The sequence below is a fragment of the Triturus cristatus genome, chromosome 2_1, assembly GCF_964204655.1.
Source record: "Triturus cristatus chromosome 2_1, aTriCri1.1, whole genome shotgun sequence".
Taxonomy (NCBI): domain Eukaryota; kingdom Metazoa; phylum Chordata; class Amphibia; order Caudata; family Salamandridae; genus Triturus; species Triturus cristatus.
Genome location: NC_140581.1, coordinates 50,483,300 through 50,555,388, shown reverse-complemented (window position 1 = coordinate 50,555,388; position 72,089 = coordinate 50,483,300). Strand labels below are relative to the sequence as shown.

General features: G+C 46.6%; 1 protein-coding gene across 2 annotated transcripts; it reads left to right on the top strand.

Annotated features, from left to right (window-relative positions):
• Positions 1 to 31,045: 31,045 nt before the first annotated feature.
• LOC146863709 (uncharacterized) lies at positions 31,046 to 59,813 on the top strand. 2 transcript variants are annotated; one of them, XM_085627855.1, is made up of 3 exons: positions 31,046 to 31,246; positions 41,837 to 41,960; positions 57,546 to 59,813. In XM_085627855.1, the coding sequence occupies exons 2-3, from the start codon at positions 41,876 to 41,878 to the stop codon at positions 59,633 to 59,635; spliced, it is 2,175 nt and encodes a 724-aa protein (XP_085483981.1). In that variant the 5' UTR covers positions 31,046 to 31,246; positions 41,837 to 41,875; the 3' UTR covers positions 59,636 to 59,813. The 2 variants fall into 2 exon arrangements, with proteins under 2 accessions (XP_085483981.1, XP_085483984.1); XM_085627858.1 differs by lacking the exon at positions 31,046 to 31,246 and adding an exon at positions 37,355 to 37,434.
• Positions 59,814 to 72,089: the final 12,276 nt, after the last annotated feature.

Below are 72,089 nucleotides of genomic sequence, written 5' to 3'. Positions count from 1 at the left end.
GGAGTTGTGTTTCCCCACTTGGTCCCGCCTTTTTCCTTTTTATCTGTATGACACTGGCATGTTGTGCACACGATTGTGGCACACTACGTTGCATTAAGCTAGTCTAATGCACGTCCTTTGTAACTATTTTTTCTTCTGTTTCTGTGTCCTAGGTCATGTTCAGGAGCAGTACAATTGGCCCGCCCTGATATATATTGTGGGTATTTATTCATATATTTTTTTATATTCACGTACACACTCACGTGCATTTCACTACTCTTTGCACTTCTTTGGTCCTGATGAAGCGCCAACGACTCTAGCAGCGACAGAGGCGCGAAACATGTTGACCGTTTTAATGACACCGAGGCACAATGTGTCCTTGGGGACCATACTCAAAATGAGAGTTTTTTGTTGACAGGAGGGTAACTAAACCAACATAACCCCCAGTCATTTTTAATTCACATTGCACACATTTTACTTACCCTCTTTAGAACCCACACCCCACACACCCTCATACACCATCCGGCATGCCTCAAAAAGATCTCCGAGAAAGTGACCCTTCGGGGGCCCGTTGGGAATTGCAGCGCCGGCCCGACGAGGAGCATAGCCCGATGATGAAGCATGACATCCTTCGGGGTGTGTGAGGGCAACAAGAGGCAATATATGTGCTTTCCCCCTTGTGGTGGGTCTGCCTAACCCAGGACCTCCCCCTTTTTTCTTTTTGTCTTTTTTATAAGACATATGGGTCAACCTCTGGACCCTATCCTTGGAACAGTGTCCAACCTTTGTTTGTGGTAATATAACTTTTGGGAGCATGGACACTGGACCATTAACCGGCTCCTTGGTCCCCCCTCCCCTCTTTTTTGATGGAATGTATGGAGGTAGCCTGGAATGTGTTGTGCCAGCTCTGTTGGTGTCTGAGTGTGTCTGTGTGCCACTTGACTGGATGCGTGCTGTGATGTGTCCATTCAGGTGGTGTGTACTCCACAATAGGGTAGTACTGCTAACTAGTGTTTGTGTAGGTGTCTTGCAACATGTTTTGTGCATGTGTATTGCATTTATCTGCTGTTCTTCTGTTTGTTTGACTGTATGTTGTCTGTCCTTCCCAGGGTACTTTGCCTGTTGTGTGGTCAACACTGACCCCCAACACCCAGAAGCCAACACCAGTGTAGAAGTTGACAATTCCCATCAACTGATGTACCACACATCCCTGGACTTCCATTCTCCAACACATTGAGAGCGTGTGTCCACTGTTACGTAGAATTACCGAGCAACTATTGTGGAATAAACGTGTTGCTGATGTGTAATGACCACTAAGAAGGGGGACCCCTGAAGACTGATATCGGCAGGACTATGTAATGATGAAAGATGTCTCGTAGACAGGTGGCTTAGAACAGGTTAAAGGTTTATTCCATAAGTTACAAAGTCCAAGTAAAACACCAGAAAGGCCTCTGCTAAGATCCTATATGAGCCCCACCAGGAGCAGCCTCCCTGCTGCTCAGCCCATCTCTTCCAACTCCAACTCCTCCAGTCCCTCACACCCAACATTCTAAATGACATCACACACATGGCTGAGCAGCAAGGGACAGAGTAGCAATGAGGAAGATGCACATAACACAACAGGTTATAACACACTACCAGGGGAATCATGAGAATTCAGGAGAAAGAAAGAGTACCTGCCATGGATAAATAACACGGAGGCCCTAAACAGGATCCCGATGCTTCAAAAACAACAACCACGAGGCAAACCAGTTCAGGGTCAAGAGAACAAAATAAATAAGATATAAGGGAATAAGCGAGTTTTAGAAAATATATATATTTTTTTATTTATTTTATAATAGTGAGGATAATAGATAAGGAATTAATTTTCAGTACATATAGAGGGAGATTACACAGACCAAATCACAAAGGTATATAATGAGGCAAAAAATCAAAATGATGCAGTTTCTATACAGGCAGTAGTAAATGGTCCCAAAGGTGCTCCTTCAAACAAGACACACATTCATACCAACAACCATATAAAAAAATATATGGAAACAATACACTTTTATAAAAACAAGCAACAATATGAAATGATTATTACACACAGTGTCTTATGGTCTTCACTTCTATCCAAATATATGCAATGGATATGGCGTTGGTGCACCGTTTTGTGTTGTCTATTTTTCTTATCACGAAGCCTCAATCTATTTACCTATCTGGGAGAACGTTTAGTTCTTTTTATTGATAATTCCTTGGTTATTCTGACCACTGGTGGTTGGTTCTTTGCTGCACTCTATTCCAATTTTTAATTTTATTTGGATTAATCCTTATATTGTTTGCTTCAACCTTTGGCTAACCATGTTTATAAAAACCGCTTTAAAACCAATGAGGCTATTCCCCGTATGGTTTTTATTGATTGCTTCCTTCATGTATTATTGGAGGTGTGATTACATATACAAATGCAACTAGAGGATCATGCTATGTTATTATTATATAATCTGCATTTGCTTGTTTCTGTCATTGTTCATACTTTACTTATTTACAGGTGTGCCTGTCCCTGCATCTGTGTTCTCCTTTGCCCTGAAGAAGGTGCAGCCCCTGTTGGGGCTTGATCACCGAAACGCGCGTTGGCACTGTACTATTGAACCCCTGGCCACCACCCACGCTGAACGCTATAGCATGTCTTTTTAGCCGCTTGGACTATGCTCAGTCCTCCCATGTCTTAGAACTTTGTTGTGTAATAATCATTTCATATTGTTGCTTGTTTTTATAAAAGTGTATTGTTTCCATATATTTTTTTATATGGTTGTTGGTATGAATGTGTGTCTTGTTTGAAGGAGCACCTTTGGGACCATTTACTACTGCCTGTATAGAAACAGCATCATTTTGATTTTTTGCCTCATTATATACCTTTGTGATTTGGTCTGTGTAATCTCCCTCTATATGTACTGAAAATTAATTCCTTATCTATTATCCTCACTATTATAAAATAAATAAAAAAATATATATTTTTTCTAAAACTCGCTTATTCCCTTATATCTTATTTATTTGTTCTCTTGACCCTGAACTGGTTTGCCTCGTGGTTGTTGTTTTTGAAGCATCGGGATCCTGTTTAGGGCCTCCGTGTTATTTATCCATGGCAGGTACTCTTTCTTTCTCCTGAATGCTGATGTGTAATGAACCTGTGCTATGCTTTGTTATGTTTGTTGTCTTCCCACATCTGAGTGACATCTGCTTACTTCACCTGTGGACTTGTTACCAGTGACTGGGCTTGGTGTTGTGTCTGTGCATGCCAATGCGTTTCAGGTCATCATCATTGTGTGTGATGAGTAACATGGTCATGGTGAGTATGTTTTGTATTGCCATAGTGGTGTGTCTCCTTCACATGTGTCACATCCCCATGACTCACCTTACTTTGGTCAGATTGTTGCAGTATTTGACATGCACTGTGTTGTGTAGCAGTTCGACATCTCCCTGAACATGACAAGTTGAAATCACAACAGAGGCAAGTATGGTGTACTGGTGAGTTTATTTTCAAACATGTGTGAGGGAAGTGCACAGGATGGTGGGTGCTGTACATTGGTTTGGGAATACAAAGTTCACATTGGAGTTGGAAGTGCTAGTAGATGAAATGTCCAGAGTAAAGTCCACAGTCATCTGATGCATTGGCCCAAACTGAACCCTCCATGTCATGTGGGCGAGTTGTGTGCGATTGGACAAGGTGAACGGGTTGCACACAAAGGACATTGTCCAGAACAGGTTTGGAGACCCTGGGGGATGTGCTGGGACATCTGCCTCTCACATGTCCTTCTTCAGACAACCCCTCTTCTTCCGGGGGGGGGGGGATCCTCATGTGTCCTCCTCCCTCCCTGTGGCGCTGGCAGATGGTGTTGCGACAGATGTTGTGGGCACACAGGGGGGTGTGGACAGGTTGGTGTTGATCTGGCCGAGTCATTGAAGTATGTCCCGATGCACCGCAGTAATGTCATCCCACTTGGCCTCCATGCGGCATGGTGGGTGACCTGCTTGTGTTGCATGTCCTTGAGGATCCCCACTACCTGGCCAAATCCTCCAGTGCTATCCTGGTACGCATCTAAGATGCCTGCCAGGTGGGGATAATCATGTAGTCCAGACCCCTCTGCAAGGCGTGACCTGTGCCTTCCACCCCTCTCACCACCCCTCTCCACATGGGCAGGACCAGCGGCGGGATGCACAGGTGATACTGGGACCCCTTGGGTGGTGTTGCTGGTGGTGTTTACTGTAGCTTCCGGGGGGTCCTGTGTCCCTGTGCTGTGGGTGTTGATTGACCTTGGTCTGTCCGTGTTGGCGGGGTGCCCGGTCGGTGTCCAGATGCTAGAGGCGTGGGTACAGGGGGTACAGATGTTGATGCTGATGGTGCTGCATGATGGCTCACACTGGAGGGGCCAGGTTGGTCATCGTCATCCGAAGAGGACAGTGAGAGAGTCAGACCAGAGAGCTCAGTGTCCGCCACAGTCTGGGACTGGGTATCCTCATAATTTGGTGCTGAGTACCCCGCACCACCTGTGTTTGGAAGAGACACACAATGTGATTTATGTTTCTACATGCATCGATGGTTCACAAACATGACTTTTTCTACTTTTCGAACAGATGCCTGCCTGTACACTGCTTTTTCCCAGCTTGTCACGGACAGAGTTTGATATTGTTGTTGGCCATTTCCCAGCATGGCCTTGTGCTCCCCACAACAGAGCCCAGTGTCAGACATCTTGTCAGTCCCTTCCCACTCCCTGTGATGTGGGCATGTTTCAGAGAGATCTTGATGGGCCAATCAGGAGGGGGAGCATTATCTGTGACTACAGGCCCCATCATGCTTTTGGATACATCCACTTCGCCTGCATCCCCACTACTCCTTCCTGACAGTCAGCTGCACTGTGAGGTGGTGTGTTTGTGGTGGCAAACTGTCTGGCAGGGTCTATTTGGCTTTGTGCCACTGGCTTGCTCTATTTCTTTGTAGGTTGGTGCATGTCATGGCACAGTTCCCAGTCACTCTGAGATGGCAGGTATTGTGTTTGTCTGACTGGCATACACATCTTGGGCTGATTATCTATTGGTTAGTGTAGCTTTGCTTGCGGTGCATAGTTTCACTGTCCCCTTGCCACACAATCTTGGGTATATTGTTTGTGTACTCACCAGGCTCTGGGATGTCTGTGAGGCCATGGACGCTCTCTGGTGGTAGGATGTTCCGCACCTTCTCCTCCCAGGTCCTGAAGTAGACTGGTTTGGCAGGAGGGCCACCGCTGGTGCACTGACTCAGGTCGTGATCTTCTTCGAGGAGTTTCTTGACCCTCCTGTGCATGTCATACCACCTGTTCTGGATATCGTCCTTTGTGCGCCTTGCTGGTGCTTGTGCATTCACCTTGTCCACAATCCTCGCCCACATCTTGGTTTTCTGTGAGATGGGGGTCCTTTGGACCAATGTACCAAACAAATGTGGCTCTACTCTGATGATCTCATCTACCAGCACTTCTAACTCACTATCTGTGAACTTTGGAGTCTTCTTTGGGGGCATGGTGATGGGTGGTGGTGGTGAGGGATGTGTGTGTAAGGGTGCAAGTGTGGGTGGGTTGGTGTTGGTTTTGCTGGCTGTATGTGTGTGTGTGCTTTTGTATGAGGTGCTGATGGTGTGTGAGTTGTGTCATGGGGGAGTTGTGTCTGTGGTTGCTGTGTACTGGTGTTTGCTGCTGGCTGTGTCTTCTGTTTGCAAGGGATGATGGTAGTGATTGTAGCCCTTTATATAGTTGGAGTTGTGGGTGTGTCTTTGTCCCATGTTTTTTTAGGGTTATTTATTGGCTTTGTCATTGCTTGTTTGGTCCTTTTTTTGTATTTTTCCTTTGGGTTTTTTAGGCAGGAAGGAGACGTTCATGTGACAGAAACGGATGCTTCTGTTGTCTCGTGCGGGCTTCTCCGTCTCGTTCACGCTGCCTATCTTCTGTATTTGGTACGCGTCGGTCGCGGCGGTCTCTATTGCTTGTGTGCCGGGTTGTCTGTGTGTGTCGGTCGTGCGGCTTGGTCTCCGTGCGAGTCGGTCTGGTTTTACACGCATTGCATTGGACTGCGCAAATCGTACATCGCGGGTACGGGTCGGTCGGGTTCATTCAGGGTTCGTGTCGGTCGGTGATAATCGCGTCATTTTTCTGGCCGGATCACTATTTTCCCTACGACTCGGTCGTACGGCTTGCATTCCGTACGTGTCAGTTGTAATTCACACGCATTGCATCGTACTGAACAGGTCGTACGGCGCTGGTCTGTGTCGGTTGGTATTCGGTCCAAGTCCGTGTCGGTCGGTTCGTTTTGCGGACGGAATCGGAATCGGCCCCTAAATATGTAATGTAGCTAGCAGTCTTGTGGGACTATATTTGACCCGAGGAGGTTGTTTGTCTGAGTTGTGGCTAAGTTTGAAACTGTGTGTTATTTTTAGTGAATGTTACTTTTTGGTGATGTTATTCCAAAGGGATTACTTTTTGAATTTAAAGTCTAATACAGAGCCCTGTCCCTTTGGAAAAAGGGGCCCCTCTCAAGCAATTCTTTGTCATTCTCAGAAGGAGATAAAACATGCCTTCGCTTGGATGGTAACTTCCCCACCATCATAACAACAATGGCAAAGGAACAGGCTGTCATCTTCAAATAGGCAGACAACACCACAAGGAACCAATCCAAAAGAATGTGATATCACCACAAGCCAATAGTACCAATAACGTCGGCTGTTGAACAAACAACCAGTCCCCAAAGTACACAATAGTAGCAAAAGTAAGTACAAGCATGTGCAATGCAATAGGTCTTGCACAAGTTTAATCTATTGGCATTATAAATGACAATGCCTTTTATTTATGTTTTAAAAACGAAAACAAAAATAAAAGGCATTGTTCTTTGCAATGTTAATAGCCCAAATAGCCATGCGCACTTGGCATGTTCTCCACTGGGCTGTGTTGTACAGCTCAGTGGAGAACATTCCCAGCCTCCACGGTACTGGCCGCTCAGACCAACCGCCGACTTGGTAAATATTAGGGCCCATACATAGCGCCTCTTTACCTTGCTGCCTATGTAAGCACCCACGAGCCTTCGGATCCAGGTCATTCGCCGTGAACACGGGCCTGGCCAAACAATGAACCTCGTCTAACCCATTTTACGATTCATCGAGCCCCACCTTTAGACCAGTAACGCCCACTCCCGGCCCCACAGACAACATCCTTTGTAGACAAGGGCCCACAAACTGTCCACAGCGTCTTTATCCCTGCCATAAACCTCTCCACACTGGAACAGGAGCCTCACTGAGCTATAAACCCACATCTGCGCAGCTACATCCACAAGAAAGCAGGGGAGTGCTTAATTTAAGCCTGTGTTTGCAGGTGGGGCTGTCAGCACTCCTTTTTGGGCACCGGGACTTATTTTTTAATTTTACACTTTGACCAAGATCAAGGGAGAGAAAGGCAGAATGGGAGGGAACGGGTGCAAGGGGAAACAGTGACAGAGGAAGAGAGAAGGGATTAAAGATTGTAGGCGGGAGAACTAAAGGGTGCAGCAGTGCCTTGTGGGGGACAGATGAGGCGGGACAGGAGACGACAGCCTCGGTATTTACAGGAATGTCAGCATTCTATAGCGCTGGGGGACGGTTTCCGAGAACTTTGAAGACCGGCGCTTATTATTTTACAAATTCTGGACAGCCTGGCGCAGCACAGAAGGATGTCTGCACACATCTCTTTATCTGGAGCCCCGACCACAGGGGGGTACACTGCGCATGGACACGCTCCTCACCCACACTTGCCCTTGGCAAACAAACACAGCAGGGACTCTACCTGAAATATGATTTTACAGAGATGGACTCCCAAGTTTTGCCTTGAGGGTGGAGTGGGTATTGTTTCGGAGTGCAAAATAAAACGCACGCAAGGAATAACAGATCTTACATGCATGCACCGGCGAGTCAGGGGCTATGTGTGGTATTGAAACCTTTTTAAATGACATATAAAAGTATGCATATGCCCACCCACTGGGTCCGGCCAGGGCTGGACGCACGGCTCTGCTGCCGCGGTATTAATGCCTCACGGGGCATGGACCGGCGCCAGCTTCCCAAAGGCGGCCATATACCGGCCCTAAAAGAAACACCACAGCTTTGCCTCTGTGGAGAGCTCTTGTGCTCCCCAGTCCGAGCTCACGCACAACAAATGGTGAAATAAAAAGAGGATTTGGCTGAAATTAGACCCCCTTCGATGGCTAGGCAATGCGTCTGGTGCTGGAAGAGGGGCATACATGTGAACCTGGCACCGCGATCCTAAGTGCTTGCCACATCACATGCCAGCCAGCGATGCGAGCAGAGCAGTGGGCGCTCTAAAAACACGGCCCATCACAGTGCAAATATTACTGAAGAAAAGATGTATGCAAACACTGGCAAAGGCAAGCGGCGTGAATCGGGTTACACGGGAAATACCCTGGAAATGTAATACACAATGCCATTTGCACACGTAAAGGGTGCACGTCTAACATACCGCACTGTGCTGTTTTATAAGGGTAAGTAACGCGCAGCGCAAGGTAATATACCAGACTTGGAACATGCTATACAATGAAATTTACTCAAATTGTAGTTTGTTGTGGGAAGTGTGTACTATAATTACACGGTGTAAGTTATTAAGCAACACAATGTTGTAAGTATAATATACCACACAATATATAATGCACAATACGAGAAATGATCTACATTTACAACATAATAAACAATGCAGAACAATTGTAATGCACTATAAATGGAAGGTACAACACGGTTACATACATGTTTAATCTGATATACTAAACACTAAAATACCAAACCCATCATGAATGGCCCCCTATATTCTTATTTGCACTAAATATTCTGTGGCACACTGCATCTAGAAACGAACAGCTTGAGGCGATGTATTTTGCAACGGACAGCACAATGTATTGTAATATTCTTGGAAATGCACATACGGCATAATGTTCTAAACTGTATTTGTTAAATAATATACAAGGTAGTGCACTAAATTTACAACATGCGACAATGTAATATACTATAATTCCAATATATTTGTGATGTACGACGTCGTGTAATACGCCATGCTTGGGATGTAGAACACTATGTAATGAATTGCACTTGTGATGTACTGTGTAATGCTATATTTTATTTACCATGAACCACACAATGCGAGAAATATACTTGTGATGTGGTATACGCTGTGTTTTACTATACATTAGATGCCCTACATAAGGTCACATTTGCAGCGCTTTCCTTAATGAAATACAATGGACTTGTCATGCAGTTACAGAGTAAGAAGCAACAATAATAACAAAAGTATTTATGCTCTACGTCATTTACATGCTGTACAGTGGAAAGCGCCAATCACAGGGCTTGATATTTGGCGTGGTTTATTTGTAAGTTACTACACCCATGGAGAGCAGACTGCAAGCGCTATATCTGAAACTCTCGACATGCACGCGCGCGCACACACACACACACAAACATGCATGTTATGCGAGCCCCCTCACCTCCTCTGTACAGGTTCTCTAAGTCTCAAGGACCCCAGGACCGGTGTGACTCCGGCTGACACTAGTGCAGTATTCGCAGAACCGCCGGGGCATGTCACAGACCTGCTGTGTTGTGCTATGGCTCCAGAACCGGTGTGACTCCAGTTTGCACTAGTGCAGTGGCCGCAGAACTGCCAGGACAACCCAGGGATGTGGAGCGGCATGACATGGGTCCCAGGGCAGCAGCAATGGCCCCTGTACCCGGATGCCCCAAGGACAGACGCAACACTTCCCACTGCTATGTTTTAGCAGAGCTCGTTTCTAGTGTTCAAGGCAAGCGCTTTATTTCAGGCGCCCACCTGGCACACAAAATAATGTGATACCAACAAAGCAATACACACTGGCACACCCCGTGGTGCACAGTGAAAAGAACCATATCTCACTGAGGTGTAACTTCCCTCAACATATCGAGACGTCACGGACTGCAGGAGGGGGATACAGAAGAAAAAAGTGTTCGAACTAAAGGGGCCAGTAGCCATGGAAGGATACAAATGACGACATGGCTGTCATGGGGAGGGACTAACAAGCCCACAACCAATCTGAAGGCAGCGTTTAGGTCCTAAGCCAATGAAAAAGATTGGTGGAGAGGGGGCAGAGCTTCCACGAAGCTTCCACGCTATACTGAATACTGCATGCCTCGCAAAGCGAGCAACGCATGCACTGCAATGCTAGGTTCGACTTAAAAAACTGACCTCACAAGAGGGGTCTTACTGTAAGGGGGAAAGTCTTCTAGCAGGGGAGCTGCACTGTGCCCCAATCCCTGCAGTCTCTATGGCAGGCGGCCATCCAGGAATCAAAGCCCCGGCCACCATGAACCAGCCAACACGCCATACTGGTTCGCAACAGACGAGCTGGCTAGGAGCGCACATCGTCTTCCCTGACGCAGCGCATCCTGGCCGCCATGCTGATCAGGCCGACCCACAGTGCCCGGAGATGGAAATGCGCAAATCCAGAACAGAAAGAGTGCCTTGCCTTCCTCCAGCGAATACAGGACACGCTGAAAAGAAAAAAGAAAATGCCAGCGCGTGGAATGTGTGTCCTGGTGAGACAAAGAAAAGACAGGAGGAACCAGGGGTCGAGGGTAGTTTTTATTTGTGACTAAATCACGTGGTATGGGTGTCTGCTGAGGTAGGGATGCCTCAATATATTACTGAAGGGAAGCGAGGGACGGGACAATGAGGTAAAATTGGTTATTTCTTTGTTGCATTCACTTTGATATGTTAATTCTACTTGATATTAATTCATATCAATCAATTAATACATGTTATTGTACTACTTGCATGTACTAAATACACCCCTTGCATAAAGTAAAGCAAGTTTCCGTAATGGGACTCATTAGTTTGAAGCCCTACGCTTGCTTAACATTTCCGTGTGTATTTATTCGCTCTAAACCTTTTTTACGTTGAAAGATTTTTTAGATTTCACAGCTTTGAGATTTTACCTTTAAAGATTATTTTTTATGGCAGGTGCCTTTGTCCAAGTTACTAGAAATAAATAAGGAAGGACAGTTCTTAGTAAGTTGTGCAGAATTTTACAAGTTCATCAGGGGAGGGTCACCGGCTTTCGAAGCCCTTCAATGTTGACACATCTAATCTCCTTCGATAGACATGATGCTGGTTTCCTTCTTTATTTAAATAATCTTAAATTCTCGGGAATGTGACTGGCATGATGCCAGAGAGCAAAGGGCACCTGGGATAATGCTCCTAATAATTTCCAGAGTTTGTCTAAGAAAGTTGTCTGTTTACCTGTGGTCAATGATTCTCCATATGTGATTAAAGAGCCTAATATTTGCTCAAAAATCTTCAGCTCAGATTTGGGTTCACCCAAAGCCTCTGACCAGGCTCGCAGATGGCTTCTCCATCCACACCCCATTCTTGAGAGAGGCGAATTTTGATGACAGTCGATCGATGCGCATGGGCAGAGGCCCTATGATATCACCCATATAAGCTATTTACAATGCTAATAGCTTGAAGTCTCACAAATGCGAAACCTATTGCATTGCAAATGCTTGTTTAAAAATAGAAACACTACTTTCAAAGTAGTAGTAGAGCTCTTGATGAACCTGGCACAGCTTTGACATATCATTGCTGCTTTGGAGGCGGCGGCCAATCGTCCACCTCTTTATACTGGATATGGGTGGCAGTACCGGTCCAGATTCACTCCCTGAGACCCTGACCTTCCTTTCCAACACATAGTACCAGAGGGATGCTGCCCCGAATTGTGTCCGAATCCCTCTCCTGATGAAGACCCCTGCAAGTGTCAAGAGGTCCAAACATTCACTGCATATAGTTTGAGTTGTATTTTCATAAATAAAAACAGCTCCTGAATCATACAGTTTGCAATAATCTCCCCAATGACGTCAAACAACCACCAGCTAAAACCTGCTTCTGTGCCCTTGTGCATCTGTGTGCTAGACGGTGTGTCTGCACTCTGCACCATCACCAGTCACCGGAGCACTGTGCCGCTGAAACCTTCTTTTTCTAGCACCCTGCAACAGACCACTTACCTATTATGATTGTATTAACAATTATAACGTCAGTTAGTTGCCACTTATGATAAAGGGTTTTTCAGGCAACCTCATTTCCTACTGTGGCGTCAACATAACTGAGGGAGTGTGCGCTTGGATGGTTAATCCTTAAGCACAGTAATGGTATATCAGAAAAACAAGAAGACAAAACGGTGGCAAATCTGTCACGTGCTTTTCTTTTTGTAATTAATATTTCATGTTATAATCAAGTAGACAAGTCCTTAAGTGAGAAGTATTGAACTGTCCTTAGCGCAGAGGCGGGGCACCGACCCCGAGGCACATTGTGGAAATGGACCCCGGGCAGCGACATGGACTGGAGCGGATTCCATATAAACTGATTTCAGGGCCCAGATGAAAGGCGTGACTGAGTGGAGGATTGGCGAATGTACCGCGTACAGAGAGGACGTGGCTGGGGGCACCACTCAGAATGTTTCTCAGTACAGATTGAATTAATAGGCTGATAGAAGCGCGCCTCCACATGACTGGATGCACATTACTGTTGTTAAACAAGCATTTACAATGCAATGGTCTCGGCATTGGTAAAATTAGAGCTATTGGCATTGCTCATGACATTATTTTTGTTTATGTTTTTGTTTTTAAAACATTTAAAGAAACGGCATTGTCATGAGCAATGCCAATAGCTCTAACTTTAACAATGCCGAGACCGTTGCATTGTAAATGCTTGTTAGCTCATTCTTGTGGTGTACAAAAGTGAAATTGCAAGTCGCGGAATGCAATCTACAGTTGACTAAAACACGGTTGTCACTCACAACATACTTGACAGTCACGTGATCCTAGTTAATCAAGCTTCAGGTGTCTCTGGATGGATGGGCCGTTTGTAGTGACCGCGAGATTGTCTCTCTCTTGGAGCCTTTTATTTTCCAGTTGTGTGCCCCTTTGTCGTACCGTGCTGCCGTGCCGGACACACATACAGCCTCCTGGGGTGTGGCTGGTGCGCCCCCTGATAATCTTTCACCGAGCAGGCGTAACGGCCAGAGCTGCCCACATTGCAACTGGGGTACCTGGTTCGAGTCTCGGCTTCGACTCAACATCTGTCCATGTGTAACGTAACTGGTGCTCATGTAAAGCGCTCTAATACCTTCGGGTCGAGTTCGCGCTATATAAATCTGCAAGAAGAAAAGCATCCTGTGATTCTGGTCAAATCACTTTATCTCCCCCTGCCTACCCAAAATGAATGTATCCTTTTGAAACGTAACTGGTGCTCATGTGAAGCGCTCCAATATCTTTAGGTCGAGTTGGCACTACATAAAAATTGCAAAAACTAAACAAACAGAAAACAGTAAAACATTTGTTCTCCTATAAATTTATCCAATCGTGTGGTGTTAGGGAATCTGTATCTATCTGATAATGATCCCCTGCCGTTCCTTCCCTCTTAGCCAATCATTAACGCAGAACCAATTAGCGCCTTATTCAAAGTGCCCACCCTCTCCCCCACGGGCCTGCAACTTTGGCTATGCTAGCGAATTCCATTGAAAGTCACCCCACCCCCAGCACTCACAAAACAATGGTGCAAACTGGACAGAGCAAGACCTGTTAATTCCTTTAGCTGATGGCCCTTTTCTCCGCCCCTCAAACTGAGACGGACAGTTGGCGTTCGCTGCCTAACACCGACGTACTGGGATTTGGGATTTTTTTTTCTCGAGAAGGCGCTGAGCGTGCAGACTATGGTGCCCAGGATTGCCAAGGAGGTTTCTTACTCAGCCGTTTTTTTTTTTTAAATGACCGATAATGGGTTTCAGCCTGATTGTACGCACTTTTTTAAATATCAGAACAAATGCGAAATATTTAAATGACTGGATCCGGAAATGAACTATTTTTCGTCGCAACAATAATAGTAATTTTTCACCCACACGCCTATGCTCTGCGGCACACTTTAAAGATTGCACACTTGCAAATCTATAGAAGAGACATCGGTTCCCTTTTCTGAGAGGAAACAAACTGCGGGCAACCATGTGGCATCGAATGTGGACAAATGTAAGTCAGTGACGAAATATTCATTTGGCGAGCCTGTGCGCGACAGGTACAGAATGACGTCATCGTGAGGTGCAGTTCCCAGTTATATCCAACATCTCCAGCTGGCCACGGATAATTAGCCACATCGTTTGCACGCGAGGCCAGTGTTTACAAAGCGAAAAGCTCGCCTTCGAGGCCATGACTGCACAGTGCAGTGGAAGCCGGATTTAACTAAAAGAAGGCTCGCCCGGAGCTTATAACTAGGCATTCCATTTCTGAGCGATGGTTACAGGGGTACAACACCGACCCTTTACAGATGCCCACACACCAGTGCCCACCCCATTAAAGGCGTAAGCACCCTCACCTGGCATCCTCGTCCCGAGCAATGAGAAGGCGCATGTGACTGGTGGCAGAGGCAGCTCGCAGGATATCCACAGCCCTATGGAGAAAAAACAAGCCGAGGGCACCGGAAGACACCACCGCCTTTCTCCGAGGCAGAGCAGAAATGCCTCGGAGAAAGGCACCGTCTTTTTCGGATTCAGGGACGTGTTTTGCTGTTGTCTCCTCCTTGAGACTTCTTGCAAAAAACACGCCCCCCGATCCGAAAAGGACGGGGCCTAATCTGAATGACTGACCTCTTCTCCAATGGCTGGCCAGCATTCAAGAGGCCAGCCAATGAAGAACAGGGGAGAAGAGGGGCGGGTTCAAGCCCCTCTTCTCCAAGTCATTAAATCTCTCGACTTCCGGTTCTGCCTTCGGCAGACCGGATGGTCCCGAGACCTAAAAATAGCGCCTATGGCATCGTTATGAAAGAGACGACTGGACTGTCCGTAAATAAAGATATCACACGGACTGACTGCAGCTCCTTTGCATGCCCTTGCTGCTGAGCAGGGCGTTCAGTAAAGGGTTTCCGCAAAGCTTTGACGGCTGAGAGAGTATGGGCTGCCAGGGACAGTGGACCGCTGTCATTACAGGGTGAAGGTAGAACTGTCCTGAAATCTTGGACAGGCGTGGGCATAAGTGAAATGCGGAGAACTGCCCCTGGAGCAGATAGAAGACGGCTGAAAAGAATACAATTTACGGGGGTCATGGAATGGATTGACCCAAACTGTGCTTGATGAAGACATAGTACAGGGACAGAATGGGGTAATCATTACATGCAGTGTGCGAGCATTGCTAGGCGGTGAGCACCCAGAGGGGCTTTTTGAAGAGTGGTAACACAGCGACCCATGCACGCCTTTCATTGGCAGAGCCTCTTCTGCTGCCCTCCAGAGCGGGTACTGTGCACGAGGGCATGCGCAGCTGGCTGAGTCCAGATCCGGGAAAGAAGGCGCTCGGTCCGGAGCCCCAGGCAGTCAGAGAGAGATCCAGGACACTGCGCTGCTGCTTCCACTGCTCTACAACAAACAAATGATGGACGGAATGCTGACAATGCAGACATTCTCCCCCAGTCAAGAGATCTGGGTTAAATCCATCGTTCTTTTGCCCACTACGCCACCCCAGTTTAGACATGGCCATATGCAAATCAGTCTTGACCCTGTGCCTCATGGGAACAGTCCAGCCCGAACTGCCAAGCCATGTCTTCCCTGGACCGGAATCAAGCATCCTAGGACCGGTTTCTGGCTATCAGCCGTCATCAGCCAGGATAGCTTGACTCCAGTGGCGTAGTGAGCACGGGTCCCACGTCTGGGAATACCCATCCTACTTAGGGCGAAAAGCGTTACAACAAACAAATGATGGACGGAATGCTGACAATGCAGAAATCCACTGCTCTGGCGCGTGCTCTCGGGCTCTCAGTGCGCGCGCCGAGACGGGTCACGTGCTCTGACTGTAAGCGCAAGGCGCCCCCTTGCAAACCTACTAGTAGACACAACTGTCCATGAAACAATAATTCGAGCAGTTGAGACCCGATAGCATGTGTTTAACAGACTGGAAAATTACAAACTGTATTTGGCCCAAGCTGCGCGCAGATACTAAAGAAGCAATAAAAACAACAAGCGGTCACGAGCGCCGGCAGCTTCAAAAGAGAAAGCGTGAACAGCGTTCAGAATGTAAACAAAGCACGTCGTCCTTCCCGCAGTAGGACAAACTCAATCACGTAAATAGTGCTTAAACCACTGAAAATAACATCTACCGTGTAACAACCAAGTAAAGGGTGCAGTAGCCATGGGAGGATACAAATGACGACACGGCTGTACTAAGGAGGGACTAACAAGCCTCTTTATGAATCAGAAGACAGCATTTACGAAGGACAAAGACACAAGCCAATGAAAAATGAGGCGGGGAGTGGGCGCGGCTTCTCTTCCGCACTGAACTACCCCAGATCATCGCCAGAGCAGCGCTAGCATGGTGGCTCTAGGCTCGACATAAAAAGGAGTGGAGCCCTAAGAAATATGTAGGACGCTCACAAGCCTTTTTCCATATTTGGTATGTCTTTGGCCATTGGAGTAGTCATGGTTGATAGCATCATCATCGGGTCTTGTTGGCCTCCACCAGGAGGTGATCCCGAGGAAATAATTGGGATCTACTTTGTAAAAAAATGAATAAAAATAACCTCTTTATGATAGAATCCAATTTATTCAACGTTAAGGGGAAGGTTAAAAACAGAGGTGAATGTGAAAAATAGAACCTGTGACGTCTCCTTTACATCACTTGTAATGGTATACATATTTCAGCCGACATGCGCCCGGGTCGAATGCTTTCATCAGGACCAACTTTATGGAGAAAGGATAATCCCCCCTTGTTTTTTATATATTACTCACGTCAGGTGTAACTCTATCCCCTGGACCTGATTATGCGGCCAGTCGTTTTCATTCCAGCAAGTGAGATTGCATTTGCTCTCAGCTGTGAATAAAAATAAAGGTTAGTTCACACATATTACCAGATATTGTGTAGTATGTCTGATTTTCGTCCTATAAATATGTGAAATCACATGTTTGTTTTGTGCCCTTAATGATGGTTGTATTATTTAGGTGTGCTTATTACGCTTAGGGGTTCATTAGGATGGCTGGCGGACCTGATTCCGCCCGCCATCCCCACGGTGTTTGGACCAGCCAACAGACATGTGGCGGTCCCGCACCGTGAATTAGGATGCGACCGCTACGATGGTGGTCGCATTCCTCAATTGCAGCAGTTGCAGCTGCTGACAGCATCACCCGCCGCGATGTTAAAATCGCATGTCTGGCATTTCACTGCACCAAATGGCAGGCATCACACTGTGGTGGGAGTAACACGTTGGCTGCCCTTCTTAACCCCTTCAGTGCCCCGCCCTTTCCCCGTCCAGTGCCGGCCCTTTCATTAGCGGGCAGGGTTCATGACGAGATAGTCTCGTCATGGGCACAGCGCAACCGCGCTCCATAACGAGACCATCTCGTCATGGGCACTGAAGGAGTTAAGCAAGGAAAACAAAAGAAAATAAACACTCAAAGAATTATCCCTAATCTAAAGTAAAAGATTGCCTCAGTTAGGGCTTGTGCTAGACAAGAGAATTAACTCTGTTGGCATCTCCATCACTTACTTGAGGTGCAGGTTGTAGCCTCTGGTCTGGTCTCTCCCCTCCTGAATGTACCTGACCGGAGTGCTCAGGCCATATTTATGTAACGTTAGCCCTGCTTATGCTCAAGTGATGTCAATAGATAGCGAAGACAGACTGCTGAACTAAGTAGATTATTAATACAAAATGTACTAAATATATTTTTTTTAAATTGTGTTCAAAGTGGTGTAATTTAATTTAATTTAATTTAAATGGTTCATATAGCATAAATTAGTGTGTGGTTATATTTATGTATTCTTTTGTGATATTTGTAAAAGACTTGTCAGTGTACGTTTGTGTTGACAACCTTCTTTAATTAAGATTGAAGGGGATTCATAGCTCCCATGAAGGAAGTTCTTTTGCTTTAATCCAAGTTAGGTTATGAATTACACCTCATTTATAACATACCTATATAGTGCTTGAAAGGATCTCTTGTTTGTTTTGTGGTGTAAACAGCAAAGAGTCTCTGGGGATCAGATGTATCATATCTCTCATAATTTTTTGCCTTATCTTCATGTTTCTTCATTCCAAATGGGCTGTATGTATATCTTTCATAACAGGGGGCCCCCGGCTCTATTGTGATTCTTGCGTCCATATGTGGAACTCATATCTTGGGATTGGTAGTAAAATATATATTTTTGAGAAAGCTGTTGCTGAGTAGCATGTCTTGATGAAACACTCTTAACAAGCGCAATTGCTGTATATCATTCTGCGGGCATTTGTGAAAGAATTTGTTGTGGTAGGTTTTTGCAATCTTTGTCAAATTATCCTCTATGTGTATTTACTTGAACTGTATTTGTCCTCTGACATGTATAGGCAAATTTCATCTCATTATCTGGCTCTATGGGATTTGTCATTGAGCCCCTCGTGATAGGTGCCCAAATGGTAGAGCCACTGTTGTTCATAAGCCCTAGAATACATTGACGCAAATGCCAAAAGGAACCTGTTACAGAAAGAACAACGGTGGGTCTACTTTGTGATTTCTGGTGCTATATCTGCCTATAAATTTGTGGTTCTACTGATTGCATTTTTGTCATTCTTGTGTCATTTTATTTATTATAGTTTATGATATTTTCCTAAATTTGTTTGGCATTTTTCTTGTGTGGTGATTTTACTTAATTAATGAGTGTGTGCTACATAAATTTCCACTTTGTTTCTAAGTCAAGCCTGACTGCTTTTGTGCCAAGCTACCAGAGGAGTTTCATTTAGGGATTTTTGTGGGTCAAGTATTGTGTTGCTTGTTGCTTGAGCAGGCTTTCACCCCCTGTCGTGTCTTCACAATAACAAGGCACAACTCGAGGAGTGTGGGTGAAACCTTCTTTATTGCAGGAGCAAGGCAACCATAGGCTGTACCTTGCCCAGGCCTGAAAAACTTCTCTTTTCTCTTCCTGTCCCTCCTATGTCTCCCACCTCCCACCTTCGGCTGAGGCCATTATGACACAGCCGGCCGTAGGTAGAGTGACGGTCCTAGTGACCCCAAGTCTACACCTCCTGACATTAAAAATGTTTCCATCAGTCTTGCAAAGTCTTATGTCTTCTATGAATCTGCAAGGTCTTGTCACCAGGCAACCAGACCAGGTGATTGTTTTTGGATACATGGGCTTGGTACCCCTCTGATCATTTGAGACAGGAGCTGGTATGTCCGAGGTGGCTGGGAGTCTATGGGGAGTCAAGTGTGTTCAGTAAACCGGAAGTGTGACGCTTTTCGAGATACTATCTTTCCTGGGCAAGATGCCGTGACCATTCTCCCCTTGACCTCTGTGAAATACAGTAGTTAGGTGTTGAAAGGGCGTCTGCTTTCTTCTTTTGCCATTGCTTGGCCACCACGCAGTCACCTGGATATAAGAGTGTCTCTCAAGCTCTTCACCTGATGTCGGCTTGATCCTTCATTTTCTTTTCTTTGCTCAAAATGTGGTTTTGACTGCATCAGAATCAGAGTCTATGGGTTGCTCCTTTCTCCTGTCTTTGAGCGCCGGGTGGTCCTGGATGCTCTAAAGAAGTGGCAGAGAGCATCTATCAGCACAAGTTTTTCTTACACTGCTCTTTGAAAATTTCCCTTGAATATTCCCATAATTCGCTCTACGATTCTATTGGTTTGGGGTCAAAGCAGGGTTATGCGTTGATGCCTGATGTCTAGGCACTTAAGGAAGTTTTTGAATTCCCCGCTTGTGAATGGCGGCCTATTGTCAGATTTCATAGCCAAAGGGGATTGTCGGTTATTCCTAACAGGTATTTGCCAGATGAAAGCGGGCCAAAAAAGTCCATGGCTATCCTTTCCCACACACCTTCAGGCATCTTCGACAATTCTAGTGGTAAAGGAAGTGTGACTGGTACAAGGAAGATGTATAGTTGGCATTTATGAAGTTCTATCTCCATCATGGTGTCCAGGCATGGAAAACGCCATCTGTCTCAGAAGGCCCTCTTGAAAGGAAACTATCCCTTGATGTCCCTCGTGAGCTAGATCAATGATGTTTTTGCCGGGCATCTTAGCGAATACTATCCATGACCTTCTCCAGATCAGTCCTTCATTGGTGACTGCCAGTTCATCTCTGATGTTATAGAAGCCCCTGATTTCCTCTGGGGCATCACTCCACTCCTTGCTGTGCTCCCACTTGTTTTGCTCGATGAGACATGTTACAAAGGTTAGTGTGCTGTTGTGTTTCTTATGGCTTCTGTTATTTCAGGAATTGAGAGTGCGTGGGGAATGCATGTACTGACAAAGAATTGTAGATATTTCTCAGCCATGGATGAGTGTACTTTAGGTTAGTCTTGAGGTTGTCCGTCATCATCGTTTTGAATAGAACGTAACATTCGGGTTTCATATTTGGATAGATTGGTCTTCATGGATTTATTGAAATGCAAGTTTTGAAGATCTTTTCTAACTAAATTCTCAAAACGAACCTGATTTTAATAACATCTTTAAAGATCCTCCAATGTTTGCCTACACACGTTCAAAAAATCTGAAAGAATTATTACATTCCCCTAAAAAATCCCCGGTTACCAACTATAAAGGAATGAAAAAATGTCAGAATTGTATACACTGCAATAACGTCATAGTAGGCAATGTGTTACATCATCCAACTACAGGAGAAATCATTAAACTGTTTCATAATTCCGATTGCAATTCAGAGAAATTGATTTATTATATCAAATGCCCATGTGGAAAACTATACGTTGGAAAAACTGAACGAAAAATCAAAGTCCGTATATCGGAACACAAAAGCACGATAAGGACCCAAAATAAAAGTAGTAGCCTTGCTACCCACTGGCAAGAGGAAAGGCACAACATAGCCCAACTCCAATTTTCAGTGTTAGAAAGAGTAACACATAAGACCGATATGGACATGACCAGAGCTCTTCTTCAAAGAGAAACATACTGGATCAGACGTCTAGACACACTCTTAGAAAAGGGAATTAATGACCGAATAGATTATTCATGTTATTTATAATCTGAATTATCCACTGTCTATGGTACATTTTGCGTGAAATACGCTGGAATATGAATGTGCTCCTATGATTTTGAGGTTATATCTTAATTGACTGTTTAATTTTTTCATCTCCTTTTCAACATTTCATCTCACCTTACTCTTTTTTCACATAGCACTCGGACGCACTACAAATCAGTCATTAAGCACACATCATAATATGGCGGCTGCTCATTTTTTGAGTCCACTAAGTCACTAAGAGGTCCGTTTTCAGTTTCCACTAAACTTCACGATCACGTATTAAAGTCCGCCCTCAGCCTCTCTGACATAACCGCGGACTTCCGTGTTTACCTTCAGCCGAGGCGAAGACGCGATAGAACACACCCGAGTTTACCTCCAAGTTAACCAGGAGATTTTTCGGCGGCCTGAGCCTTCCCATCTGGTAAAATTTTTCATAATACCTAGAGAAGATTAGCGAACGATTTCTCCGATTTTTTCCTATACGGTTGGTTTGAATATTTATTTCTTTCGTTCAGGTGACACTTCCAGCAATATGCTTAACAGCGTGGCATCACGTTGATGCTTAAGGTACAAGTTTCCCAGCTTTTCTTTACGTAAAGCGCCTCACGGGTGGCCCCACGACTATAAACTCGGGGCATAGTATTTTCGCATGCACGCATACGTTAGACAGACGTGTTCCGTTATCTTATAAAGTTACTTAACAAGGTGGAGGACCACACAACTTACCTTTACTTTTTCTATTCTATTCTTCTGTTCCTATAACCTTCTGTTTACGTTTATGAGCACACTTATGAATAACAAAGCTTTGGTATATACATTTGTAAAGCATTGATGTTGCAATGGTATATCTGATGTCAGTGACATACCTGTAGAACACTGTTTATGTTCATCTTTTCAGAACCGAAGCCGCTGAAGAAGAGCCAGATCGGCTCGAAATGCATTGGGCATCAAGAAAAGACATGATTTAAAGCGATTGTTGGAAAAAAAAAATTTGTTTTATATTGGAAATTATGGACACTCATTTCAATGGAAATTGAAAAACTTTATTGTTAAAAATATATGAACAATTTTGAATCTGAAATGGATTTGTTTCATGTTTGTTAATATCAAATGAGTTTTGAAGTTGCAAAAGATAATGATGTAGACATACCATGGTATGCTTCACCTATAGCTACAGTGCGCAGAGGACGGGGTCTTATCCATCCCACCAATTGATGCGTTTTACGACATTGTCCGACTGTACATACCTTCCCCTGCAGCACGCTTATGTTGAATTGAGTAAGTTTTTTTGAATAAGAGTATCCCAAAAAGTTTTGACCAGGATTACAAAGTGTGTGCCTCTACAAATATATTGTTATTCCCGATCGAAGTATACACAGGCCCATACCACCACAAGACTTTTTTTCTCAGGTTGTGAATAGGCCTTTATGTTATCTAATAAGCTTCAGCTGACAAATGCGACTATGTGACTTTGGGCCTCAGGCATATCAGAGTTTTGAGCTAGGACAGCTCTGAGCCCCACTGTGCACACTTTCACAGTCACATCTGTATGCAGTTTGGGGTTGAAATAGGCCATGATCGTGGCCAGAGCAGATTTGATTTGCTGTAAACTCCACTCGCAGTCCGGAGACCATTGGAAAGGCACTCCTGATAGTGGCATACATTCTGACGTAGCTGGCCACGCACAGGAATGAGCAGAGCATGAGAACATTAGCTGGTGGTCTGGCAGATGTGAGGGCAGCAACTTTTTCAGGGTTAGAAGATGTGTCCAAAGAATTTCAGCTTTGTCTTGTGGAATTCACACTTGTTGGAGTTGAAGGTGAGACCAGCGTCACAGAGGAGATGGCAATCTTTGTCAATTAAATCAATCAATCAATCAGGATTTGTAGAGCGTGGCTGCATTAGTCATGAGTGTCTCTAGGCACTGTCGGATAATTCTACCTGTTCTTCCATTGGTTGAACATCCATGTCTTGTGATCCTACCAGAATTGCTGGAGTGATGGTGAGGCTCTGAATTGTAGGGGGAGTTTGTTCCAGGTCTTGGTCACCAGATCGGAGAAGAAGCAGCCTCCGCTGTTTATCTAGTGGATGTGACAGGGGACAGATCGGGCAAGGGATCCGTATCTGAGTTTCCTGGTGGGCTTGTAAAAGGGCACGCGTTGGTTAAAGTGTCCTTCATTGTTTATTGCCTTGTATGTTTGGGCGAGTAGCTTGTATTGGCATCTCTTCATAACTAGTAGCCAGTGGAGTTTCCTGAGGTGAGGGGTATGTGCGTTTGTCTGGGGAGGTCGAGGATGAGCCTGGCTGCTGTGTTCTGGATTTTCTGGAGCCTATTCATGATGTGGGCAATTATTCCTACATGCAGGGAGTTGCTGTAGTTTAGTCAGCTGGTGATGATATTCTGCAACACAGTTTACCTGGGTTGGTCGGGAGCCACCCGAAAACATTTCTGACCATACAGAGCGTGAGGAAGCAGGCAGTGGTGAGAGCGCTGACTGTCTTCTTCATGTCCTGTTGAGGATGATGCTGAGGTTGCAGACTTGTTTCATGTCTTCTCAGTGTTGAATTTGAGACAGTTTTCGTTCATCTAGTTGGCAACATCTTTCATGCATCTTTGAAACTTTTCTTTGATGGATCATGGATCGTTAGTCAGAGAGAGGATAATTTGGGTGTAGTTGATGAAGGAGATGATGTTGAGTCCATGGCTTTTAGCAATGTTGGCCAGGGGAGTTGTGTATGTGTTGAGGAGGGTTGGGATGAGGGATGATCCTTGAGGCACCCCATAGGTGATGTTCTTAGGGAGGGAGGAGGATTGCCTGCATTCTTCCTGTGAGGTATTATGTGATGCAATTGAGGACTGCTCCTGGGACATACAGTGGAGCTACAGTGTCATAAGCTGCTGAGTGGTTGAGGGAGGATGAGGGCCACTGTTTCTTCCTGGCCTAGCAGCATTCAGATGTCTTCTGTGGCTGTGGCTAAAGCTATCTCAGTGCTGTGGGTTGTTCTGAAGCCATATTTGGGTGAGGTCCAGAAGGCTGTGGTCCTCCAGATGTCTGGTGGGCTGGATGTTCATTGCCTTTTCGATGACCTAGGGTTGGAACGGGATGGGACGGTAGTACTTCAGTTCTCCTGGATCTGTGGATGGCTTCTTTACCAAAGGCTCCACATCGCCGTGTTTCCAATTCTGAGGGAAGTGGGCTGTGGTGATTGAGGAGTTGAGGACCTTGTTGAGTTCTTTGCTGAGGTTGGAAGAGTAGTGGGGGCAGGAGTCTACAGGGGGCTCCGTAGTGGATGGATCTCATGATGTTTACTGTTCCCTTTTCGGAAAGGGGTTTCTACGAAGTGAGTGGGTGGGCGTTAGTCGGTCCGAGGAAGTTGATCCTGTCTGTGGCATGGGGTTGGGGTGCAAAGTCTTGGTGGATGGTGTTAATCTTGTTGGGGAAAAAGTCCTCTAGGGTGTCGCAGAGATATTATGAGGGTGTGATGTTTCTTTTCTGTTGCTGAAGGGTTGGTGAATTCCTGAATATGTTGAAGAGTTTCTTAAAGTTGTTGGAGCTGTCATCGATGTGGGTGGCTAGGGCGGACTTCTTGGTATTTTTCAGGAGGTGTTGGTAGCGATTGAGGGCAGCTTTGAAGCGTATTTGGTCCTCATGGGTCTTACCGGTGCACCAACTCCTTTCAGTCTGTTTGCAGTTGCATTTCTGGGTTTTTAGTTCCTACTTGAACCAGTAGGGGTGTTGTGTTCATTTTGTGGTGTTCGTAGGTTTCCTTGGGTCAACATCCTCAGCGTTTGCTGTGATCTAGTTTGTGAAGTTGTCCACTGCTTGTTCTGTGTCCTCGGAGGTGGTTGGTAGGTGGAAGTTGAGGGTATTGGTCAGCGTTGTTCTGATACCTTGGACAAGCTGTGCTGTGTTTCACTGTCAGTGGAAGTGGGGGTGTTGAGGAGTTCCGAGATGACAAAGTGGACAGTCCAGGTGAGATCTTGTCAGTGTGGGTGTATTTTACTCTGTTGCCAGCTGCGAAGATAGGGTCAAGCTTGTGTCCTGCGATGTGGGTGGGGTGCGTGACCCGTTGCTTGAGTCCGACGTTGGCCGTACTTTCTAGGAGGTCAGCCATGTTGGTGTAATCAGTGTCCTCAAAGTGAAAGTTGAGGTCTCCTAGGAAGATGTAAAGATTTGAGTTGATGGCGCTAGAAGCGATGAAGTCGGGATGGTGTTGCAGAAGGGAGGGCGGGATCCAGAGGTCTGTATGCACGGGTGCCTCAGATAGTGATTTGAATGTTTGTTTGGAGTTGAAAATTGAGGTGCTCTATGATGGGGGTGGTGTCTTCCGTGGTGGTTTCACGGTTGATGGTCTTTTTGTAAATTATGGCTGTGCCGTATCCACTGCTATAGGTGTGGTCTCGGTGCGTGATCTTGTATCTGTCCAGGGTGGCTGTGACGATGTCAGGTGCTGATGTGCTGATGCGGGGTTTAGCCAGGTCTCTGTGATAAAGACACATCTGGGGCTTGCGTGGTGATGGTGTCCCAGATTTCTGTGGCGTGTTTTCCAAGTGAGCGTGCGTTGATCAACAGGTAGTAGATCTCTCCAGATATGTTGGCACCGGCCTTGTTGCTGCATGTGAGCGACATGTGTGGCTGATGGACATGGTGTCAGTTATTTCCCTTGTGATGCCGGTAAAGTGGCAGTTCCAGCAGAAGAAGGGGCCGTTGGCGGTCCTGGGAGAGAACAGGGCACAGCTGTTTTTCTGGTATCCATGGTCAAAGGCTCAAAGTTCATCCAAAGTGAAGAAAAGGCAATCTGTTGTGGTTGGAGTACTGGCGCAGCATCAGGTCCACTTGCACGGCATGTCCTCTGTGTCCGTCTGCTGCGTTGGTGTGCTAAGTTCTCCATGCCAGGGGGCGGGTGGGGCCGCTAGGAGAGGGGTGGTGGTGGTCTCCGTGGGGAAAGACACCAGGCACGACAGTGAGGAGGTGAGACCCTGGGAAGCAGTATAGTGCATCATAGTGTGCTCCACAGGTGATTCTGAGAATGAGAATGTTGTTGCTGTAGTTAAATGCATTGTGCACAGGCAGAATGATTTTGCAGATGACTTACTGGAAGATTTCAACTGAAGATGAGATGAAGAAAATAAGCCTCTTGTAACGGAATAAACCCAGGTGAGTCATGAATGTTGTGATATGCCAGCATTGTTCCTCCAGCTCAAGCTGATGGTAGCCCTGGTTGAGGTTTAGTTTGGAGAAGATTTGGGATCCATTGAGTTGGGTGATCATGTCTGCGATGTGCGGTCCTGGGTGACGTTCATGTTGTATGGCTTTATTAAGATGATAAATATCTACACATATGTGCACATCCACCGGGTTGTCCTTCTTCAGGAAGCCAACAATGTGGCTATCCATGGATTGGGGCCCTGTCAAGGGCTCTATGATGTTGTGATTAAAGAGATATTTGATTTCTCTTTCCTCTGCAACCTGGAGATGTGATGCAACTCTTCTGTGTTGCTGCACTACTGGGTGGAGGCTCTTGTTTATGTGGAGGCAGACAGGGGATCTTTTCAGCTTGCAAAGCCCAGTCAAGAGGGCCGGGAAATGGTAAGTGATCTTGAGGCCCATTTCAAGGTGGAAATTGATGGAAATGAGTCCCATATGTGCTACTGTGGCAAAACTAGGAAGGCAAGCACTGGATGTATTTCCTTGTAGCACATGGATGGCAGCCTTAGTGGATATTTTGCCATGAGACAAGGTTGCTATTAAGAAGCAACAGCTGTGTACTGGTTAAGACGCGGCCCAGGTGTAGACTTTTACTGATGAGTGTCTGGGGTGCAGCACCAGGTCAAGTGGGGTGAATTGATCAAAGGGCATGATGGTGATTGATGCCCCACTACCAAATTTGAAAGGTATGTTTTGCCGTTCATGAAAAGGTGAACCACTGGGCAGGTGCACAATGCATTTGGAAGGTGAACCTGGTGAATTACTTCGGAGCCTGTGTGTATTTGGACAAGTCCTAATGGGGAGACAGTACTTAGACAGGGAGACAAGATCCTGGCTGCTGACTATGTTGATGGAGACTCCATTGTTGACAATGAAGATCAGGGTGTGTCCATTCAGGGAGAGGGTGATAGTGGGTTCACAGATCAGCATGTTGACATCATCATGAGGTACCCATCCTCCTCACTGACACTCGTGGTTGACATGGCAGAGTGGGAGGATGGTGATGTGGATGACTGGCTTTTCAGCAAGGTGAAAACAATTTGTACGTGATGGCAGGGTTTGTTGCCCGATTTGGGATGACCGCCCTGCTTGTTGTTAAGTTTGTCTCAGCGATGGCTGCAATTGTAGGAGTGGTGTTTTATCTATGCACTGCAGACAGACTTGAAATGGTTTTCTTTGCACAGCTTTAGCATACATGGCCAATAGCAGGACATTTACTGTCATGAGTGAAAACCAAGCCACACCTATAGCAGAAATTCTGGACATCTGATTGTTGTGTCTTGTGTTTGTCTCTGCACACTGCACACTCATTGGCTGGAGCAGAAAGCCAGTACAGATGTCACTGTGCTCAGACCACAGTCCATGTCTGCAGCCTGCTTTTCAGCATGTTCTTCTGCATGGCTGGTTGCAATTATCTTGGCTAGAGAGTGAGTTTTCCAAAAATTCCCCTCTGGAAGCCTTCCAACTGACAGTCATCAATGTTCCTGAGGTGCATGGCTTCTTCATTGAAAAATTCTGAGAAACATCTGTGTTTGATGAGGGTTTCCAAACGCTCTACAAAGTCATCCATGGACATCCCTGGCTGTTGTCAGACTTTGACAAACATATATTTTTCATGGTCCACATTGGTGGCAGGTTTACATTTCTTAGAAAGTTTGTCTTTTAGTTTGCGGTAGGTGTTGGCTTCTTCTTCGGGGATTTTCCTAATGGCTTCATTGATGCTATCCCGTGCAAGATTTTTAGATAGCAGATGATTTTGGAACTATCAGACTCACTGAGAGCCTCAATGAAGTTGCTGAACTGTGTGATCCAGTCAGCCTATCGTAAGAAGTTGTGCTCCTTGAACGTGTCTAACAAGGGTGGTGGTTTAAAAAACACAGCAGCCTCCTATGTAGGATGCCTGTCCATTGCTATGACTCTATGTGGTGGACTGGGTGCTGTTTCTTTAATAATTCTAGTACATCGATACGATTATGGATCCTCACCGGACCGTATAACTGATCTCTGCCACTCCCCCAGATTGGAGCCTTTGGTCCTTCAACTAACTGCACCCATCCTAGCACGGTGCCTCAGAGGTGAGCCTTTTGACCACCTCTCTCACACCCCAGCGTTTCACACAAACTAGTAGACATTTTATTGTTCCCTTTCACTTTTCTTAGGTTGCTCCCTTCTCTGTCCTGTAGAAGACCCGTTTCTAAGGAACAATTAGCCCTTACCCTACACCCAGGGTCGAAACATTGACATACCAACCATACTCAACTGTACTGGAACTATATCCCATATTTAGTCAACAATGTGGAGTCTATAACTCAATGTGGATTATATGAAATGTGTTAATAATTCTCCGACATGTTCTAAAATTGTTTCTAATTGTTCCACTCATTCTTATTTATCTAATTTACAAGCATGTTATCCACCACCTTTCCCCTTGCACCCACCTTGGAGCAAACTGGTCAAAATCGTTCTTCTTTAATGGTATTCGCAGTTTACATGTAATTAATGTATCGACTGATTATCAAATTGCTCAAATATAAAATGGAAAATTGAAATCCAATTCTTTTTTTTGCTTTTGCTTGGGTTCAATTAAGTCTCAACAAAGTCATTAAGTATTTTCTCTTGAAGAATTTTCTTTTTTTTGTTTGGAACACTTGTGTCTTTTTTTATTGTATACACCACATCAATGAAGCAGTTCTTTGTAACAGTCACTCAAGCAGAGTGGCAATCCTTGTAACACAGCAGACCTTACTTCTGGCAGGGTTCTTCATAGGTTCAGTAGTGTCCTGATTTGGCAAGGCTCAGAGCCCCAGGACGTATACCCAAATCTGCCTTTGAAGTGGGGTTGACTTCAAATGTAAGAGTAAGCTCCCTTTCCCCCTTCTTACCTAGGAAGGCTATCAGAATGCAAATGATTGCTGATGAGTTCGTTGTCACACCCACCCTTCCTATGTGTGTGGCTGTCAAGAGGGAATGCACAAAGTGTATCTATCACCCAGCCCAGCACTCAAAGGAAAGTTAAGAGCTGATAGATGTCCAATTTCTAAAAGTGTCATTTCTAAAATAGTAATGTTAAAGCTAACTTTACCATTAAAGAGGATTTATCATTATCATTCCAAAGATATGAAACAGCATGCATCTACTTCATTCTTATCAGTAATTACAGCCTGAAAGTGTTTTAAGGAATTCCCAATGCTAGCCTATGAAAGGAGTGGGCCTCTCACTAATGAAAACGAATGTATCTGTTTCTCACTACCAAGACATGTTAAACTTAACCGTACATGTGCTACCTTTTAGTTACACAGTACCCTGCCTATAGGGCTACCTTGGGCCTATCATAGGGGTAATAAAAGTGAAGGTTAAAGCTTGGCAAGTGGTTTTAAATGCCAAGTCGAAGTGGCAGTATCCTGCACACACAGGCTTTGCAATTGCAATTGCAGGCCTGGTTTGAAAGGCTACTTGTGTGGATGACAGAACCAGTGCTGCATTTAAGTTACAGGTCCTGGGTATATGGTATACCACTTTAAAAGGGGCTGTCTTGGTAAACTGTATATGCCAACGAGGTATAAACACATGTGAAGTGGTAAAGTGCTCAGAGTCCTCAGGAAAACAAAAAGATACAGCAAAAGGAGGAGGAGGAAGGCAACAAGTTTGTGGTGACCCTTCGGAGAGGGCCATTTTCCAACATATAGTAAATCCGTTCACAGAGTAAAATGTGATTGCTGGTAATTTTAAAAGGCCTCATTAGGCAATTCTGTCGGCTTTGTTAAGGCTAAAATATTAAATCTTTCATTTGCAATCTCGAAATCGCAGAGATTAATTCCCAAATCATCAGCCGACAGATTTATTTCATAGTCGCTATTTACTGATATACAGTTGATGTGATATGGGTGAGCACTAGCAAATATTCTTCATGGAGTAGCTTCAACTATTAGATGCATGGGCCTATGGGAAGGCGCAGTTGTTAATTGATTATAAATGATTAAATACCATAAGAGCAGGCCCACTAGAATTATGTGGATCTGCGGCTCTAGAGTTGTTGCATAATTATGGATTTCATGCATTTGCCACATAATCTATGCTCTGCTGCATAATCTGGAGAGTTTAAAATAACAAAGTTTTTTTCCAGCTCAAGCTGTTCGAACGTTACTAAAAAGCACGATGACCAGTGTTCCTGCGCATTGGAAGGCCCTTCTCAAAAGGTTAACTGGTCATCTTTCAGTTGCTTATTGCTGTATTTAGGTGTTAGATTGATACTAAAGAGGTGAAATATTTCCAGAGACAGTGTTACCATGTGTAAAATAGGCAAAATAATGAAGTAATACTATCGCAAAGAAAGCTGCTAATTTGCCCTTTCTGCCAAATAATTTAGTCAAGCCTGCCACATAATGTGATCCTCTTATGCTGCATAATTCTAGTGGCAATGACAAAGGGTTACATTATCAGGCACGTTTGTACCAAACTAGTATTTGAATTTATTTTAGAGCTGTTAAGTTACATTTTAGAAGGAGGCGTAGACGTATGATGTCACTTCCGGTCTTTCAGAAGAGTATGCAGGTCCTGGGGCTCCCTCACCTTTAGTGGCATCCTTGTTGCATGTACTCGGGGACCTACATCTGCAGCATTGAGTGCTTTGTTTTGGGACTACACCTACTTTTAGCATGACTAAATATGATTTAATAATGCCCAGGTCGGGCTCTGACCTCACTCTTACATCTGAATAGCCTGCCTTCCTGCCACAGCCGGGTGTGAGCGGCCATGTAACACGACTCAGGGCTTTCCAGCCCTCAAGTAATAAAGATTAAACAATATTATTTGCTCTCAGCTGTTTGTCGAGATTACTCACCTTCTGAAGAATGTTTGCAGGGTGAAGACTTCCTTCTGGTTGGTTCTGTAGAAGCAGTTCTACCTCGAAAGATTGCTCCTAATTTGCATTGCAGGTTCTATATCTAGAGAGATTTCTACCACAGCATCACTCACCGAGTGTGGGAGAAATCCCACCGGAGCTGGCAGAAGAGAGCAGCAGACAGAGGTGAGTCCTGACACCATCACTCACTGAGTGTGGGAGATCCCACCTGAGAGCAGCAGGCAGTGGTGAGGCCTGACACCATCACTCACTGAGTGTGGGAGATCCCACCTGAGAGCAGCAGGCAGTGGTGAGGCCTGACACCATCACTCACTGAGTGTGGGAGATCCCACCTGAGAGCAGCAGGCAGTGGTGAGGCCTGACACCATCACTCACTGAGTGCGGGAGATCCCACCTGAGTGCAGCAGACAGAGCTGAGACCTGACACCATCACTCACCGAGTGTGGGAGATCCCACCTGAGAGGAGCAGGCCGTGGTGAGGCCTGACACCATCACTCACTGTGTGTGGGAGATACCACCTGAGAGCAGCAGACAGAGGAGAGGCCTGACACCATCACTCACTGAGTGTGGGAGATCCCACCTGAGAGCAGCAGGCAGTGGTGAGGCCTGACACCATCACTCACTGAGTGCGGGAGATCCCACCTGAGTGCAGCAGACAGAGCTGAGACCTATCAACCATCACTCACCGAGTGTGGGAGAAATCCCACCTGAGCTGGCAGAAGAGAGCTGCACACAGAGGTGAGACCTGACACCATCACTCACTGAGTGTGGGAGATCCCACCTGAGAGCAGCAGGTAGTGGTGAGGCCTGACACCATCACTCTCTGAGTGCGGGAGATCCCACCTGAGTGCAGCAGGCAGTGGTGAGGCCTGACACCATCACTCACTGAGTGCGGGAGATCTCACCTGAGAGCAGCAGGCAGTGGTGAAGCCTAACACCATCACTCACTGAGTGCGTGAGATCCCACCTGAGAGCAGCAGGCAAAGGTGAGACCTGACAACATCACTCACCAAGTGTGGGAGAAATCCCATCTGAGCTTGCAGAAGAGAGCAGCAGACAGAGGTGAGACCTGACACCATCACTCACTGAGTGTGGGAGATCCCACCTGAGAGCAGCAGGCAGTGGTGAGGCCTGACACCATCACTCACTGGGTGCGTGAGATCCCACCTGAGAGCAGCAGGCAGTGGTGAGACCTGACACCATCACTCACTGAGTGCAGCAGGCAGAGGTGAGGCCTGACACCATCACTCACTGAGTGTTGGAGATCTGACCTGAGAGCAGCAGGCAGTGGTGATGCCTGACACCATCACTCACTGAGTGTGGGAGATCCAACCTGAGAGCAGCAGGCAGTGGTGAAGCCTGACACCATCACTCACTGAGTGTTTGAGATGCCACCTGAGAGCAGCAGGTAGAGGTGAGACCTGACACCATCACTCACCGAGTGTGGGAGAAATCCCACCTGAGCTGGCAGAAGAGAGCAGCAGACAGAGGTGAAACCTGACACCATCACTCACTGAGTGTGGGAGATCCCACCTGAGAGCAGCAGGCAGTGGTGAGGCCTGACACCATCACTCACTGAGTGCGGGAGATCCCACCTGAGTGCAGCAGACAGAGCTGAGACCTGACACCATCACTCACCGAGTGTGGGAGATCCCACCTGAGAGGAGCAGGCCGTGGTGAGGCCTGACACCATCACTCACTGTGTGTGGGAGATACCACCTGAGAGCAGCAGACAGAGGTGAGGCCTGACACCATCACTCACTGAGTGTGGGAGATCCCACCTGAGAGCAGCAGGCAGTGGTGAGGCCTGACACCATCACTCACTGAGTGCGGGAGATCCCACCTGAGTGCAGCAGACAGAGCTGAGACCTATCAACCATCACTCACCGAGTGTGGGAGAAATCCCACCTGAGCTGGCAGAAGAGAGCTGCACACAGAGGTGAGACCTGACACCATCACTCACTGAGTGTGGGAGATCCCACCTGAGAGCAGCAGGTAGTGGTGAGGCCTGACACCATCACTCTCTGAGTGCGGGAGATCCCACCTGAGTGCAGCAGGCAGTGGTGAGGCCTGACACCATCACTCACTGAGTGCGGGAGATCTCACCTGAGAGCAGCAGGCAGTGGTGAAGCCTAACACCATCACTCACTGAGTGCGTGAGATCCCACCTGAGAGCAGCAGGCAAAGGTGAGACCTGACAACATCACTCACCAAGTGTGGGAGAAATCCCATCTGAGCTTGCAGAAGAGAGCAGCAGACAGAGGTGAGACCTGACACCATCACTCACTGAGTGTGGGAGATCCCACCTGAGAGCAGCAGGCAGTGGTGAGGCCTGACACCATCACTCACTGGGTGCGTGAGATCCCACCTGAGAGCAGCAGGCAGTGGTGAGACCTGACACCATCACTCACTGAGTGCAGCAGGCAGAGGTGAGGCCTGACACCATCACTCACTGAGTGTTGGAGATCTGACCTGAGAGCAGCAGGCAGTGGTGATGCCTGACACCATCACTCACTGAGTGTGGGAGATCCAACCTGAGAGCAGCAGGCAGTGGTGAAGCCTGACACCATCACTCACTGAGTGTTTGAGATGCCACCTGAGAGCAGCAGGTAGAGGTGAGACCTGACACCATCACTCACCGAGTGTGGGAGAAATCCCACCTGAGCTGGCAGAAGAGAGCAGCAGACAGAGATGAAACCTGACACCATCACTCACTGAGTGTGGGAGATCCCACCTGAGAGCAGCAGGCAGTGGTGAGGCCTGACACCATCACTCACTGGGTGCGTGAGATCCCACCTGAGAGCAGCAGGCAGTGGTGAGACCTGACACCATCACTCACTGAGTGCAGCAGGCAGAGGTGAGGCCTGACACCATCACTCACTGAGTGTGGGAGATCCGACCTGAGAGCAGCAGGAAGTGGTGAAGCCTGACACCATCACTCACTGAGTGTGGGAGATCCCACCTGAGAGCAGCAGGCAGTGGTGAAGCCTGACACCATCACTCACTGAGTGTGGGAGATCCCAACTGAGAGGAGCAGGCAGCGGTGAAGCCTGACACCATCACTCACTGAGTGTGGGAGATCCCAGCTAAGAGCAGCAGGCAGTGGTGAAGCCTGACACCATTCCATGCTGGGTGCGTGAGATCCCACCTGAGAGCAGCAGGCAGTGGTGAGGCCTGACACCATCACTCACAGAGTGTGGGAGATCCCACCTGACAGCAGCAGGCAGAGGTGAGGCCTGACACCATCACTCACAGAGTGTGGGAGATCCCACCTGAGAGCAGCAGGCAGTGGTGAGGCCTGACACCATCACTCACTGAGTGTGTGAGATCCCACCTGACAGCAGCAGGCAGAGGTGAGGCCTGACACCATCACTCACAGAGTGTGGGAGATTCTACCTGAGAGTAGCAGGCAGTGGTGAGGCCTGACACCATCACTCACTGAGTGTGGGAGATCCCACCTGAGAGCAGCAGGCAGTGGTGAGGCCTGACACCATCACTCACTGAGTGCGGGAGATCCCACCTGAGTGCAGCAGACAGAGCTGAGACCTGACAACCATCACTCACCGAGTGTGGGAGAAATCCCACCAGAGCTGGCAGAAGAGAGCTGCACACAGAGGTGAGACCTGACACCATCACTCACTGAGTGTGGGAGATCCCACCTGAGAGCAGCAGGTAGTGGTGAGGCCTGACACCATCACTCTCTGAGTGCGGGAGATCCCACCTGAGTGCAGCAGGCAGTGGTGAGGCCTGACACCATCCCTCACTGAGTGAGGGAGATCTCACCTGAGAGCAGCAGGCAGTGGTGAAGCCTGACACCATCACTCACTGAGTGCGTGAGATCCCACCTGAGAGCAGCAGGCAAAGGTGAGACCTGACACCATCACTCACCGAGTGTGGGAGAAATCCCACCTGAGCTGGCAAAAGAGAGCAGCAGACAGAGGTGAGACCTGACACCATCACTCACTGAGTGTGGGAGATCCCACCTGAGAGCAGCAGGCAGTAGTGAGGCCTGACACCATCACTCACTGGGTGCGTGAGATCCCACCTGAGAGCAGCAGGCAGTGGTGAGACCTGACACCATCACTCACTGAGTGCAGCAGGCAGAGGTGAGGCCTGACACCATCACTCACTGAGTGTAGGAGATCTGACCTGAGAGCAGCAGGCAGTGGTGAAGCCTGACACCATCACTCACTGAGTGTGGGAGATCCCACCTGAGAGCAGCAGGCAGTGGTGAAGCCTGACACCATCACTCACTGAGTGTTTGAGATCCCACCTGAGAGCAGCAGGTAGAGGTGAGACCTGACACCATCACTCACCGAGTGTGGGAGAAATCCCACCTGAGCTGGCAGAAGAGAGCAGCAGACAGTGGTGAAACCTGACACCATCACTCACTGAGTGTGGGAGATCCCACCTGAGAGCAGCAGGCAGTGGTGAGGCCTGACACCATCACTCACTGGGTGCGTGAGATCCCACCTGAGAGCAGCAGGCAGTGGTGAGACCTGACACCATCACTCACTGAGTGCAGCAGGCAGAGGTGAGGCCTGACACCATCACTCACTGAGTGTGGGAGATCCGACCTGACAGCAGCAGGCAGTGGTGAAGCCTGACACCATCACTCACTGAGTGTGGGAGATCCCACCTGAGAGCAGGAGGCAGTGGTGAAGCCTGACACCATCACTCACTGAGTGTGGGAGATCCCACCTGAGAGGAGCAGGCAGCGGTGAAGCCTGACACCATCACTCACTGAGTGTGGGAGATCCCAGCTAAGAGCAGCAGGCAGTGGTGAGGCCTGACACCATTCCACACTGGGTGCGTGAGATCCCACCTGAGAGCAGCAGGCAGTGGTGAGGCCTGACACCATCACTCACAGAGTGTGGGAGATCTCACCTGAGAGTAGTAGGCAGTGGTGAGGCCTGACACCATCACTCACTGAGTGTGTGAGATCCCACCTGAGAGCAGCAGGCAGAGGTGAGGCCTGACACCATCACTCAGAGTGTGGGAGATCCCACCTGAGAGTAGCAGGCAGTGGTGAGGCCTGACACCATCACTCACAGAGTGTGTGAGATCCCACCTGAGAGCAGCAGGTAGAGGTGAGGCCTGACACCATCACTCACTGAGTGTGGGAGATCCAACCTCGGAGCAGCAGGCAGTGGTGAGGCCTGACACCATCACTCACAGAGTGTGGGAGATCCCACCTGACAGCAGCAGGCAGAGGTGAGGCCTGACACCATCACTCACAGAGTGTGGGAGATCCCACCTGAGAGCAGCAGGCAGTGGTGAGGCCTGACACCATCACTCACTGAGTGTGTGAGATCCCACCTGACAGCAGCAGGCAGAGGTGAGGCCTGAGACCACCACTCACAGAGTGTGGGAGATCCTACCTGAGAGTAGCAGGCAGTGGTGAGGCCTGACACCATCACTCACTGAGTGTGGGAGATCCCACCTGAGAGCAGCAGGCAGTGGTGAGGCCTGACACCATCACTCACTGAGTGCGGGAGATCCCACCTGAGTGCAGCAGACAGAGCTGAGACCTGACAACCATCACTCACCGAGTGTGGGAGAAATCCCACCAGAGCTGGCAGAAGAGAGCTGCACACAGAGGTGAGACCTGACACCATCACTCACTGAGTGTGGGAGATCCCACCTGAGAGCAGCAGGTAGTGGTGGGGCCTGACACCATCACTCTCTGAGTGCGGGAGATCCCACCTGAGTGCAGCAGGCAGTGGTGAGGCCTGACACCATCCCTCACTGAGTGCGGGAGATCTCACCTGAGAGCAGCAGGCAGTGGTGAAGCCTGACACCATCACTCACTGAGTGCGTGAGATCCCACCTGAGAGCAGCAGGCAAAGGTGAGACCTGACACCATCACTCACCGAGTGTGGGAGAAATCCCACCTGAGCTGGCAAAAGAGAGCAGCAGACAGAGGTGAGACCTGACACCATCACTCACTGAGTGTGGGAGATCCCACCTGAGAGCAGCAGGCAGTGGTGAGGCCTGACACCATCACTCACTGGGTGCGTGAGATCCCACCTGAGAGCAGCAGGCAGTGGTGAGACCTGACACCATCACTCACTGAGTGCAGCAGGCAGAGGTGAGGCCTGACACCATCACTCACTGAGTGTGGGAGATCTGACCTGAGAGCAGCAGGCAGTGGTGAAGCCTGACACCATCACTCACTGAGTGTGGGAGATCCCACCTGAGAGCAGCAGGCAGTGGTGAAGCCTGACACCATCACTCACTGAGTGTTTGAGATCCCACCTGAGAGCAGTAGGTAGAGGTGAGACCTGACACCATCACTCACCGAGTGTGGGAGAAATCCCACCTGAGCTGGCAGAAGAGAGCAGCAGACAGAGGTGAAACCTGACACCATCACTCACTGAGTGTGGGAGATCCCACCTGAGAGCAGCAGGCAGTTGTGAGGCCTGACACCATCACTCACTGGGTGCGTGAGATCCCACCTGAGAGCAGCAGGCAGTGGTGAGACCTGACACCATCACTCACTGAGTGCAGCAGGCAGAGGTGAGGCCTGACACCATCACTCACTGAGTGTGGGAGATCCGACCTGACAGCAGCAGGCAGTGGTGAAGCCTGACACCATCACTCACTGAGTGTGGGAGATCCCACCTGAGAGCAGCAGGCAGTGGTGAAGCCTGACACCATCACTCACTGAGTGTGGGAGATCCCACCTGAGAGGAGCAGGCAGCGGTGAAGCCTGACACCATCACTCACTGAGTGTGGGAGATCCCAGCTAAGAGCAGCAGGCAGTGGTGAGGCCTGACACCATTCCACACTGGGTGCGTGAGATCCCACCTGAGAGCAGCAGGCAGTGGTGAGGCCTGACACCATCACTCACAGAGTGTGGGAGATCTCACCTGAGAGTAGTAGGCAGTGGTGAGGCCTGACACCATCACTCACTGAGTGTGTGAGATCCCACCTGAGAGCAGCAGGCAGAGGTGAGGCCTGACACCATCACTCAGAGTGTGGGAGATCCCACCTGAGAGTAGCAGGCAGTGGTGAGGCCTGACACCATCACTCACAGAGTGTGTGAGATCCCACCTGAGAGCAGCAGGTAGAGGTGAGGCCTGACACCATCACTCACTGAGTGTGGGAGATCCAACCTCGGAGCAGCAGGCAGTGGTGAGGCCTGACACCATCACTCACTGGGTGCGTGAGATCCCTCCTGAGCTGGTAGAAGAGAGCAGCTGAGACGAACACTGAATAATCAGATAGTCAGGTGAGTAGAAAGGATGTTCAAAGGTTTATTCTCGTTACAACTCTGTGAAGTTTGAAGAGATAAAAAAGCAGATGTCTCAGCAGGAAATCTCTGCTAAATGTTTGCTTGTGAGGAAAGTCCGTAGCAACAGAGAAACTCAACCTGCAAACGTGTAGACCTGAACACCTTTTCAAATGGGAACCACAGCGCGCAGGAGGCATTTCTCCACAGTTGGTGCTTCCCTGACATCTCCACCATGGGGAATGAAGAGGTTTGAAGACTGGTCCTCTTAGGGCCAGATCTGCAAAGGCTCTCAGTGACTGTACACCAATGATCGGCACATCGGGGGAGGATGCAAACGCTAAAACCCCTCTGCAAACGTCCTAAGCCCATTGAACACCCAAAGGCTTTTCCGAATCATTGAAGGGGTTTAGGAAACCAGACCCAATGGGTATTTGGAAGGGGCTGTTTTGGGCACCCCTTCTCAATACTGACTCTTTACAGTATGTATTGATGCAAAAGATTAATATTTTACCACCATTACCCATTTGAACATGCAAAGGGGCCATTTACCCATGTGGATGTTGAAAAATAGAATTAGGAGTAGGCAGTGATCCATGGGCAGACTGCTTTCTTTGACTGCATCCAGATTCCCTTTAAGGAAGACATTTGCAATTTAACAAAAATGATTGCTCTATTTAAAACAGATCACAGACCTGTTGGTCTGCTGACACCAGCAGGCCACAATCCCTGTGATGCTCAAATGAAATTCAGTCACTGGCAATCGCTCGTGTGGCATCCAAATCCATCATTCTTTTGCCCACCCGCCCCCTCAGTTTGGAACCGAACCATATGTAAATCAGCCTGGGAACAGTCCTGAACTGGAACACAAGCAACCTAGGACTGGTTCTGCCCTAGTTAGGGCTTCTCAGACTGGTGTAGCTTGGTTCCATTGCAAAGTGAGTCTTGGGACCACGCCGGGGCAGACCCGATGCACTTAGGGCCCAAATGCAAAAACAACAAGGTGATGGATGGAATGCTTGAATTAATCTCAGCCACTGGCAGTCACTCGGGCCGCATTCCATTCCATTGTTTTATGCTCACCATGGGCATACCAGAGGGGGCTCAATATGTATTGATTCCAGTTTATCCCACATACATAGACAGATTTCACAAATCTTTGCCGGTGACACATGTTGTTCCAATCAGAAAGGCACACTTCAGAAAGGAGGGAGATGTCACACCTCTGCTTTGCAACCCTGGGCACTCAAATGACAGCAGGAAGAGAAGCATGACCTGTGAATGTCATTACGCCCTGATGAGCTCAGGACTGGCTTGAATGCAGGGGGGAGAGTCCTCTGACAAAAGAAGTATCCTCACCACCCCCTACTATAGCCCATGTGGCACATGTCCACCGGTCCTATGCAGCGCACAGACTCAAGTCTCCCCAAAGCTGAAAACACAGGAGCGGGCTTAGTCCCTGACTCACTCACTCATGCCAGGGGCTGATTCTGAATTGGAGCAGACAGCTGGAAATGCTTTACCCTCACACTTGATTAATTTGTCCACAATAGAAAGAAGTGGAAGCAGCACAAATGCCTTCCAAGCATTATTACATTACCCATTAGACTGCTGAGAGCTGCTGCCACAGACATGCAGCAAGGAGCCCACTGCCCTTTTAAAACAAGCATTAGCAAAGCCAGGGTGCCTTGTCTTTGCGGCCATTGGGCTTTGCTATGCTTTTGATGGTGCTGCGCATATTCGGGACGCTGTGCAGAATCATCAAAATAAAAAAGTAAAAAAGAAATGGAAGTAATGACATATCAGTGGAATGAGTATAGTGGCATGGGGGGTAACAGAGGAGCTGGTGGGGGTGAGGAAGGGCAAAGCAGCACACCTAGGGTGAGAGCGGAAGGGCAAAATGGAGTGTAGGATGGTGGAGGGAAATACAAGAATGCCAGAGAGTACCATAGGGGAAAGAGAAGCACACAGACAAGAGAGAAAAACCTGCGGGAGGGAAGCGAAGACAGCCCTCAAAACTCAAGCATTCATGAAGTGCTTCAGTGAAAAGAAATGAGACAGAGAAACCAGGGAAGAAAAGTAAAGTAAACAGACTGGAGAGAGCAAAACAGAGCAAAATGGGGAGAAGATAAGCACGCGGAAGGGACAGCTGGCGAGCATTTGCACTCTTGTGGAGTGCTTAAGCTAAAAGAAGAAAAGTAATTCCATGAAAGTGAGCAGAGGAAGAATACAAGTATAGAGGCTGTGCTCTAGGGGAGGGAGAAGCTCAATGTGGACAAGGATAGTTATTGAATAAGAAGCAAGCAAATTAGAGTGACAATAAAGTCAACCAATGGTAAGCATCAGTGGGCTTTAAAGCCCCTGCAGGATCTTGGTAAGCTGACAATAGGTCTTTTCCAAGCAGAGAGTTTACCTTGAGAGAAACATAGCATTGACGTCTGGTTTTCTCAACCTAATATTAAGTAAATATCAGACAGCTAACAGGTGTATTAGTGGTTTCCTTGGAGCTATTTAGCCTTTAATTAGGAGCTTGACCAGAGGGCAGTCGGTCGCAGATAGATACCAATCCCCGTGAACATGGAAACAACGAGTGGGTGAACCTCAAGGCTGGTTTTACCACTTACTGCTATGTGGGCTTTTATCACAGCTTCAGTGTCAGGTCGTAGTCTGATGCAGATAGCAATGAATGACCTACCTCCCATTACACAAGGGTATACTACAACTCTAACTCCTGACTGTGTCACACCGGGGGTGGGGAAGACACATTCAAGGAGGTAAGCTGTCATTGCAAACCCCGCCTTTCAACAGAGAAGATTTTTCTGATGTGGCATATCCAGCATGGCGGGAATACAAGAGTAAACATTTGTTAACCTGAGTAACAATCCTTCTAAATCTGCTGTTGTGTATCCCAGGCGCTTGACTATAACAGGATGAGCTAGGCATTCAATCTGTAATCCAGACATGGGAGCTCTTCTGGGGAGGAGAGACATGAGAATGGATGGGCCAAGTTAGATGAAAACTCCTGCAAACTTCAGGGAGGATTTACAAGCCCCTTGCGACACTTTTGCACCACCGTTGCATCAAAACCTCACGCGTGCTTGAAGCAGGCGTAAGGTGTGACACAGTGTAGTGGGAATAGGCCTCAAAATGCTTTGCTGGAGTTGCATCATGCATGCGACACGACTCCAGCAATGCGTGACTTTTGCCCCAACAGATGCGTCAGAATTTCTGACACATCTGTGAATCCATGCACCATGGTGCGCCATATTGTAAATACAGTGCATCCATGGCGGCGCAAGGGTTTCTAAGGGTGGCGCAGGGAAAGTGATGCATCTCTACAGATGCATCACTTTCTTGCAAATCAGCCTCTCCATTATCTTTTTTATGAAGACATTTCTATCTTCAAATATTAGGCACAATGCTGTTCTTCATAGTCGTAGCTTCAGATATTTAGGGTTTAAAGTTGTCTTCATAAGTTGTTTCATAAGTGAAAAATTATATTTCTCTGCCCTCTTATGCAGGAAGAAGACCTGGCTAGAAGATCAGTCAGCACCGGCACCATGGGACCCCGAATACAAATGTACTCACTGGTCATTCTGTTCTCCATCCTGGGAAGTTCCTTTTCCGGCCCAGTTGCCATTTACAGTAAGTTTGTAGACACAGGAGTCTGACTTTACCTCATGATAAACAGTGACTTCATGTAGTGACAACAGTGGCCATGGCTGCGTTTGACATCCTCGCCCACCACAGCAAGTGGGCAGAAGGTCATCTCAGCTTTACAAAGAGTCATAAAAACAAGGGATCACAGGCTGAGTGGTTGATTCATTCTTTAGAAATACCATAGCTTTTATGAAATCTATCCCACCCTCTACATATGCTGCAGCTCTCAGTTTTAAGAATGCCTCTGTAGTACACTTGCTCTTAGTTTATGCATAGGCTCTATTTAGAGAAGATCAGAGGAGGCTTGAGTCTTTGATCTGCTTTATTTAAGATGCGAGAAGAAACAGGACACTGCATCCGATTCAGGAATAGCATCTCCCTGCAGGTATTTTATCTCCACCCTTGAAGTTCACCTTGTGAAAAGAGATCTGAACTCCATTGAAGACAATGGAGTAGCAGCTCCATATATAAGCTGGTGCAGAACAGCTGCCCTCAACATTTCAATGTCCTAAAGTCCTGTGCCTTTCTCGTTCCTCTGCCACTCCAAAGTATATGGATGGGGCACTGCTAAGTGAAAGGCAGAGGCAATGGAACGGAACACATGGAGCCTTCACCCTTCCCTCCTCCTGTAGCTCAGTGTCACTCAGGCTTAAAAAGGAGGGAAGAGTGAATTCTGCTCAGCCCCTGAGGCTTCACCCTTCCCTCCTCCTGTAGCTCAGTGTCACTGAGGCTTAAAAAGGAGGGAAGAGTGAATTCTGCTCAGCCTCTGAGCCTTCACCCTTCCCTCCTCCTGTAGCTCAGTGTCACTGAGGCTTAAAAAGGAGGGAAGAGTGAATTCTGCTCAGCCTCTGAGCCTTCACCCTTCCCTCCTCCTGTAGCTCAGTGTCACTGAGGCTTAAAAAGGAGGGAAGAGTGAATTCTGCTCAGCCTCTGAGCCTTCACCCTTCCCTCCTCCTGTAGCTCAGTGTCACTGAGGCTTAAAAAGGAGGGAAGAGTGAATTCTGCTCAGCCTCTGAGCCTTCACCCTTCCCTCCTCCTGTAGCTCAGTGTCACTGAGGCTTAAAAAGGAGGGAAGAGTGAATTCTGCTCAGCCCCTGAGCCTTCACCCTTCCCTCCTCCTGTAGCTCAGTGTAACTGAGGCTTAAAAAGGAGGGAAGAGTGAATTCTGCTCAGCCCCTGAGCCTTCACCCTTCCCTCCTCCTGTAGCTCAGTGTCACTGGGGCTTAGGAAGGAGGGAGGAGTGGATGCTGCTCAGCCCCTGAGCCTTCCCCCTTCCCTCATCCTGTAGCTCAGTGTCACTGAGGCTTAAAAAGGAGGGAAGAGTGAATTCTGCTCAGCCCCTGAGCCTTCACCCTTCCCTCCTCCTGTAGCTCAGTGTCACTGAGGCTTAAAAAGGAGGGAAGAGTGAATTCTGCTCAGCCTCTGAGCCTTCACCCTTCCCTCCTCCTGTAGCTCAGTGTCACTGAGGCTTAAAAAGGAGGGAAGAGTGAATTCTGCTCAGCCTCTGAGCCTTCACCCTTCCCTCCTCCTGTAGCTCAGTGTCACTGAGGCTTAAAAAGGAGGGAAGAGTGAATTCTGCTCAGCCCCTGAGCCTTCACCCTTCCCTCCTCCTGTAGCTCAGTGTCACTGGGGTTTAGGAAGGAGGGAGGAGTGGATGCTGCTCAGCTCCTGCTTCTCCCTGGCTTGGCCGAAACGAGGAGAACAAGAGGCCAATTCCTGACAGCCTGCTTTCACAGTCAACATTGAACAGCTGCGGCACTGCGCACTGCTGAAAGCAGTTGAACATTCACAGCAAGAGCAGTGACAGGAAGGCTTCCGTGCTGCTGTGAATTTCAACCCGCTCTGTCTCTCGTACTTTTGTCTTTTCAATTAGGACATTCTGCCCTCACGAGGTGGAATGCTCTAATAGCCTTATAGCCTGTCGTAGCTGGGCGATATCGGCCATCAAAGGTATTAATGCTGGAGAGAGCCGGTGCAGCAGGCTATAACTCTCTAGAATAAAACAAGAACAACAATAATCATTATCATCATCATAAGAATAATATTATGTTAATCATGGAAGCAACCGATATCACTCACACTGTCCTATAATCTGCACACCAATATCACTCACACTGTCCTATAATCTGCACACCAATATCACTCACACTGTCCTAGAACCTGCCCACCACTATCACTCACACTGTCCTATAATCTGCACACCAATATCACTCACACTCTTGTAGAATCTGCACACCACTATCACTCACGCTGTCCTATAATCTGCACACCAATATCACTCACACTGTCCTATAATCTGCACACCAATATCACTCACACTGTCCTAGAACCTGCCCACCACTATCACTCACACTGTCCTATTATCTGCACACCAATATCACTTACACTGTCCTAGAACCTGCCCACCACTATCACTCACACTGTCCTATTATCTGCACACAAATATCACTCACACTCTTGTAGAATCTGCACACCACTATCACTCACGCTGTCCTATAATCTGCACACCAATATCTCCCACAGTTTCCTAGAATCTGCACACCAATATCACTCACACTCTTGTAGAATCTGCACACCAATATCACTCACACTCTTGTAGAATCTGCACACCAATATCTCTCACAGTCTTCTGGAATCTGCCCACCACTATCACTCACACTCTTGTAGAGTCTGCACACCAATATCTCTCACAGTCTTCTAGAATCTGCCCACCACTATCACTCACACTCTTGTAGAATCTGCCCACCACTATCACTCACACTCTTGTAGAATCTGCACACCAATATCACTCACACTCCTGTAGAATTGCACACCAATGTCTCTCACAGTCTTCTAGAATCTGCACACCAATATCACTCACACTCTTGTAGAATCTACACAACAAAAGCACTCACACTCTCTAAAGCAGAGGTTTTCAACCAATGGCCCAGGCACCACTAGGGATCCGCGACAACTAATTGGGGGGCCTGCAGCTGCTTACAAAATGTAATAATATTTTCAGAATAATAATATACACATAATAAAGAAGCAAAATGTCTCTATTTTTGTGCATTCTTCTTCGACATTGCTTAGGCAGTGTCTCTGGCATCCAGCAATGACTTTGTGATGGTCCCAAATTCCAATAATGATTCATCAAGGGTTCGGGGAGTCCAGTAATGATTAAGTGGGGGTCCACAGATATCAAAAGGGTAGAAACCACTGCTCTAAAAGTCCATGTAAGTTCAACGATTCATAATCATTGTACTGTGGCCCAGGGCCACCACATTGTTTCAGAGATCCTTGGTGACTGGCAATTTATAATGAAGGACCTATATACACACCTTCATTTAATATTCCTGAATACTTGCATTATGCAGCATGGAATGTCTTGCTATGTATGCCCTTTTTTTTCGATAGTATATGATTATACCTTTTTCATGGAAGAATTCTAAGGAACAAGTTTCTTCTTAATCCCACTGGGGCTGGAATCAACAGATACTATCCACATCAACATTAAAAGATCTTCTGGAAGACCGTGGATCTCATCAATTCTACAAAAGGATTTAGGTTGCTAAAATTTCCATGTGAAAATCCTGGGGAAAATGAGGAATTATCCCTGGAATCCAACGCAGAATTACAGACTTTGATAGTAAATCATTTCTTAGTGATTCAACAGGTCCCAACTCAGAACTGATGGGAGTTTTATCACCACAAGAGTTACCATTGCCTCTAGCATGAGTAACTTTGGGTGTGGGGAAATTTGCTAGGCTAATTGTAAAGAGAGTCTATAATGGATTGTATGTTTTACCACGTTAAGTTTCAATTGCTGAATTTGAGGTGCTGCCAAACCTGATGTCACATCCGATATTATCATTTGATGCTCTGGAATGTATTGCCTAAGAACTGTCCTGCAATAAGTCTAGTATGTTCATGTCTGGTATCACCTGCTCTATGTCTAGAATAACTCTATCCCCTGATATGATCCGAATATCTAGTTGATTTTAAGTTGCAAATCTGCACTCAAATTTGCACAGGGGCAGGTTTTCTACTTTCTACAGTTTAGAAAAACTTGAACTTGATGACCTGGGACAACTTTGCAGTTTTCCAGCCATGCTTGAGCTAAATTCCTATTTGTTCCTTTGGATGGTAATTTCCAGTTGCGTATTTGAACACAGTATAGAATTTAGTCCAGGAAAAAGTCAACTTATTTGTGCAATGGCACGGTTTTCTGTATGTTTTACTCCATAGGAAGAATTTGTATTCCCATTGCGGAATCTCTTACCTGACACCAACATAGGTTGGGAATGGTCCCCAACCCTTCTCACCCTGGAAGGGAATTTTCTCTTGCTCCTGGCATATGAACATCCCCATTCAGGTCCAATTGGAAAAGGGACATAGGAGAGCTTGTGTCTTCCACAGTCTTATATGTATGTGGGCATTAATAAACTTTAAATTATCCCTGTCTGTTTCCTCTCGTGTTAGTCCTCTACTCCCTTTGCGGCGAGAGTGGGGTGTCATTCTCTTTCTCCTCCATCTTGGGCTTCATTTTCCTGGGTGCGGTCTGGTAGTTAGGTGGATGTCAGGTACCTTCTGACAACCAGCTATAAAAAATAGTTTCAGAAACGAATGCGCCACTGATGCGTCAAAGGCAAACCCGTTTGCTCCCGTCCATGTCCACATTTGACCAGGAACACTGTCCATTTGACACACAACATCTTCAATACAGTAAAGAATATCTTAGGAACTGGGTTCCGATTAGAGAGGCATGAAGAACCTACAGCTTTACACTTATGGATGCCTCTCAGGTTTGCACTGGGTGTGGATTTGAGTTTTCTTCAAGGGTTACAGTGGATGGAGGTTAGCCAAACCCCTTATTGAGTTTGAGCAGGGCAAGGAAGGACTGGTTCGCCCACTTCTGAGGGTTCAAAGACTGTTTAATCAGACCTCTCATGCCACCTACACCAGTCATGCGCACTCTGCCCTTCTCCAAGCAGGCTGCTATGCCATATACCCCATTTGCCCATGGCTAGGTGGCGTCCTGACCAATCACAACGCTGCTTTCAGCGTTGCGATTGGCTTCGGGGAGGGAGCCTGGCTGCCTGCTTCCTGTCGGAGGCAGGAGAGAAGGACCTGAGAAGACACGGGACCCGGCGGGCAGAAAGGAAAGTTGAATTCGATTTAAAAAAATGTTTAATTCCCCGCGAAACCCCCGGGGTACCCCCTGTGAATCCCCCCACAACCCCTCCCACTCAGCCCCTCACCCACGAGCATTGCTGGCAGCTACTGCTTTGGGGTGCAGCTGGCTGATTATATTTCCTCATATGAGGTGAAATACGCACGTAATAATTGTGGGCGAGTGAAATTTTAGTTTTGATGATCCTAAATACCTCTCTGCAATGAAGCTGGGTCAGAGTTCGGTGCTCTTCAATTTAACCAATTGGAAAAGCTCCTACGCACAAGGTAAGACCTATTCTGGATCTTTCTCTTCTGACCTATCTGTTCTTACTGGTCAGATCATTGTGTTTATTTTCCTTAGGCAGAGGGTATATCATTCTAGCTCTAGGGAGAGGGTCTATCTATCTAGCTCCAGACAGCAACAGAGACTCTGGTCCAAATTTGTTTTCTGCAGAAACCCTCAAGCCTTCACTTATTGGTTTGGGTGATTCAATAGAGGAGTGAGTGTAATATGAAGATACACTCTGCAATAGACTGCTCCTTCGACAAGACTCTGCTTTTTCTGAATGTGCAAAGACTTAAACCACATGCCCTGCCCCTGATTCAATCAGCATCTATTAGAGAGGAAGAAAAATTGCAAGTCTTTGGGACTTGTTTAGTGTATATCGTATGGTGAGGGTACTAAATGGAACTACAAAAAGACTATTAAAGAGTACCATAAGTCTATTAGAGCAGAAGACTTGCGTATTACACTGCGAAAACTGAAAACTCTCAACAGTCCAATATAGATGTCTCCATAATTGTAAAGTATCTGATGGATCCGGCACGCCTTTCTCCCAGCCCCTCTCATTCAGAGGAGAACTGTAATGAGCTTGCAGACTTCTTTTTCTTTTAAATGTAGACATTTACACATCTTTCATAGATAGTTGTGGTAATGGTACCGTGAACCACCTACAATTGAGCAACTGGGGAGGGGCAATCTGCAAAATTTGACGTTGCTCAACAAACTAATTTTTATGTTGTAGTGTCCTCTGTAAAATTGGGCTCTCCTTTGGACCTAGCTCTTGCATGGACTTCACCCTATTTTTTGCGTTTCTTTCACAGACATTTTTTGAAAAGGAATATCAATCTCCATCTTTCAAATTACCTCGAGTAACACCATGATTATCAGGCCTCTCAATCTGGCATCCACTCAGGTCACAGTATAGAGTATGCACGTTTGGTGATGACAGAAGAACTAAAAGCTACATTAGATTGAGAGGCACAGCGGCCCTTAACTTGTTGGACCTTGTTCTGGCAATTGACTGAATCCACCGGATGTTGCTCAGAAGGTCTGCTCCGAACTGCTTGATTTCTTATTGGTGCAGTCACTCTTTTCAGGAATCATACAAATCTTCCATTTCATCTGGAAGCCAGATTCGGTGTGGGGTGCCTCAAGGTTCCTCTTTGAGTCCCACCATTTTGAATGTCTATACTTAGCAGACACAATGGAAGCATTTGGCTTTTCTATAATATCCTATGCGGGTGACACCCATATTATCATCAGACTGGTACATGATGAGAACAACGGCTCGTCTACGTTTAAGCTCTGCTTACAATCAGTGGCTAAATGGATGGATGTTAATTGTCTAAAATTGAACAGCAGCTATGGTGATAGAAAAACAGCCCACCTTCAAGGGGCCACAATCGTGGCCTAGAAAACCAGGTCCGTTGCCAGTACTGACATCCAAAATAAAACATTTGGGCATCTTGCTTGATAACCTCTTTTAGTTTGATCAGCAGATCAACACAGTGACAGTCTCCTGTTTCGGCATGCTTAGATGCTTAAGGATGTTTCTCTGATCTCTGCCTGCTAAGAGCCAGAAAACTGTCAGCCAGGCTGGTTTTACATCTTAGCTAGACTATGATAAGGTTGTATATGTGGGAGTATCTAACGCTCTTGTCCAGCAGCTACCAGCTGTGGAGAAGTGTGGCTCAATGGTTAGAGCGGCAGACCTCGATGCAGAGCACCGGTCCGGGACCAGGGTTTGATTCCTGTCACGGCAGGGTCTTGGGCTATAAATTCCGCGGACCGGATATTCTCGCCTCAGTGCCTATTCTAATCATGGGTCCCATGCTGCAACTCTGGGCAATAGCTTGCTTAATCTCCACAACGGCCCACAGTGCTGGGGATGCCTGGCTTCACCCTGGGGATGCCCAGGAGTGGACATTTCACAGGGAAAAGCCAGGAAGGGTTCCCTAGCGGTATGAATACAGCGCCGGGAGACCCTGGTCTGGGGTAGCTGTTCGCTATATAAGTACTAGCACATTTACATAATATTCAGAATGTGTGGGTTTGCCTTCAGGGGTACTTGCCCAAGCACACCCACATCTCAGCCCAACTTAAGGTTCTTCACTGGCTTCCGGTGGCAAACTTATCAGTACAAAGTTCTTTTTTTTTGTCTGCAGAGCTTTGACTGGAGGTGGCCTGGTTTATATCCTCCACATGATCTCAATGTATTGCTCCACTAGAAGTCTTTGGTCCTTTCAGCATCGCCTTGCCTTGCCCAGGTTCTGACAGTAAGGGGGCCGGGCTGGAGAACGGTCATTTAAGTTCCCGGCTTCAAGATTGTGGAATTCTCTTCCTCCCCATTTGCAGTCTTCCCCTACAAAGATTGGATTTCACAAAACTCTGAAAACATGACTTTTCCCCAAAAACAGGATATGTTTTTTTACTTCTCCTAAATGTAAGGTTCCACAGGTTCATCTTTCTGCAGGATTTTTAGTGCTGGGAAACACTGATTGGGTAGCCAAGCGCTCCACAAATTCCATGAACAAAAATATATCAAAACACCCACTCCCCTGCACTTGTGTGAGACTCACTTTTGCAAAACATGGTGGTGACACTGAGTGATATCACATGAGAGTAGTAGTGTTATGCAGCAATGTCAACTTTTGTGAATTCAACGAGCAGCAAATCCTCATACTACTCCAAAAACTAACTTTTACAAGTTGCAAAGGACTTTTTTGAGTTTGAATTGGAATTAGTTTGTCTAGTCTGCCTATTTATGTGTATTATGTGTAGTATGTCTAATTATAGTACGCCTGTGTGGATTAGTATTTTTTCTATGTCTACTATGTATCTGTTTACTCTTAGCCCAGCCATACCTACTTGAATGTTAAAAGGTTTTTGGTTTGGCATTAGCCAAGACCTTTCCCTTTAACTAAAACTAGGGGCCTCATTACGATGTGAGTCAGAAAGCCTCCGACTGCAGATCAGAGGCTTTCCGACTCACATCATAGGTTTCACTTTTGACCGCCACATTACAATGTCAGCAGTCGAAAAGGAAACGGGCAGGTCATTCAGGCTGGATTTCAACAGGGCCAGTCTAAGGTCCCACCGTAATCCCTGAGGACAATGTTACCACAGTTGGGATAAGAATGTCGGTTTGCAACCGGCTTTCCACATCGTGCTTTCCGACATGGAAACCTTGTCTGAAAGCGACTTTGGGGGCCCCTAGCAGGGCCCTATTCCTCCACGGCCTCTGATTGGGGGCCGAAGGGGCACCTATGGTGCCCCCTGTTAATCCCTGCACCATTCGGCAGGCACCTCAAGGTGCCTGCCACGTGGTGCAGGGATTAACAGAATCTCCCATTTCTCTATGTGAGCTTGTGCTATGGCCGATTTACAGGCACAGCACAAGCTCCTGACATACAAAGAAAGAGTATGCTGTTCCTCCTGGTCAGGGGTGATTCTGTGAAGTACACAATCTACCCCGGGTGGAGATAAAGTGAAAAATGAAAAATGATGTCAAAAAATGAAAAGGGGGTGGGGGACCCACAAGGGTGGAACTAAAACCCTCACACACCCAGCAAGCTAGGTGTCATGCTTCATCATCTGGGTTTTGCTCCTCGTCGGGTCGGCGCTGCAATACCCAACGGGCACCCTGTAAGGGGCTCTTTATCGGAGATCTTTTGTTCCTTGCCGCAAGATGAGTGCAAGTAAGGGCCAGGTAGGTGTAGATGTTGGTGGGTGTATTAAAAAGGGTTGATTAGTCTGAATAACGTCATTTATTAGGTCAGTAAACCACCCTATTAAAAAACAGTGTGAGTGGCGGTAGTCTGGACTCATTAAGTCAAGGACTAACAACGCTCAGCTCAGATGGTCAACATGTTTCTCGCCTAATGGTCAGGAGGATCCAGCGGCAATTCATCAGGACCAGTGTGGTGCAAACTATCTACAATCGTGAGGGTGTATGACAGGGTCTCACAAATATGTGTATGTACCTAGTCAAGTCTGCCCTAAGAAAGTGTGAATTAATCTATCACTTTTTCAATGGAGTGGCCTAGAAGAAAGGGTAGAAGCATAGAAGGCCAACAAAAATCAATTAAAATCACTTTATCATAAATGTACATTAGTGTGATGGAGCTGAAGACTCCTCGTGTGCATGCACTATATAGGAAGCAAATGCGCTCGGATATAGTGATCATGCACTAGTGGATGCAGTATGTGACACAGTGTCAAGGCAGTCTTTAAAAACTTAGTTCAGGTAAAACCTAAATCGCGATGATGATGTCATATAACTCACCTAAAAGCTAAACTAGTACCGCTCCAATCGGTGCGTGGCGAGCCTTTTGGGATGGCGTGGTAGCCTCCTGTAATGTACAGTAAAAATAATCTCAACTCGGAGAGTATATGAACAATGTACACCTGCTGTGCGCAAGGTGCAGCTAGGGACATGCAGACTATGGTCCCCAAGCCCGCAGGCAGCAAGGAACACTGTCCGAGGAGAGCCCACCCCAAGAGCCTGACTGGCCACCCACGGGAGTAGGCAGCCCATGTCAGCGTCAGAGTCAGCTCACCCCAAAACAGCGCTCACCTGTCCACCCACGCGTCCACAGACCACAGTTCGTCCGACAATGGCTACGCGGTCCAAGCAGTTACTCACGTTTCTGATGCCCAAGGTGGTCGTAGGACCTACCCGCTCCGCCGAAACCGGGAAATGATGTTCACTTTCCAGTGCTCCATTATAAACCGGTTGAGAGAGGTGAGAATGTGTTACTTAATTGGTCGTCCAGTATCATGTGATTCGTGTATGAAGACCCGCCCAGGTTCTACGTGACTGTGGGCGCCATCTTGGAAAGGGGTACTTAATAAGAACCGGATAGAGTAGAGACAGTATCGGTATCCTTTAAGCAGTGAGAGTGGCCCAGTTGGAATCTAGTCACTCTCTTGAGAAGGAGCTATAATGTACAAGGCCCTGTGTTAGTTAATGTGCGGGTTGCACATCAGAAGGAGACATGTTTGTTATGGGCGTCACACGGAAGGATGAGAAATGTGAATTGGAAACAGGGTGTGTCTAGAGCCACCGGCACAGCGTTAACGCACAAGGGAAGTCTAGCTTATACTGTAAACCAATCGGAGGTAGGTATCCATTCATAGCTGGACAACCCCACTTCACATTCGGCGAGTCACAGGAGTGTAGACTAAATTATAATACTGTAGAAGCAGTTTAATCCTCTCAGTGCGTCAGTGCACCCCATGGTATATCATCATTCAATCCTCTCCTATCAGCTGTTAGTCTGTGTACCCATCTTTATTCGAGTTTGAATCTTGCCTGAGATGTTATTCTCGGGTGTGACTCCAAAACAACCCATCTAAAGGAGTCTGGTGTGTGGTGTAAACTCTTAAAGTGGGTGTACAGTTTGGTGGTCTCCTTCATGCATCTTATATTGCTCTTATGCTCGGTGATGCGTGTTTTAATAGCTCGTGTCGTCATCCCTATGTATATTAGCCCACAGGGACATTTCAGTATGTAAATGCAGTTTGTGGAGTTGCTATTCGTATGGCATGTAAGTGCCCATGTGAAGGTATCAGAAAGGGTAATCTCCTTAGTGGTTATCGTCTGTTTGCAGGAGGTACAATTGTCACAAGGGAAATGTCCAACGACTGGTGGGAGCCCCCATAGTGTACCCTGGGGGTTCTGTATTTCGTTTCTGGCTGGCCTTGTGTGAATCAAAATGTCTTTGAGATTCTGGGTCCTCTTAAATGCGAACCTGGGTTGAGGAATGGACAGCTCCCCAGAAGATAAGATCCCCCAGTGTTTTTTGATCACTTTTTTCATTTCATTGGATGCTGGGGTGAACGAGGTAACACAGGTAAGGATGTCAGTTTGTTCCCTCATCCTGGTCTCTAGAAGTGCCTCTCTGGGGTTGTTCCTAGCGCGTTTCATTGCTCTTTGTACTGTGTTAGTCGGAAATCCTCTGTCTCCTAGGTTGGTCGCTAGGATATCCGCCTCTTTCTTATAGTCCACTACTGAGCTACAGTTTCTCCTAAGACGGAGAAACTGCCCAAAAGGTAAGTTGTCCCTCAGTGCCTTAGGATGGTGGCTGCTGTAGAGTAAGAGGCTGTTCCTATCAGTAGGTTTTTTGTAAAGGCTGGTTGTTAGTCCCCCAGAAGCCAATCTGATGTCAAGGTCCAGAAATGCTATGTGGGTCGTAGAAATGTGGCTCGTGAATTTCAAATAGGGGTTCTGCAAATTGATCCACTGGCAGAATTCATCGCATTGTGTGCGTGACCCATTCCAGAAAATTAGGATATCATCTACGAAGCGTCTCCACATGCTCAGGTTATTGCCAAACGGATTAGTGGGGCTCCAGATGTCCTCCTCTTCGAATGCGGCCATGTACAGACAGGCCACACTCGGGGCAAAGGTACTACCGATTGAAGTGCCCTGGCATTGATGGAATAGCTTATTCTTGAATTCAAAGAAATTCTCAGTCAATACCAGGGAAGCCAGGTCCATGATGAACGACACAGGAGTGGGTGATGGCCATGCCTCCTTCCGGAGGACCGCTTCAATCACTGCGAGGGTTGTCTGTTGTGGGATGTTCGTGTACAAGGCCTCCACATCTAGAGTAACCAGGAGGCTGATCTCCCCGTTGGTTTCAAACTCTTCGATAATTCTAAGGATATCACTGGTGTCTTTGATGTATGAAGGTATTTTTTGGGCCAATGGTTGTAGGAAATGGTCTACGAATCTGGACAAAGGCTCCAGGATAGAACCTATACTGGACACAATAGGTCTGCCCGGGATCGGTGAGGTTCCTTTATGAACCTTTGGTAGAGTGTAAAAATATGGAATCACAGGATCACGGAGATTGAGGTAGTCAGCCTCTTTTTTCGTGATCCATCCATTAGTCTCTGCTTCAAGAGTCAGACTGGTGATGGCATTCTTCAGTCTTGTCGTAGGGTCTGTTGTGATCGGTGTATAGTACTTGCGATCACATAGTTGACGTAGACATTCTGTCTCATAATCAGAGGTGGACTGAATTACTGTAGCACCCCCTTTGTCTGCCTGTTTAATCGTGATCGATTGGTCGTCAGCCAGGGCCCTGGCTGGATCAATTTCCTGTTTAGAGAGGTTGTGAAAGGTCGATTTATTCTGCCCCACTGCTAGGTCTTTAAGAACGGCTTTTTCGAAAGTCAGTACTTCCGAAGGGACCATGCCCGTGCTGGGGATTAAAGTGGATGGTCTATGTAGGCCAGTGTCACTTGAGTCTAAGGGGGGTTCGTTTTGAAAGAAGGCCTTCAGGCGAATCTTTCTAAAGAAACTATGCAGTTTGCATGCTTCTTTGAATTTGTCAACCCTGGGGGTGGGCACGAAGCCCAGTCCTTTTCGAATCACTCGTAGCTCGACACTGTTCAGTGGTCTGTCTGATAAATTAATTACTAAGTCCTTTTGCCCCTGCGTTGGCTCCGGGTCTCCATCAGGGGTTGAGGTTGGTCCTGCCACTGTACATGCTGCACTCCTCGCTTTCACCCTCTTCCTCTGCCCCAGCCTCTGCCTAAAAAAGGTTGGGGATTAACCCCTGGGTAAAATTGAGGAGGGCATTGTGGGAACATTGGGTATTGCCAAAAGTGGGGTTGTGGTGGTCCGGGGAACATTGCTCCCCCTCGATTTTGGAAGGCCCGGTTATTATTTCTTTTCTGGTTTGGGGTGTCCCAGCTCCCAGTACTCGAGTTACTGTTGTTGGATCCCCTCCTGCTATTGTTACTTGACTCCTCGTCACTTGAGTAACTAGTTCTAGAGGGCGTGAAGTCAGTTTTCAGGTAGGGGAAGATCTTTTCCTTGTCGAACCTCGAGATATCTTTTTGTAATTTAGCAATCTTTTGTTTTAATAGATACTCTCTATTCTCTGCTATTTCTGCATTTATCTCTGCTAACTTAGGTTTGAAGATGTTACTGTGTACTGTGGATTTCATGGTTGCCTCAGCAGCCTGGATCCGTAATGGCAGAGCATCAGCAAGTCTCTTAGCGGTGCTGATTATCAACACTAGAAGGTCCCGGGTGCACTTCCACAACACCGAGGACCAATCCTTCTTAAATGGGGAATCCTCCAAGAACAATCTGGGGAATATGTTGGCAATGAGACCATTAGGGGCGATGTTGGCCCTGAGGTACTCTGTCATCAATGCTCCATGGATAGTTATTCTGAGCCATTCTTTCTTTAAAGAAACCAAATTCGTCCAGTCTTCCGACTGTGACACAGTTGCTGTATTTCCATCTCCTCCTAAGAGTGACGGTGTTCTTAAAATGTCAGTGACTGCATCCTCGCCATAGCTAATTCAACCGGCTTTTTCCATATTGTGCTTTCCGACATGGAAACCCTGTCGGAAAGTGACTTTGGGGGCCCCTAGCAGGGCCCTATTCTTCCACGGCCTCTGATTGGGGGCTGAAGGGGCACCCCCTGTTAATCCTTGCACCATCTGGCAGGCACCTCAAGGTGCCTGCCAGGCGGTGAAGGGATTCACAGAATCTCCCATTTCTCTATGTGAGCTTTGCTATGGCCGATTTAAGGACACAGCACAAGCTCCCACAGAGAAATGAGAGTATGCAACCGCACCGTGTGCTGTTGCATTCGGATATTGCGGTCTGGACCGTCGACCATAGGTTTTGTCCAGAATCCGCGATGATGTCAGCTGGAGGTAACTCCAACCGACATCAGAATCAGGGTGGATATGTAACGTTACAAGGCATTCCATGACATCACATGCTGTTACAACGCAAACTTTTACTCTGACTTTCTGCTGGGGGGCGCTGGAAGTTGGAATAGATAAATTAGCTATTCCAACACCAGTGTGTGCAACAGTAGGGAAGGTGTTGGAGTTAAATTCAACACCTTCTACCCAGTGCTGCACACCTTTTGGGTTGCAACGGCATGCGATGTAATGGCATGTGTTGTAATAGTTGCGTTGTTAAGGTTGTTTCCCAAATAGGGCCTATATGTATAATATACTTCCTTAAATTGGCTTTCAGCCACCTGTGTATCTATTGGTCTGTTGCTCTGTTGTTTACATTTCCCTTCCACCCACTTCAGCATAACGCATAGGACAAGGGGTCAGCCTATGTAAGCCACTGCTTAACCTCACTTTGAGTGACTGCATTTTGCTCTTTCACAAGGAGCACATTTGTACACAAAGTAGTTACTTTCAGTGAGAGTGTTTTTTAAAAACTTTATAATTAATGTGGTGTGTGTTTAGACCCTGATGGAATAGCAGGACACTTTTGATGTGAGCGCGGGCCATAGTGAGGCTGTATAGCTCTAGCAGACTCCATCTCCTGCTAATGCTGCAGTAAATTGCTTTTGCAGTCTCTTGTTTATTTGACTGTTGCAGTTTCACATCAGCACACACAGACTCTGAATATAAGCTCATGAGTGTGCCCCATCTGTCTTTGAAACCTCAGGGGTTTTTCTTTCTTTATGGCAGTTTCTTCAACATTAAAGTTTTCTAAAAATCATGGCAAAAACAAAACAAGAGTTGCCAAACTCTGACAGCCAATACTAGAACTATTGCCTTTTCCAATGCTTGTTTTGACACTGTGATGACTTCCTAGTTTGGAATCTCCCATCAGAAGCATCTCACTTCCACTGCTACAAGATCCTATGCCTGAGATGCCCTTACTTTTCCCAGTATTCCCTTGTTTAAGTTATTCTATACAAATTCATGAAATGAGGCATCAAAGAGGGAGCAGGCAATGGACAGGGTGTGCGTCACCCGGAATAGTTTAACACCACATTATCTCCGTTAATACATAAAGGATTATTAGTTCATTGATAACATGTTTTCAGTGATCATTTACTATAGTTGCTTGTTGCTAAGTCATTTAGAGGAAAGGTTACATCCCAAATAAGTATCTTTTGAAATGAATAAATCTAACTCGCACTTGCTGCCCTACATGTGAAGTCTGGTTCTGTGAGAGAGATTAGCTGAGTGGTACAGCTAAAGATTACATATGATAGGTTTATATAGTGTGTTAACTCTTCCAACTGGACATGTTTTCCTCTAGATTTCTGTTTTACCCATTGCATTCTCTCATGTTTAATGGCCAGTAACATAATTAATGTAACTTTTTAAACACTTTTTTTCTCTAGGGTTCAAGAGAGAAGTGGACTGTAAAACATCTTCTGCGAATCTCAACGATGCAGTCAGGAGCGTCACTAAAGCCCAGGACGTGAGGGCGGAAGCCGAGCTGATGATGAAGCCCTATGCCAACTGGGAAGAGTTCCTGATGCCCGCCCCCATCTCCATCGCCATTCTGGGAGAGCTGGCAGCCATTTCATCAGCTGGAGGCGACTTCTCTATCAACCTGAATCCACCAGCAAAAGGATTCGAGTACATGAATTACCCAGAGTCCTTTGCTGCCACCCTTATGCAGGTCTGCAATAAAGCCTGGGTTTCCTTCAGCACAGCAAACAAAAACATGGATCAGATCAGGCTCCTCACAGGTTCCATGCCGGGGGCCAATGCAGAAATTGTCAAGATTCTGTTCCAGAAGACCGCTATTGTTAATGCCCTGCTCCCGAAGCGCCTAAGCGCTTTGCTCAGTGTGTCCAACGAGTGCATATCATTAGCTCAGTCCGTGGAGATGAGTTTTAGTGACACCATTCATCTAGTCCAGGAGGTGCTTGAAGCTTGTCAGAACTCCAAGAAGGGCTACGAGAAGAAGCTGACGGATGTGACGATCGCCCTGGAACAGCTCACCATAAGAGAAGCATCTTCAAAGAAATCTGTGCAAATGGCAGAGGAGTTCAAGAAGGCCACTGACACACAACTAAAGGATGCCTCAGAGGCTTATAAGAATGCTCTGAAGAAAGTGCCATCTGTGTGGGAAACCATGGGCGCTAATTTCGTTGGAGCCATTGTTGAAGGACTGTCTTTAATTAAATACGATGCAGTGGACAATGCGCATGACACAGGTAGTGGGACTGCTGGTGCTGCCGGCACAGGGGATGTGAAGTCCGCACAGGCGACCAACAATATTTGCTCCAAGTCCAATCAGATGACAGCTATCACAGATGGCTTTAGAAAAGTCTTAGACAGTAAGGGAGAAACTATTAACATGAAGATTGTTTACGATGAAAGAGAGCAATCAGTGACGACAAACTATGTAAAAGAACGAATATTGTCTTTGAAAGAGGATATAGCGGATGAAGCTGAGTGTAAAGCACAAATAAGAATGGATGCTGTTTTACAATCTGCTGTTGCTATCTGTGAAGACTTGGAAAGAGCTGCATTATCCAATAATACAGATGACAAGGCATTGAAATCAATTGCTCAAAGGCTAAACTCACTCTTTAGCAACTCTTTAAAAGTTGATTCATATTGTAAATCAGCGACTAATGCTCAGCCTTTGCAGCAAAAGCCACCGAATGCGGCGGGCACGAAAGGCCGTGTCGGCATAGGCACTCAATCTGCACAAATGGCACAGGCACGAGTGGAACAAGCCAATCTCCAATTACAAAAAACTCAGGAAGCATACAAGGAATCCTTTGAGAACCTTAAAAAAGAAAATGAGAAACTAACAGAGATCCTGGTTGAAATGAGGGGCCATAATCTGGAAAAGATTGATTTTGACACAGCTAAAAATATGCTCATTAAAGGCCTGAAATCCCTGGGGCAGGTGAAGGAGCAGTGGGAGAAGATGGTCCGCTTCTTCCAGATGATATCCAGCCTGATCGGGTCCTGCCTCTCAAAAGAAGTCAATAAATTAGTGGAGGATGCCAGATCTACGCAGAGCATTCCCAACTACTCTTCTGAAGCCTTTGTGAAGGACATGTTGTACAACCAAGCCTTCAAAGCCAGCAACATCGCCAACTTAGTCCACATGATCTCGTCTACCTACTGCGAGGTGTCACAGCGCTACCTGATGGACCGCGTGAGCGCTTTAGGAAGAATTCTCACCTTGAACCCCTCAAACCCGGAGTTCAAGATCGAGCGTGAGAAGTTACAAAGTGGTTGTACGGAGGCTCGAAATTCAATTCTAAACTTAGTGGTGTCCAAAAAGCAAGAGTTTGACATGGCCATAGAGGCGAGAGTTGATGCAATCAATTGTCAGCTGGGAGCAGCCATCCCACCCATGCCAGCAGCGGAAAAGAAGCGCATCAGTGAGGCTGTAAATACAGGAGCAAGCGCAGTGGACGACTCGAGTGACATGAATCTGGACACATCAAGCTTTGTCTGAGAGGACCAAGATGTCCTCTTTAAATCAGGTGTAATTCCTTAAGCTTTGCTTAGGCGATAACGAATTGGAGTTGGTGGGTGGAAGTTGTTTTTTTTCTAGTGGTAGAGGGAGGTGTTCACTTTAAATTTGTCGTGTCAAGCTTCCTTGCTCCAAATACATTTTGTCATTTCATTTAAAATTGTGCTTGCATTGTCATTCTTTGGAAAATGTATTAAAGGCCGATGCCAAGCAGTGATGACTCCCTTATCTGCACTGGTATGTTAGATACATCCACGGATTCGCTAGAGGTTGTGCCATGAACTCGAAGCATTGGTAAATATCTCTATCCTTCTTCTCCGGCTGTGTCAAATATCTCTGCTCCAGATGTAAAAGTGCACAAGATACATCTGCCCTTGTCTCAAATGACCTGGTCTTTGAAGTGAAAATAATGTCAGGTACCTCTAATGCCCATGCCTTTCTCTGGCCAGGAATTCTGGGGCATATTTGCAATAACTGGCGCATCCCTGCATATCAGCAGAGATGCGCCAGTTATTGTGCGTCACGGCTCCGCCACCATGGATGCGCCGCATTTATAATGCAGCGCACCATGGGACAAAAACGCCACACATGCATCTGTGCTGTAAAAGTGGCGCATTGCTGGCAAGCGCGACACAACTCCAGCATTGCTCTGGGGGCCCCTATCTTGTTAATGCTGCGTCAATCCTTACGCCTGCTTCAGGCAGGCGCAGGATTTTGACGCAGCATGGGCCTAAATGCAACTGAGTGAAATCTTGTAGATTTCACTCAGCCGCTTTTAGGAGGCGTTCCTGCGCCGGAACGACCCCCCCTGCGCAGGAACGCCTACATGTGGCGCAGGGCTTTACAACGTGACGCATCCGTTGTACGTACCCCGCACCATGGCGCAGGATTTGCGCCGCTGCTGCGTCACAAAAGTGACGCGACGGCGGTGTAAATGAGGCGCAAGGGGCTTGTAAATCTGCCCCTCTGTATCTGAGGTGGGTGGCCTGTGCCTGGGGTGGGATCACGCTCCGGCTGGGAATAGGGGGCTAAACAACATTAGACATCACAATCAGCAATTAGAAATGTCCTTTTCCACCAGCGAATCCCCCCAAGAACATTCGGGGCGCACTACAATCAGAACTGTATTAATATTGTCTTTATTCGGAAGCAAATGGATCCATAAAAGTGCATTTTAAAATCGCAATCAATGCTAAAACGGACATTTCATTATAATCACAGTAACATATTATAAAATATCTCATTCATCTATAATAAAACCATCGATGGAGCCCGGACAGTGACTTTCATGCCCACACAACAAGTACTTACATCATCAGTGAGTTGGAGCAGCTTGCTATAGGCTTCTCTGGAGTCGCCAAAGGCAGGTTTCTTACATTGAGGGAGTAGAATTCCTTTTGAATACAGAGAATAAAAACCACCAAAGTACAGGAATGTAACAGACATTGACCTGAGCTTCCCTTAGGGCAGGGGGAAATCTCCAAATTTGCCTGGAATCCGAAATGAAAGCACAACAAATATTGCATGGTACCTGCCCTGAAGTGGAACAAAAAAACTGATTTGATGTTAATTGGTAAAGCGCGGGGTCTGCCCTCGGGCGTCGAGGCGCTGCCTGCAATGCAAGGGAGAGAAGGGTCAGAAACAGGAGTCCACAGTGGCAACGCGAAAAGACAAGTTTTGAGAAACGTTCTGAAAACCAGGAAGTTCGGGGTATTGCTTAAATACTCTGGCATTTGACCCAGAGACATGATGTACCATGAGAGAAACTTCTACCTCCCCAGGAGGCTGCGCAGATGTGGAAGACGGAGAGAACCTATCTGTGTGCACCATGAAGACATTTGCATCCGAGATCAGGGCCTCGAAGATGCAATGCATTGTGGGCAATGCAGAGTGCTTTAAAGGCACTCTTCTTTTGACAGGTGACCAGTGGAGTTCATCCCTAGCGTTAGTCACAGATTCTGTCATTTGTTTCAGAACCTGAGCTGCTGCATGTTGCTGTCTCTGGAGCCTGCTCAGAACACACTGCTGGGCTCCAACATACTGGGCATTGCAGGCATCTAATGTTGAAACTACCATTGAGGCTAACACTGTTTCTTGTAAGTCTAAAGGTAGAAAGGGAAGGATTTTCCTCAAAGCTTTAAGTGTGTGAAAGCATGAGGATGTCAGGTGGTCCCTAAAGGAGAGATTTGTATCGGAAATGATTCCGAGATTCCTATTTTTGGACACTGAGTTTTGTTCAATCCACCACACTCAGTCCGGTGCCTGCACTATTCATTCAGGCTGCCACACTCAGCTCTAGAGTCTCAGATGCTAATCTGTCAGCCTGTAAGGCCTTCTATAAAGCTGCTTGCCGCTGTGTTTTGCTGGTAATATGTAGACCATCTGGGGTTTCAGACACCTGCTCACAGCCTGTCTTTTGTAGACCTGATCCCAAAGCTGCCAGCCATGGAATACTCCTGCCTTTTTTACAGGTGAGGCAATCTGAAATAATATCTCTGGTTGGGCTTGCCCCCTGGTTTTTCCATATTGATAGCCAAACAATCAAGGGGCATACAGAAATGTAGTCTTCAAAAATAGGGATGTTCAATTTTTTGGGACAGATGAAATTGAAAGTAGAAATGAGTACACCCAAGACTCTTCTGCAAAATCAATTTTCTTCTATTTGAATTATGTTGCATTTGTTAATACTCAATATCTCACCCCATATCTAGCAATCGGGAGGCATTGCACTTTAAAAACCTGCAGGAGTGGGAGTAGAACTCCACCCCTGTTTGGTTAAGGTGAGCTAAATAGTGAGTTAATCGCTCTTGAAAATGTATTGCTACTTTGTGCAACATCTGCTGTCCAAGATCCGTTGTCAGCAAACATTAGTTCCAAATACAAGAATTGAGAGTGCAACTTAGAGTGGACTCACCCACTTTTAGTGAAAACAGATTATGTTTCTTTGGGCCACAAATCATTATATAAGATTTATTAAAATTAGTACTTAAGTCCAGTGATGTCATTAACTTGACGAAGCGTGTTCTAACTGTCGTAAGGCAATCGGAGTGCGAGCATTCAGCACAGCAAATAGGAATGATGGTAAAAATGAGCCTTTGACTTTAGGGACATCAGGAGTCACAGATAATAAAAAAGAGTGGAGAGCGTTTATATATAGAATAAATAAAATCCTATCTGTTGACTCTTGATATAATGACATAATAAACCATTTGTGGGGCTGGAGTTGTGCCTATGGAGGGAAAGTCTGTTTGCGATTTGCTGACTCGATTATTGGAGGTGGTCTGGAAATGCAGGACAGCAAATATAGTCAACTGTATCTGGATGTACAACTATTGCGAAGGGGTGTTGTAGCAAGTCCAACATTTGTGGGTGGAGCCAGAGCACTGAGCCAGCATCCGAATTTCAATGCGATAGATCTTTTTAGATGCCTGAGAAAAAAGATGAGTTAACATCATCCAAAACTAAATTTACAGTGCAGCCGATTTGGATACACAGTAAAGCCCCAAAAGTCAATAGATGGGGTTAAGTATATGTTTATTACAGATGGAAAGCCAAGCTGATGTACACTAAACTCAAGAAGATACTGAAAAAATGCAGAATCACTACTGGCAGTCCAAATCATCTGAAAAAGTTTAGCCTCAACAGATAAAGCATAAAAGAAATTCAGTAACTGCAATGCAGAAAATAAGAAACAAAATCTGGTGATCAATATATGGTCTTCGATGCTCTTGCCTATGTATGGGTAATTCTAAATTACCTCACTAAGTCTGAACTAAGGAGCATGAAGGGGAAAAGCCTAATTAGATCCAATAAAGAAGAAAGAGAAGGTGTTATCATCTATTTTTTTACAGAGTTTTATATAGTGCGAACTTGACCCAAGTGTATCAGGTAACAGAGCGCTTTACGTGAGCACCAGTTGCGTTACATGAGGACACATTCATTTTTGTTAGGCACGGGGAGATTAAGTGATTTGCGCAGAATCACAGGATGTTGCGCGTACGTGCCGAGACTTTAATCTGGCTCCCCAGATTTGAGGCCAACCACCCCTGGCCGTTAGGCCAACTCCTCTCCCATTGCAGAAGCGTCTGTAGAAGTTTTCCAAAATCAGGAGTATTGCAGAGCATTGAGCCACACAACAGAAATATAGCAAATAAGTCTGTACCACTCAAAGTCTAAAAGGAATCTGACTGAAGCTAAAGTGTGACCACCAATTAAAACCCCACTGAACATTTGAGAATCCCACATCATTGATCCCACTGCTTTCCCACCTTCTCACAGTAAAACTTGCAAACTCTTTCGATACTCACGCCCATCTCCTGGTCCAGACATCAGAACATTCTTGGATTCCTCCAATCCCTAGATATAACACAAATAAGGCTCCTCCCTTTGCTCGATAGTGCCTCTCGTGCTTGCCAAAAGTTCTTCTCCCAGGCCTCACTATCTCTCATACACAATGTGCCTTTCACTAACTATGAGATCACGTGAACACGCCTGCAGGAAAAAGAACACATTGCAACCCGAGCAAACTTTCACTTTGAAGTTTAAACATTTGAATCTAAATGCTTAAGGCCTTTGGTTAACTAACTTAGAAAAACACTTTAATACACATTTAAATGCATGGTTATGGATACGTATATAGTCATAAAATATATTCAGGATACCATTCAAATGAATACGTGATTATTTGAGTTAACAATATGATTATTGTTTTCTTTTTTTCATTGAGGAAGTATAATCAACATGTTATAAAGCAACATAAACATAATTCATGTCTTAAATTGGAATGAATATACATTTATCATGCTTATATCACAGAAAGTGCTAGTGCTTTGTGATGACACAATACCAATAGTTAACTATGGCACCTCAAGCTTGTACCTAAAGCAATGATTAAAAGTGCTAGTGCATACATTTCCTAAACATAGGAATAGATATGTATACAACTATAATCATGAATTGATATACTACCTCAAACATGGCATAAAATGGAGTATAATAATAGTAATAATCAAACAAGTAATAATATCTTTAGTTTTCACCGATTTATAGAAGACAAAGAGAAAGTGCTGATGCTAATGCCTCTGTGTTTATTATGGTCCACTGTACCCTCTAAACCCTTTTGAAAGACTCAGAGGTTTTACACCTAATCAAATTCAAGTAAGTCAGTAAAAGAACTCGTAGAGCGCACAAATGCCAAGGCGTCTTGGTGCAAAGTGTAGCAAGAAAGTGTGAAATAGGGAAGATACCGCATCAGTACGGTGGAGGGAAAACCCAGGTCTTAAGCACCTTCCTAAACCTGAGTCTGGTGGGTTGAAGCCTGATGGTGCCCAGCAGCAGATTCCAGAGCCTCGATGCTTGATAGGGAATGCTTCTACCTCCCCATCTGGCTTTATGGATTTTGGGGACCTGGATCTGACATTTATTGGCAGCTCCAAGATTCCGCCAAAGGGAATACAACTGTACAAGTTTCCGTAAATCCATTGGTCCTCCATCACACAAAGCATTCTGCACCAGGCAAAGCGCCTTGAGCTCAATGCGCTGTTTGACCGGTAGCCAGTGAAGCTCCCCAATGCTGCTCGAGATATGATGGGATTTAGGAATATTGAGCAGCACTCGCGCTGCTGCATTTTTGCAGCGATTACAGTTTTAGCAGTTGGCGTTTGTCTATGCCCAGGAAGATGGCGTTACAATAATATATTCGAGAGAGAATTAGAGGGACTACAACCAATTTTCTGAGGTAAGGTGGAATAAAAGGCAAAATTTTGCGCAAGGTTTTCAATAGGAAAAAGCAGGATGATGTCAAAAGGTTGATCTGTCCTGCAAAATTTAATTGGACATCAAACAGGAATCCTAAGTACCTTGCTTTAGGCGCAGACTACGGAGAGAGACCTGCTTCTACCGGCCACCAAGATTGGTTCCAGAGTGATGGTCCATTCCCAAATTCTATGACTTTCGTTTTGTCTGTGTTTAATTTAAGATAATACCGATGCATCCAACCCATGACATGCTTCAGACAGCTGTGAAAACTCCCCACCACGGCTTCCACACTCGAGGAAATGGAGATAAAAATGTGTGTGTCGTCAGCATATGACACCAACGAGAAACCATGAGCCCTTATCAGCTTGGCCAGACGCTCAACATAGATGTTAAATAAGGCTGGCAACAGTGCTGAGCCTTGGGGAACACCACAGAGGAGGGAGAACCTCTCAGATTTGAAGTTGTTCATTCGCTGTGAGGAACGAGGAGAGAAGGGCTAGGGCCGTCTAGTTGATTCCTATTGCCTTCAGCCACTGCTTTAATACTAGATGGTTCACAGTATCAAAAGCTGTTGATAGGTCAAGTAGGATTAGGACGGCTCTTCCTCCCTGGTCCAGCTGCCTGTGTAGTTCCTCCGTGGCCATGATTACAGCTGACTCAGTGGAGTGCTGTGGTGTGAAGCCATGTTGGGGGGGATCTAAAAAGTTGTTTGCGTCTAAATAGCCAAGTAGCTCTAGGATCATAGTTTTTTCTAGGATTTTGGCCGCCAGAGGTAGGCAGGATATAGGACAGTCGTTTTTCACCTCAGAAGGGTCAAGAGAAGGTTTCTTTAGTATGGGTCTGATGCATGCTTTCTTCCAAGAGGTGGGCAAAGTTCCTGACCTGATGACATTATTCAGCAGTGGGGATAAATGAGTACTGATCTTATCCGAAGCCTGATGTAAAATAGCGGGGGAGAAGGATTTGTCGGGGACCCTGATTTAGTAGATAGTGACAGATTGTTTACTTTGTCCATAGTTAAAAATGAGAAGCTGGTCAACTGGCAGGCAATGGTAAAAGAGGTGGAGTCCTTCGACTGTGGCAACACGGAGGGACCGGGACCCTACCAGCCAATTTGTCATAGACCGTTCTGACTTTAATCTGAAAGAAGTTGGCCACTTTGTCGCACAGGGCTTGGTCAGGTGTAAATTGATTCTCCTGTTGCATTTTGGATAAGGTGGTGACAGTCTTAAAAAAGCTCTCTAGAAGAGTTTTTAGCAGCCTCAATTTTGCTTGTAATATAATTCGTTTTAGAGCTTATTATGGCTTCCTTATATAGTGCTAGATTGTAGGTAAATTTACCTTGGTCTCTGCAGTCTACCCTCCATGCACGCTCAAAGCATCTGCACTTAGATTTTAGAAGTTTAAGATCTGAGTTGTACCAGAGGTCTGAGGCTTTACTTCTCCACTCTTTATTTATTCTTTATGGGACCATCTGATTAATCTCTGACCTAATCCAGTCATCATAATTGTCAGCCACATTATTGTTGTCTGGCACTAGCACGGGTAGACTTTCATCAAGGGTCTGCACTAGTTCGTCCTTCATGATTTTATGCCATTGTCTGAATCTGTCAGGGGGCAGGTTCTTCCACTGAGACATGCTATTCTTCAAACAGGATAGTTTGAAGAAGATGGCCATATGGTCTGTCCAAGTTAAACGTAGTACTTTGTCCACTGTAATGTTAGGATCGTTAGTAAAGATGGCGAAAAGAGTATGGTGAGCCTCATGCATGGGCTCTGAGATTAGTTGTGTCAATCCAAAACCCTCTAGATTATCTAGTAAAGTGGAGGTGTCTGCATTCTTTCCACTTTCTAAGTGAAAATTAAAACCCCCTAGTATTGTGAAGATAGGAGAGTCCAGACTAACCCTGGGCAAAGTACTACGCTCCGCTCACGTACTTTGCGAAGTTTGCGCTACTTCGCACTACACAAATTGCAGGTAGCACAGTGCAAACACTCGTGGCAGTCATTTTTTGCTTGCTCGCGGTCATCAACGTCAAGTTGGCGACCGCGAGCGAGCAAAATGACATTCCCGGCGAAATTTTTCCTCGTTCGCGATCAGCAACATCTAATTGCCGATCGCGAGCGTGGAAAATAAACCTCCCGGTGAGATTCTCAATGCGGGGAAGTTAGGTTTCTCATTGTGAGTGGTTGCATATGCTCACGACCGCTCACGATGAGAAACTACCAGTCCACGTTGAGAAAGATGCTGCTCGAGTAAAAATCTACTTGAGCGGCAGAAAACTACCGCTTGCACTGTGCAAGATGTCGTTTGCAATGATTGCACAGTGCGGACAAGCATCCGGCACTGTGCAATCATCACAAACAGCATTTCCTACCGCACTACGCAGTTCACGTAGTGCAACGCGTAGCTCATGTAGTGCAAAGTGCACTTTGCGTAGCTACGCGTAGCGCTACTACACGAACTATGCCCAGAGTTAGACCAGACAGGATTCCATTAAGGACTTTAGACCTTGAATAAACAGGGGTGTCAGCCCTGACGGCCTGTAAACCCGGGAGGGACAAAATATTAGCAATTTTAATGGTAAAGGTCATAGTTTCGGTCCCAGGCAGCTGAATGGTCTCAAACGTTGCTTGTAGGGGAGTAGGATCTGCTTCACATGGGTACCCCCGCTTTTTGCTGGTGTTTCACTGTTTTTCGACCTTAGTCAGGCTGTTCTTGTCTGTGATGGGGGCATGGATATGACTCCCTCTGTGAGTCCCAGTAACTTGGGCAAGTACAGGCAACAGCCTTTATTCAATGGAGTACAGGCTTTGGCATACAGGGACACAGGAGCAAGTATCACTATGGTGTCAAAAGATCTTGTAGATCCTGGGCAGATTATACTTGTTGAAATGTACCAAGTGACCAATGCTAGCAATGTCAGAACAGACCATTCTCTGGCAGTTGTTAACTTCTCCTGGGGAGGGGTAACTGGCCTTAAGAAGGTTGTGGTGAGTGCAGACCTACCAGTCGAATGCTTGCTTGGCAATGATCTAGAGACTTCAGCTTGGGCAGAAGTAGAGCTCGGGACTCATGCAGAAATGCTGGGCATCCCTGAAGATGTGTTTGCTGTGACCAGGTCACAGGCCAAAATATCTGAAACTGAATAGGCCTTGGATTCTGGAATAATGGACCAAGTGCCATCCAAGGGGATGAGCAGAAGGGTTAAGGCAGAGCCTTCCTCCCTGACTCAGAAGGAGGATCAGTCTCTTGAGGGAGATGATCATGGTCCTGAAGAAGGAACTGTCCCAGAGGAGCTTGAGCCTGATCAGGTTGAGTTCTTGGGGACAGGGGGCCCTTCCAGGGCAGATCTGAGCCAGGAGCAGCATAGCTGCCCCTCTCTTGAACCCCTCAGACAGCAAGCTGCTGCTGAGGCTGCTGGGAGTGCTAGTGGTACCCATAAGGTGTATTGGGATGATAGACTCCTGTACTCAGAGTGTAGAGACCCCAATCCTGGTGCCACCAGGAGGTTGGTTATACCTCTGAAGTTCAGGGGCTTCCTATTGACCCTAGCCCATGAAATCCCTTTAGCAGGTCACCTAGGTCAGAAAAAGACTTGGGACAGACTTGTCCTTCACTTTCACTGGCTCCACATGTCTGAAGACACAAAGGAGTTTTGTCGCTCCTGTGTATCCTGCCAAGCCAGTGGCAAAGCAGGTGGCACTACAAAGCCCCCCCCTGATATCACTACTTGTGGTGGGGGTGCCCTTTGAAAGGGTAGGGATTGACATTGTTGGTCCCATGCATCCCCAAACAGCATCTGGGCACAGATTTATCCTGGTGGTAGTGAATCATGCTACCAGGTACCCAGAAGCTATTCCCCTTAGGACCACTACAGCACCTGTGGTGGCAAGGGCCTTGTTGGGAATTTTCTCAAGAGTGAGTTTTCCTAAGGAGGTGGTATCAGACAGAGGTACTAACTTCATGTCTGGTTACTTAAGGGCAATGTGGAAGGAGTGTGGAGTGACTTACAAATTCACCACACCCTATCACCCACAATGCAATAGTTTAGTTGAAAGGTTCAACAAAACCTTAAAGGGCATGATTAAAGTACTCCCAGAGAAGCTTAGGCAAAGATGGGACATTCTCTTGCCCTGCCTTTTGTTTGCATACAGGGAGGTGCCACAAAAGGGGGTTGGCTACAGCCCCTTTGAACTTTTGTTTGGTCACCCTGTCAGGTGTCCATTGTGTTTGGTGAAGGAAGGATGGGAGTTACCTCGCAAGCCCCCAAAGCAAGAGATAGTGGACTATGTACTTAGTCTCCGCTCCAGGATGGCTGAGTACATTTAAAAGGCAAATAAAAACCTTGAGGCTAGCCAGGAACTGCAAAATGCCTGGCATGACCAAAAGTCTGTACTGACTGTTTACCAGCCAGGACAGAAAGTGTGGGTATTGGAGCCTGTGGCCCCAGCAGCTCTCCAAGACAAATGGAGTGGACCCCACACTATTGTTAAACAAAGGGAGAAATTACTTACTTAGTAGACCTAGGAACTCCCAGAAGTCCCCAAAGTGTTCTCCATGTCAACAGGCTAAAGCCATATGTAGACAGGGCTGACATGGGCTTGCTCATGGCTACTGATGAGGGACAGGAGGAAGAGAGTGACCCACTCCCTGACCTCCTCTCACAGAACCCTGATGATGGGTCAGTTGATGGTGTGGCCTTGGCAGGCAGTCTGACTGCCCAGCAGCAAACTGATTGCAGACAGGTGCTCAATTAGTTCAGAAACATGTTTTCTCTGACTCCAAGTCAGACTACCTGGTGCACTCATGAAGTGGACACTGGGGACAGTCTGCCTATTAAAAATGAGATTTATAGGCAACCTGACCATGTCAGGGACTGTGTCAGGACAGAAGTCCAGAAAATGTTGGATTTGGGAGTTATTGAACCCTCAGATAGCCCTTGGGCTAGTCCAGTGGTCCTTGTGCCAAAACCTCACACCAGTGGTGGGAAAAGAGAGAGGAGGTTTTGTGTGGACTACAGGGGTCTCAATGCAGTCACTAGGACTGATGCCCATCCAATTCCAAGGGCAGATGAGCTTATAGATACTTTGGCATCAGCCAAGTATCTTAGCACATTTGACTGGACAGCTGGCTACTGCCAGATCAGACTAGCTGATGATCCAAAGCTACAAAACAGCATTTTCAACCCCAAGTGGGCATTACCCATTTGTGGTGATGCCCTTCGGTTTGAAGAATGCACCTGTCACTTTCCAAAGGTTGGTGAATACAGTTCTCACAGGTCTGGAAGCCTTCAGTGCAGCTTATCTAGATGATATTGCTGTCTTTAGCTCCACCTGGGAGAATCACCTTGTCCACCTAAGGAATGTTTAGGAGGCCCTGCAAAAGGCAGGCCTCACTATCAAGGCCACCAAGTGCCAGATAGGGCAGAGTCAGGTTGTGTACCTGGGCCACTTTGTAGGTGGAGGCCAGGTTCAACCACTGCAGAGCAAAATTCAGACCATCATGGACTGGGTTGCTCCAACCACCCAGACTCAGGTGAGAGACATCTATAGGAGATTTTTCAAGGGGTATGGATCAATAGTGACACCCCTGAATGACTTAACTTCTAAGAAAATGCCCAAAAAGGTTAAGTGGACAGCTAGCTGTCACAAGGCATTTGATGACCTGAAGCAGGCCATGTGCACTGCTCCCATTCTACAGAGACCTGATTACTCCAAGAAGTTCATTGTCCAAACAGAGACATCTGAATTGGGGGTAGGGGCTGTACTGTCACAATTGAATGATGATGGCCAGGATCAGCCAGTAGCTTTCATAAGCAGAAGGCTGACCCCTAGAGAGAAACGTTGGTCAGCCATTGAGAGGGAGGCATTTGCTGTGGTTTGGGCTCTGAAGAAGTTGAGGCCATACTTGTTCGGCACTCACTTCCTGGTTCAGACAGACCATAAACCCTTCTTATGGCTAAAACAAATGAAGGGTGAAAACCCCAAACTGTAATAGGAAAGTAGGATCTGCTTCACATGGGTACCCCCACTTTTTGCTGGTGTTTCATTGTTTTTCGACCTTAGTCTGACTGTGGCCCTGCTAATCAGGACCCCAGCCTAGCTGCTTCCTCTCTAAAATGGTTTCCATGTACATTAGGTAAATTTCTAATTGGATTCTGGAGTGCCTTATAAGCCCCTAGTATATGGTATACTATGTACCTAGGGCATAGGTACCTCAGAGGCCTACCAGGGGCTGAAGCATGTATTATGCCACCCCTGGGAAGCACTCCAAAATGACACCATAGGTCTGCTACTGCAGCCTGGGTAAGGTGGTGCATGCACCCCTTACTCTGGTATAGGCTACCTATATCACTACCATTGCACACACATATAAAACCTATAAGTTACTCCTATGACAGGCCTTATCAATCCTGAAGGCAGAGTGCTTGGTTTTTATGTGAGAGGTTGCCCCTGCATGAGCAGAGCCCCTCTGCAGTGTTGGGAGTACCTCCTCTGATGCTGTTTGTGGTGCAGCCTGACCATATACTCATAAGTGCATTATAACCTCGCGGTAAATGCTAACTTTGGACTGGCTGCATGGAAACATGTCGTGTTTGGTGTCAAACGCTTTGAAATACTACCTCCCCTCCAGTTCTGGTGGCGGGGGTAGCATTCCACCCTTCTAGAGGGAGAG

Bases quoted from the DNA above. Each gene is read 5' to 3' on its own strand.
- LOC146863709 (XM_085627855.1), top strand. From the start codon at position 41,876: ATGGGACCCCGAATACAAATGTACTCACTGGTCATTCTGTTCTCCATC. The intron at 41,961-57,545 runs GTAAGTTTGTAG...TTTTTTCTCTAG, and splicing joins CGGCCCAGTTGCCATTTACA to GGTTCAAGAGAGAAGTGGAC.